Raw genomic sequence first — 71,927 nt, forward strand, 5'->3', positions numbered from 1 at the left:
TTGTTCAGAAGTCGACGGAATGCACAGACCTCTGAGATAGATATAATTTATATAATAATTTATACTTAACGTATGCATTTGGTTCGGCACATGAAAAGTTCGAGGTCTGAATCGAAGTCAAACTTTTGCCGTTCTATTCGACTGGCGCAGTCGAATAGAACGGCGGGTCGACCCAAATACAAATCTGTCGATCCTAACTGATTCATACGTCGATCTTTACATGCGCCGAACCAAATGATTAGGTTCGACTCCTGTAAAGTTCGACGTATGAACCGGGCGTTAGTTTACAATCAAAGCCATTTCGTAATAATATCGCAACACCTCTTGCATTACTGCTCCCATGGGCGAGTTCTAAAGGTGCGCCCCATTCAGCTTTTATTGTTTCTCTTTGTCACGCGTAGAATGGGTTTCTTGAAGAAAGATTATCTTTGCATTTTGTTTTCTACACCATGCAAATTTTGAACTCAAACCTCTCACATTCAGAGATAGCATTTTGAAATCACAAGAACCCATCATGAATCGTCCTCAGTAATGATCTGAGGGGAGAAAAATATGTGGCGCAGGCTATTGACAATTAATATAACATAAGTAATGGATAAGAAGAGTCTGCAACGCACAAAAAACAAAAACAGACAATTATAAAAACACAAATATAGCAATATTTGGATGAAAAAAAGTTTCCGAACAACATATTGGCGGAATCTTTACTGATGGAGTCTCGCATCCTTTGCTCCAAAAGCCGTGTCCGGTCCTAAACGTTACATGGCTTATCTTTATTCCAAATAAATAAATATAAGTATTTCCTGGCTTATTTTAGTTTTGATTTTTAATAACTAATAAACTCATTAGTATTTGTAAAAATAAAGTCCCTAAATATATAACTAAGTATACTACGGCATAAAATAAATACATGGTCACTCATCTGGAAAGAAGAAAGATTTCAACTTCGATGAATCTTTAACTTTGTAGAGAATACGTGCAGGGACAGACCAAGGAATATAAGCAAAGTCCATCTCTTCTTGAGCGCGAATTTCGTCAGTATGATTTTCTTTCAACCTCTTTCGTTCGTTTCCCACTTTCTTCGACACGTCGTCAGAGATTTCCCCTCGAGAATTGATTATCTTTTAGGGCCGACGTAGCCTCCCACGCAGACGTCCTTTAGGGTTCGTCACTCGTTTCCTTCCCCACGAACGTGGGGAAGGAAACGAGTGACGAACCCCTAAGGACGTCTGCGTGAGAGGCTAGGGCCGACGCGGCGTTGCGGAGAATATACTGTTTATCTCGGCGGTGCAGCGTAGTAAATACACGTCATACACGGGTCTTACTAGAGGTGGAGCAGTATTTTCCTTGATATTTTGCCTTCTTATGTTTGTTCGAGAAGCACGCATTATTTCCAGGTCGCCTTCCAACTTCATATGCTGACTTAAAATGTTACTGACGATATCCTGACACGAGGAATCTTTCTCGGCACCTTCAGGAATGTCCCATATAACAATATTGTTTCTTTTTGACCGGTTCTCAAGGTCTTCGACCTTTCTTTCTAAAGTAGCAACGCAAGTGGAGTCCGGTTTATCAGTCAAAGTAACCTTTACCACTCGGGCTCGACTTCTTTATTAATAAATTCAAGACCTTGCTTTAAGTCATTAATCTCACCCCGACAAGTTAGCTGTTATGGACTCGAGTTGCTAAAGTTTAACGAATAGCACATCATGGCGGCTTTGCCTATCTGAATCAAGCTTGTCGATTTTCTCTGCCAGACTCTTGACCAATTAAGTTAATTCTTCTAAATTGCTATCAGTCGGCATTTCTTCTTGTAAATCAGGCTGCCCCTTTCCGTGGCCGTAAATTTCTGCTCATGCTCGCCAGGATAAAGAAAAAAAAAAATAGCTTAGGAGCGGAGCACGAAGTGACTCGTCCTCACGCTTTGGAAGTCATGCGCGGCCCTTGCTGTTGACTTGGCTGAAATTTCTGTGGTTATTAGCTCTGATTTAAGGTTTACCACGTCAGTAACAGTTCTGCTTGACGTGGCCTACTTTGCTGTAAATCTCATGGGGCGCCCCTTACGGTTTCTGCCTCCTGGCTGATCTTGGCTGTTGTACTCGGTGTAAGTGCAACTCTGCATACAGCATCTGTGCCTGACTGCATTCTACGCATCTCATCTAGCACTCGCGATTTGAACTCGTGCTGTTTTTTTTTTTTTTAATTGTTAGAGTAGTTTTACTGCTGTTGTTGTTTGTGGCCATCTCTGAACAGTTTTGAGAATCCTTCTCTCTTCTCTTAGGATGCGAAGTTCTCAAGATTTGCTATTGAAGTGGGAATTTTCTCTGGGGGCTGCATTATAATTTCCATTCGTTGACAGTCTTTCACCAAGGTTGTGGGCCTCATCTCGTCATCTATTCATGGTTTCTGTGCTCTTTAGTAAGCTGCGATTTTCTTGTCTGTCTATCAGTGTGACAGGCGATCCCTGTTGGTAATTATTTCGGGCTGCAATTCTCTGCAATTCTTTCTATGTAAGTTCTAATCTCTTGTGGTCTTCGCCTCGCGGTATTTTCGAGGAAGACCTGGATTCTGACGTCTTGGACACGCCTTTAAATTAGCCTATTGATTAGAGTGCTGAATCAGAATAAACCTTGTAAAACCTTGCAGCGTCTTCACCATCCGCGTTTGTATTTGTCTCTTTTCTCAAAACTTCCGCTTGACTATCAAGACGCAACTCTTGAATTAGTTAGCAAAGTTTATTCTCATCTCGGTCTCATCAGTTAAGTTCTTATTAGTGTCAACAAGGAAACTATCTATCTATTATTTAGGTCCTTGGCGGCCTTTAGCAAATTTTTAAGCTTGGCGATTTTTTAAGTATCGATGAGTCGGGAAGAAACACTAAAATACGTTCCTACACTGAAAGTGCTTCAGATTTGAGTTCCTTTTTTGAAACACTACAGAGAAATAGTCCTTATGCCGGAGTAAACGGAGGCCTTATTCGCGCCGATTTGGGACCAGTCACCTGTAAAAATAATTTAATTTCTTTAGACCTTTAAACAATAATGTTTTCCTACCTTTCACGAACAACAAAATGGATTACAAAGTCCTTTTTATAGGGAAGCAGAGCGTTTTGCACTTGATTTGTCCTTTGACGCTCAGCTCTTAGTGAACATTTACTTATAGTGAAGGCTCTCAAACTGTGTAGCATTTTTGCCGGCCAAGCGACAAAGATGATATCAATTTGACTTCACCTTTGATAATTATCTAACGGGAAGAACATCGAATTTTTCGTAACAGCACAGGAAACAGACTGGAGACATGCTTCTAGCCGATTGAGCAGGAAAATACAAAAAGATTTTCCTCTCCAATCAGGAGGAAGCCTTGGCTAAACCTTTTAGGGCGTATGGAACTCGAGTCAGTCCTCAGGGATCCTTACTTCTCTTCGCCGAATTTTTTTCCCGTCTATTTGTCCGTCGCCAATTTTTCCACGCCCGAATTATCTGATCCCTGGTCTCCGAGGCTGTTAGTTTGAAGGAATGATAATATTATAGTCCAAAAGCTAAAATGATTCCTCTACCCTTTGAGGGAGCGAAGGAAGCTGTAAAGTTTAATTTAAAAGGCAAAAATCCTTGAAAATTCAAAATAACGAAAATATACGCACTAACGGATTATAACGATAACTTCGAAACAGCATTTCGAATTTTCTCACTCTTCTCACTCAATGACTTACAAAGGATGAGCTTCTATTGTTTTGAGAGGATTGAGAAAAAAATACGTTTAGGTGTAACCGTTTTCATCACAAGTAGAGCACAAGACACAAATAGCCAAGCAAAGAAATTCACATGGTGAATTTCTATCGATAAAAGCAATCAAAATGTAGCCTTCAAATGGGAAACATTTTTCTTTGATACAAAACCTTATAATTTGGCAAATAGGCAACAGTCACCGTGACGCTCAAATTTCCGTACATGATTGCAGCATTTCAAAGGTCAATAGAGCTTGGGTTGCCTGTGGTCTTATCCTACAAAAGCCAATGTCTTAGGCACTAAAACAAAGGGTTTCAGATCGTGAGATATATTCCAGTTATGTTGCTGGAAATGTTGTCTGAGTTACTTTCCGTCATTCTTTTCCTTTCATCGGATTAATGAGACAAGTTACCTCACCGCGAAACAACCTCGCACGATATGTTGTAAGGCTTAAAACATATCGTTTTGTGTTGTTGTTGTTGTTGTTGTTGCTTTTTAAAAATAATTATTTTGCTGATATCTGTTTGTTCTTTTGGTTTGTTTTGGTTGTTTTGTTAGTTTGTTTGTTTGTTTGTTTCGTTGTTTCTTTGCGGGCTCTTCTTTCTTCTTGTTTTGTTCTTTCTAACTTGTGCCAATAACTGTAGAGGTAGGGAGGGGTGGGTTGGGATGGAGGCGTTTGTCTCAAAAGAGCTCACAAAGATAAGAACTGCTATTGGTACATTTACCAGAAAAGTAACTAAGCTTGGTTCTATACTTAACCACTTCATACACTGAGAGACCAAAGGCGTATACTCAGAAAAGCTGCCCAAACATTGGTAGAAGAATCGACCAATGTAAGTGGTCAGTCCAAGGATCAGAAACCGTCGATGTTACACCTCATCACGGTTAGCATAGTTAATATTTGAGTTCAGGGAACCCACATGGAACACTCATATCGTTAAAATAAACCCACCCGATTAACTGTGCCAGCCCGGCTCATATAATCAGCCTCTAAACGGATTACATATAACACACTTCCATTCATTTTTAAATTGTATTGAATTATATTGTTTTACGTTGGAATTGCTGTAAATATGTTGATTTGCAATTTCATGCCCTATGGAGCCAATGTCGCTCACCAACAAGACAGCCTTATATATAACAGGAAAAATCGAATTAAATTGAGACGGAATCCATTAATGTGGGCTACCAGTCTCGGACTTCGCGTCATGTAAGGGCTGAGTTTGTTGTCGTACTTTGCCTGAGCGGTTTTCCTCCGGGTGTACTTCGGTATTCCTTTCTGATCTCCTCAAAAACAATCATTTCCAAATTCCAACTCGATTCGGAATCTAAGAGCCTTGTTAAACAAAGTCGATTTATTTATTTCAAGGTCATTAGCTACGGAAAGACAAAATTTATCGCATGGAGTTGTTACACACTATTGTTATATTTTTTTTAATTCCCCATCCTTGATCATTTCCTCCATCTACTCTCCACAATGTGCTCATATTATGATGAGTGATTTGTTACTAAAGAAGAGTTGTACTTACAGTCTATACAGCCATTTATTGTGATCAAAGATACCTTGGGGCAGGCTCTTGAGTTGGTTGTCACTCAAGTACCTACAACACAACAGAACTGTCAACTAACCTCCCAACTATTTCTCAAAATGTTGAGGTAGGTCGCAATTCCGAACTCTCGTTGGCTGAAAAGATCTCCTACAAGCTATTTGTATTGTGAACACTGTAAGTATTATTAGTATTGTAAGTATAGCATGATTTTATACGGTTAGTATAGTAAGTATTCTAACTTTGTAAGTATTGTAAGCAATTCTTAGTACTGTATATATTGTATTGTGTGTCTAAGGCTAATAAAAATCTATAAACTAAAATCTCCTACAAGGCAGGTCATATTTAACAGATCGCAGTGCAGTGCACCGCTAGAACCTTCTGACCCTGTTTTATACAAATGATATAACCTACAATCATGGCTAATATTTTCTGAGGTAGATACGAAAATAGTGTTAGACTGATGTCTAGAACCAGTCGCCATAAGCTAGTGCTGTCATTGCGAATTTTTGGAAGCGCCCCTCCCCCCCCCCCCCCCCCCACCCCCCCCGCCTCCAAATCCACTGGAATCATTCGGATCGGTCTACAAACACAGCACCATGACAACATTGCATGGAGTCGAGGAGGCGGGGACATATTTGGTGTTCAGTTTTAGAAATCGTCTCAACATTTCTGGCCAGGATTGTAGCTCAGAAAACACGTGTATGACTTAGCTTAAAGAGCATCTGACCGGTGTGCGTCAAAAAGGATTCGACATTCGTCGCGGACAAAAAAAATTTTTTTTCCTTTGTTCCATGCTTGTGCCGGCAGAATAAAGGTTGCTTTTTTTAACTACGCCCCACACGTTCAATTTTTTTCACAAAAACAACTTAAGAGACCTCATTTAACTTGAATACATAAGTTTAAGACGAACATTTTCAAGAAAATCTTTGATGTGATCGACATCAACCTAAAAGAAGCTAAGAAATCCACGAGTTCAAGACTTCTACCAGAGTTGTGAATGAAAAAAGTAATTTTATGACGTTACAGGACGAAAACAAGCTGCTTCGTACCAAAACGAGGCTGCGCCTCGTGCACATCTAAGAAAGTGTGTCCCACAGACGCTGTCGCGTCTTAAATATATGTTTTTAGCATCATCAGGTTTTTAAGAGCTCCCTCGTGTGGGTGGACCGGTGAGGGTGGGACTCTGCAGAGGCTCTGCGCCCAGTAACTCTACCCCAATGATGGGGGTAGGGGGGAGCAGAGACGGAGGAGCATTTTGCTTAAATTATTTTTCATTTTTTTTGTTGTTGTTGTTATATTAACATGTTAAAAGGCGCGTTTTTATTCGTGTCTACTTCAAATGGACGTATCTGGCACTGTAAATTCCACTTAAATGTTAAGAAATCTGTGTTCTTGCCCCCCTTTAAGGGGGCAATACACCTAAATTTGAATGAAATTTGAAGAGGTTTTAAGAAGGGATAGAGGAAAGAAAATGATTTTTGGAACACTAACAGACAGTTGATACCCACGCAAGAGCACCCCAGGTTGCTAGTGGACTAACTTGGTATCCGTCAATTAATTATTAACTACACATTCCAATTTTAAAACTTCGCTAAATCCTCAAAATTTCTTATATCTCTTTATTTTACCAATCTTTCTAGAAAAAAACTACTCCTTCCTGAATAAACCCAAAAATCACCCAAAAATTCACAAAATACCCCACAACACAGATTCACGATATGATGATCCACGATAGTTTATGGATTGCTTGAAACGCGAACGAGATATTTCCATTAAAGCCATGTCAAGTGGCGAAAAAATGGCGCTCAGGTGAAACTCCCACTTAATAGAAATGTTTTATAAGAATTGAATTGAAATAACATCAATCGAACAGTGCCGGAATGACACCGTGGTATGGGTGTGGATGAGTTAATGCTGTTCTTGTAATGCTCACTGCTGGTATTTTTCAACTTTACTTCATCAATTAACTTGTAATTCATGTTGAGGTCATATGAAATCCACTTTCCTCAACACTTTACATTTTTAGCTTTTATTTGTTGACAAAATGAAAAGCCATTTTATGTGGAACTTGTTTTTGAATGGTTTTCTTTTGACGCCTGCTGTATTCGAGTCATGTGAAACCATTAGCAGAAAGGATGAAATTGACATGATGTTATCTTTCTTTGCAAACCCAACGAGAATATTTAACCAAATTACTTAAAATGCTGTTTGCTGTGTTCACAGATCATATTTTAAACTGATACAGATTGATCTGTGTTGGATGCCTAAGCTGTAAATTAAAGTTGTTGAAAATTTTAGGCCGCGCCTCATTCCCCGAATTTACGAGCTAGTCTTAGCCCTTACAAAAATGCTAGCTGATATTTTTTCGCATGATTAATGACATGTTCGCCCCTTCGAAAACGAAAGGAATTAGTTTTCTAATGTTCTGAAATTGTGAGTTGATATTTTACCAAACGGAAACTTTAGAAGTTCTTTACAACTAAATCTGTATTTCTGAGTGACGATTAAGGCTTTCAGCAGATCTAGATATCCACCGAAGTGAACTGTTGGGTCAGGCCCCTAACAAGATCCTAAATAGGATGTAATGACAGGCAGAGCTCGAGGAGATTAGTTTGTAGTTACTAGTAAATTTCTCGAAATAAGCTTTACAGTTGTTATAGCCAGAAGAATCATTTGTCTTGTTGTTGTTGTTGTTGTTGTTGACGGAAGCGAATCGCCAAACGCTCGCGGGTGTTTTTATTCGAGGGTCGTGTATCAATAAAAATCGGTGGTAATAAGGACTTCTAGAAAGATCTAAACCAACTGAGGTTTGTCGGTCAACAAATTTTCGCAAACTGGCAGGTCTTTAATGACGTTTTGTCTTTAATCTGAAGTATTCTTCATCAAACGTCTTCTTTTTCTTTAACCAATGGAAGATCTATACATGTTCAATTGTTTTCTTCAAAACAACTCAAGAAATTCAATTTACATTCAATTAAATTCCCTTAATTTAAAATTGACGTAACAGTAATCTCAGATCATGGTCAACGTGTTGCAGTACTTCCTTAATGGTGTCTTTTTGCTGTTTCTGTAATAGTCGTAGTTAGAAAATGGTATGTGGGTCTGTCAAATTACTTTCTGAAATTAAACTCTTTTTTACGGGAAAGACACTTTATGTTGTTTTGCTTTTATTTCTTGAAAACATAAAAAGTATTTTACGTCAACGTGTTTTTGAATGTTTTTTTTTTCTTTTTTTTTTTTTGACACCTGCTGCATTCGTGTCCTGGTGAAACCAACAGCAGAAAGGATGCGGTATAGCGGAATAGGCTAAAGCTACTAAAAGTGACTTAATTTTACACCGCTTACTTCATTTAATTACGTTTAATATCATAGCTTTTCATAGTGATCATCACCAGCGTTAATGTAAGACTATATAATAATGCGACTTTCGGTTGTATTTGCATTAAATTGAAGAGAGTGTGACATGGCCTGACATGGCCCATTTAGCTTCTGTCTGGAAAAGTGTCGTTTTTTTATGTATTGCAAGCCTTTTAGAATTATTATTTCTAAATTTTCTCTGAAAAAAAAAAAGCTCTTGCTAGATTAGCCTGATTCTCAGACGGTCCAAGTCGCTCGCGGCCGCACACTCTCACCCTTCCCTATTACTAGAGCTGCTTTCCCGCATACTTATAAATCGGGCAAAAGAAACTGTGTTTAATCGGTGGAGGTACTGTCCATAACTGATACCTGCAACTCAGAAACTTTGAAAAATTGTCCAAGCTGCGTAGGTCTGAGGTATTGACGCAGGAACCGGTCATTGTGGTTGAGCAGCCTGTCATTGAGCTCTTGAATAAGATGATCAACAAGGGGCAAGTAGAGGGCTCTGTACCAATACTGCTGTGGTGAAACGGCAGGTACGTTGGCTCGGTTACACCTTGTTACTGTCTATTTTTAATAAAGTGTTGTTGTTGTTATGCTGGATTGCAGATATCTTTGGCAGGCTAGGCTCGATTTTGCAACCTGCTGCAAACCCCTTGGCACGCTCAAACAGTTCACTCCAAACCGTTTGGTCACTTCTCTCCTCTCTTAATACACTGATGACCACCTTTGACTCCTTGGCTGCCCAAATGAGGTAGATTGACCTTGTAGCATGGTGGATAGTGCGACTGTATTTGAAAGGACATGCTCTGTTGCACATACTGCAATTGAAAAGTCGAACTGCAGGATGGAGCTCACGTGCCCTCTCGCTTTATTGTCTCCATCCTCTACAAGGCTCTCTAATGCCTGTACTACTACTGGAAAGGCTGTTCTGAAGGTATAAAACGAGTCAGCCCTGCTTGCCCATCGTGTCTCACACAGGCTTTGCAGCTTGGAGGACCGTTCCATCTCAAATCTTACAGCCGCGTCTCGAGACAAACACTCTTAAACGCTAACAGTCTCTTTGCAGACTAATGAAACGCAAAAGCTATCTGGTGTAGGGTTCCGAGCATGTTTCTCACTAAGGGCTCCTAATACAAGCATGTCCAATTGCCAAGTTCAAGGAGTGAGCCTTACAATGGACATAAACTGCGTCTGGTACGCAATGCCTGATAATTGCTTGGATACCTCTGTGAATCCCTGCCGTGTTTGCCGCCCCACCATGGCCCTGTGCGCGCATGCGGTCGATATCCAGGCCATATCCCTGCTGGATCTCTAGAAACCTCTCGGCTTCCGCCTGTCCTGTGGTACTGTTAGCTTGTACAATCCCAAGGAACTCCTTCCGTACCTGCACCTTTCTGTTGTCCTCTCGTGGGCGCACAAAACGAACGCAAATAGAGATTTCCGCCATGTGTATGCGAAATAACACGCTTTATTTAGTTTGCTTGCTGATTGACCAATTGAAGTCATTGATAAGCGTTTTTTAATTGATCAGCTTATGTCCGTTTTACTTTCTTTCTAACATTTACAGGCGCACAGCTGTCCAAGCCGCCGTAAGTCAACTAAATTTTCGGGCACAAAACTATTTCAAATTTCTATAGTAACATTTGTTTCCTTTGTTATCCTTTCAGCGTTTGTAAATATATAATATTAAAAGCCATTATTTTATTTTTCAAAATAAAACGCTGATATAGCGGGTATTCGCTATTGAATAATAAGCAAAAGAAAATACGGTCTTCCGAAAATTCTTATTAAGCCCGTGCTTATATTAATTAATGGCTTAAAGGCTGGCTACGCCCCTGCCTTGTGTCATTCCTTGTAAACATACATACTTCCCCAGGTATTTTTCATTGCTAATACGTTGCTTTTGGCATTGCAAAGGTTCAGGTCCAACTTCACCTTCACCAAATTGAGGGCCACTAGTTATTCAGTTGAAGTACTGTCACGTGTTACCCTCTTTAAATAAAGTTGATGGATTGATTGATTGATTGATTGATTGATTGATTGATTGATTGATTGATTGATTGATTGATTGATTGATTGATTGATTGATTGATTGATTGATTGATTGATTGATTGATTGATAAGTTCGACGTCGGTATTCAATTCAATTTATCTGGTTGTATTTCGATCGTCTAACACGTTCTATCGGCCTCAGATACGTGTGCAGGTCGTCTTTTGGACAAACGTCGATCTTTTCGTGACTCGAACTGTCAATGAATAACATTTTTCCCTTAAATTCTGCTGACCCAAAGATTTGTATTTGTTCTGAATTCGGTTCGACGTTTGATTCAACGACTAAACAGAAGGTAATTCAGATCCGGGCCTAATTTTTTTTCTTTTTCTCAAAATTCATGCTCTTTTGTAAATTGGTCTTGTTCATACTTTTATTCAGACATCAGTTTTGAAATGGAACTATTGTGCTCCGTTTTCGGTTTTGGTTCACACTATAAAGAGAGGGTAACCCTCCTAGAACGGTCATAAGATAACCCTCCTTTACATGTGTAGGGTTATCCTTAGGGCTATGTCTGCCAAAAAAGCCGCGGAAACCTGAAACCATCGCTTCGAAATCGACGCCGCTGAATTCACACTTCGTATTTTACTCTTTGATATATTTGAGAAACAGTTCAACGGTTTCGGGTTGGTCGATTGGCCGCTTTTCTTTTTTCTTTCGATTTATTGCATGGCTGATCAAGTACGGCTCCAGAACAATCACATCATCAGGGAATGATATTTTCCAGTCGCCAAGCTGTTGCCCTCGTTCCGGTTTGGATTCGCCGCTCTGACAACATAGCTGACCGAAATATTTCTCCAGATTTATACCCGCGCGAAGCCATGTAACAGTAATCTGATCGCTCTAAATTTGACCCTTCAAGGAGGGTAACCCTACCTTGAGCGTTGACATGGCTTAAACAAACAAAAATGTAGACCCTTCTAGACCCTCTCTGTTTGCTCGGGTTACCCTCCTCCTAGGGTAACCCTACCTTGCATGTAAACGAAACCGGAAAAAACATTGGGGAACCCTCCTGGAAGGGTAACCATTCCATTAGGGCTACCCTCCCTCCATGTAAACAGACACTAACATGGCATATTTCGGTTTAAAAAGGATGTTGTTCCACAAATAACGTGACAAAAATGACTCTTTTGATAAACCTTTTCCCCTCTATAGTAGAACGAACAAAAAATGGCGTTTCTTAATAGCTTACATCACCCAAAGGTCTACTGTGAAACCTTTTATCTTAGTTTCAGGACAAATTTAAATCAAAACGGAACAAAAGTAACGTTTTCAAAATCCCCGGACGGCAAAAGCAACTTGGTTAAATTCTTAGGTGTACGAAGGTGAAAACTGCCTTTCAAAATTATATTCGTATAACGTTTTATCAGTTTCCCGCAGAACTTTAATTTTCTTCAGCATTGGCACAGGCGTTACTGGTTTCTTCTTAGGATTTGAGTGTACTTTCCCTTCCTTTCTCCACCATATTTTGGTCTACCTTGCATTTTTTGTTTTGATAACTTAACCACACAGGGTTTTTACCATAAACTTCAATGATAGCAAACATTTTGCGAAACATATTTCTTGTAGATGGCTACACGTGATCCGTTTCAGGCTTTAGTGCTTGCATGCGTAGCAATTTGAAAACGACACACCATAGCATCGTATTTTATTGTAAGCATTTGCCTTACACATGAAGCTTATTTCCAACTTAACTGACGTACATTTTTAATTAGCTACATCTGAATCGATCAGCAAAAAGTAGTCCATGATCTGTGCATTTCGACAAGCGGATACGACCGTAAAATAAAGTAATCCATTCGAAAAGTGGGCTGGCGCACTGTTGATAGAGACTTTGGATTTGCGGAATGGACAATATTACAGTCCATTATAATTATCTGAGATAACCACGTCAAGCTGAAAGATTTATTCTACAAAAGCCAATGTCCTAGGCATTAAAACAAATAGCTTCGTATTGAGTAAGTTTTATTCTATTTTATCAGCTGCTATTCCTTGCTCTTCATTGTTCCTTTTATGTTCTGAAACACGTGGACGGGTTCCATCGGCTTCCATAAAGAATTAATGAAAACAAAGTTCGCTTTAATCTGTCCAACATATCGTTTCCGTTGATTTTGGTTCTGTTGTGCGTGTGAGAGTTTGAGGAAGGGTGGGTTGGAATGTAGGCGTTTAATTAGCCGGCATTGTATAGTAACTCGAGTATTGTTAATCACTCGTACAATTGCAGAACGAATGAAGCTCATCAGTCCGGAAACTTAGTGTAGATTGTTGCCATCTCAAATTTCATGAGTTTTTTATGTTCTGAATAATCTTGTATTTATCGAAATGCTGTATCTACGCAGTCGCGCGCCATGTTTTAGTCGTAAATCCCTAGAATGTGATGGAATTGAATTGAAAAACGGGCGTGGTTCCTTCCTTTCCTTTTTTAGTTAGAAGAAGGAAAGAAACCCATTTAAGTGCAGCTGTCTTCTCGGCTGCGGTTAAGCCTGGTTTACACGTACGCCGCAAGCATAAGCATAAGCACAAGCGTAAGCACAAAAAACCTACGTGTAAACCGGTGCGACGCAAGCATAAGCGCCTCGTGCTTGTGCTTGTGCTTATGCTTGCGTCGTCCCGGTTTACACGTACGACGCAACGACGCAAGCATAAGCATGAGCGCAAGGAAAGGAAAATGAAAAACGGTGACAAGTTGTCAGCGTACAATCTAGTTACTCATGCGCGGAGTTGCCATTTTCCGCCATGTTGGAATCAAATCTCGCACCAAAAGGCAGCCCGGCTGCACGATTGCGCCAAATTTGTTTGCTTCTGCGCTTGCGTACGTCACGTTATGCTTATGCTTATCACACGTGTAAACATCCTTGTGCTTGAGCTTATTCTTATGCTTGCGTCGTACGTGTAAACCAGGCTTTAAAGATGAGTATTTTCCTTGATCAGGTTATTAGAGCGGTTACCAAAAAGACTCCGATAAAGTTGCCTTTTGGTGGACGACAATCACAGAAAAGCCGTTGAAATTATTTTTTTTTAATTCTGAGAGCATTTCAAGGCAACAGAATCAAGAAATAGGTAGTTTTATCCGCTGAAAGATAGTAAACTTTACGAAAGTTGATTTCCAAGCCAGTTTATCTAGAAGAATGGGCATTGTTTGGATGAAGCCGTATTTTTGTAACATTTTAAATCGCTACCCGCGTCGTTAATAATTTTGCAAAATCAGCGATGCGTGCAAGTGAGCAAATTATCAGCGAGGTTTCCGGTGAAGCTTGCGAGAATTTCTCCAAATACCTTAGGTTTTCTCTGAAACTAGGACCGGCGAAGTAAGCCTACTGCGCCGACTAAGATCTACTTTGAAAAAACTCGCCATGAATGTAAAGTTAGGGAAAAACAGGAGTTTACCGGTAGGATTTGTCCTGGTGTGTCTTTGTATGACACACCAGGACAAATCCTACCGGTAAACTCCTGTTTTTCCCTAACTTTACATTCATGGCGAGTTTTTTCAAAGTAGATCTTAGTCGGCGCAGTAGGCTTACTTCGCCGGTCCTAGTTTCAGAGAAAACCTAAGGTATTTGGAGAAATTCTCGCAAGCTTCACCGGAAACTTCGCTTTCCACCATTTTTGTAATGTTTATACGACGCACGCGAAGAGTAATGACGAAAGCACCAAATTCAATATCCACCAATCAGCATTTTGCATCGAGTTTCTCGATGCAGATATTCAAATTCCTAAGACATCACTGCAAGCTTTCCTTCTTCCCTCCCCTCCTCCCTTCTAAAACTCGCTCGCGCAGGCTATATAATGGATATGGGGTCTTATAAGTGTCTGGTCAGTTGATGTTTGTTTACGAAGATGATGAACATCACAGAACTTCATGCTGTAGAAATCTTCCTCTGGCGGGTGCAATTGGTGGTTGAAACAGTTCTCAGTAATGAAGTAAAGTAGTCATCCGGTGATTTATAATGGTAATTGAACTGAGTGGAGTGCAATTTGGTCTGAAATCATATGCGTGATTTCAAAATCGAACGAGCGCGCAGCGCGAGTTTTATTTGAACTCACAAGTATGATTTCAGACCAAAATTGCACGACACAAAGCTCGATTACCACTTTATTACACCTATTTTGAAATCACATAGTTTGTTTGTCAATATTAATATTCTATTTTTGCTACATGTACTTCATTTCCATTTTGATGGGTTAAAGAGAGGATAAGATTTAGAGCAAAAAATGGTACAATTTAAGAATAAATCGCAATGTTGAGAGCCAATCAGATTGCAAGGATCATCAGTGATTTCAAAATGGGTGTAATAAATAAGTTTACAACGTCGGCTGCAGGTACTCTGGTGAGTATCACATATAGAGTCCGTATGCCAGAAAGCAGCAACTCGACCATGCTTTCTAAGTAAGCAACTGAAAACGTGCTCAACTACCATGCAATTATTTGCTGCTTTTCTATACAACCTGTATCCGGCCAGTCGTAGAATATGTATGCCCAGTCTTCCATCATGCTTTTGCCGCAATATTTGTCTGATGACATAGAAAGATTACAAAAGCGCTCGCTCCGTATAATGTGCCCGAATGCCTTGTGTAATCCCAACCTTATTTTGCAGAACGCAAGCGATGAGTAATCCTCTGTTTAGAGAAATCGTACAGGATAAAAGTCACAAAATTCATAGCCTTCTGCCCCTACGAAACACCAGTACAGGCTACACGTGCAGCAAGAGGTTCCGCCTTTCAAGAAGACTTTGATCTTAGATGAGAGCAGAAGTATTTCTTAGTAATTTTCTTAAATTATTTTTTAGGCCTAGATGTGTATAATTTCATATTTTTCCATTAGTTCTTTGTGACATGTTTAATAACCAAGCCACTTTGTTCAAATCGAAATTTCTAGACCTTAAACTTCGAAGATAAATAAAGATAAGATGACCAACATGACAAATTAGTTCCCTTAGCTGTCCGAAAGTGCGTAAAATACGTGCGCCAATACTCAAACAGCAACTAGCCGAATAATTTCGTGCATCGACATTTCCTCTCGTGACGTCATCTTTCATCTCAATTTCATCCTCTATTACTTACGTGTGTGTAAACAGCTGTATCTTAAAGCAAACTGTAGAAACTCTCCTGGCATCGTGATGAAACTTTTTTTCATGTAAACTCCACGAAGGGATAACATGACGTTGCGTTCTACTCGGCTCAATATTCCATGTGGTTAGCCGAAATTAATTTTTGAATTGTAATGTCAGCAAACAAAAGCAGGAACTGATTGCGCTTGAAATAAACCAAATTCTGTTTTTTTTTTTTTAGGATTACAACTTAAATTGGCATGGCTAGTACTTTCTGCCTATACCTTCGATTCGAATGCTAAAAAGAAAAGAAGAGCTTTTAAAATGCAGTTTGACTTTTCAGAAGTTCAGGATTTTGGGGATCGGAGCTTTCAAACGTGCGTCTATCCACAATGAGTCATTTTCAGCCTCACGCTTTTCGGTCATACAAGTTTGTTTAAAAGTAAAGTTGGCTTACGATGTTGAGCCTTAGCTTCTCAGAAGGAGTGGGAGGTCCAACCACTTTCGAGCAACCAAAAGATCATGGGGAAGACATTATCATAAGATCATATTACAGCCCTACTTCTCCTTGCCAACACGTCTCTTATATGGACACCTCTGTTAAGGAAAGTTTTCCAGCTTTGTCACGGCGAAATCTTCACAAATTCCCAATTAAATGACCTCTATAATAGGGATTTCCTCCATTATGGATAACAGACGCTAAATGAGGACCCAAGTGAGCAAATCTCATAGCCTCCTTAAAACGGACCCTAAATTCATAACAATCGAGTGCGGCCAAAAGTGAAGTTATAAAGGGAGATTTTAGGGGAAGTCCTTGTTAGCAACCTTCTAGCTGCAAATGGTGAATCCAAATCGACTAAGAAGCCATGTTATCGCACCCTCAGTTATTTTTTAAAGAGATTAACCATTGATGCTCAGTAGAAGATCACAAACCACTTTCATTTGTTATAATGAAATTCATTTACTGCATGTCCACAACAGTTGAAAATATTGAAAGTTTTTTTGTTCATGAAATTGTACTGTACATTCTCTCCATTCTTGAATATAAATATTGTGCTCTGTCAGAAATACATAAGACTTTTTATGTACTTTGTGATAAACCTGTTACCACTTGTTGAGGTAAGGTGTAAGGTTTGCTAGGTGGCCCATTCCGGCAACTTTTTAAAAATTTAAACATGAATTAGTAACAGTGTGGATGAGATAACGTGCAATAAGAACTACAACCATGGTACCATTTTAATGATAACAATATTCATATACACATTAAAATGTTTATTGAATAATAATGGTGAAGTCTAAACCAGTTTAGCCTTGAAGTACACTTAATGGGAGGGTCCAGGGCGAAAATATTTAAGGAAAACACCTCAAAATGTTATTTTCTGATTCTCAATACCTTTCCTCGTGCTTTTAAAAGGGATATTTTGTGTAGGAGAACACAATTTGATCTCTTTGATTTCTTTGCACAAAATAGTGTATGGCACCTGGCACAAAATAGTGCTATGCTCAGGCACTGGGTACCAAAATATGTAATAATCGGTACACATTTAATAAACCGGACACAGATTTCATCATGTACAGGCATGTGTTCTTCGTGATTACTGCTTCATCTAGCTTTTTACCTTTGTGCTAAATGCTATGCATGATACTGAAAAGGCGGCACGAATGAAGACGATAGGGGAAGATTAGGGTGGATTGTGCAAAAACCTGTACTGTGTTAGGTAAAATGTACTGGAATAAACGAAAAACACGTGAGAACAGGTAAACGGTGGCTCCTTCGGTGCCAGAAAACAAGGTCCCGACCTTGTTCTCGGCCAAAGACATCGTGCCCGAATTCTTTCGCGGACTCAGGACTTGTTACTGAAGGGTGCGTTCACATTAGTTGCCAGCAAGAATCATACTCGGGCAGGGAACAATAAAGAAATGGATAGCTATAGCACATAACCTAACTTGCATCAGGAATTAAAGATAAACAAGGCAATTATTGGTGATAACATATAGACACCTGGGGCCATATTAACGAGTCTCTCTGAAGTTGAGGTGTATACTTGTTAGTAATGGTCTATTATTAGAAAACAACAGTTATGATGGATCGTAACTTAGGAGAGCCTCGTGTATTGGGCCACAGAATTTAACTGTTTAGCTGTTTTATTTTAATCCAGACACCAGCCCGAACAGAAGCTGTCAATTTGCTTTGGTGATTGAAAACAGTGCGAATAGTTACTCTTAATTGTAGCCGAGATTTCATTTGTTTAACTACAAAAAATGTTACGACAAAAATCGTTCGTTTTCTGTTCTTGACCCTGCGCCAGATGCCTCACCATAGTTTTTTTTCTTTATTTCTTTCTTTCTTAAATGCATATCCATAATCAGGGTAATTTTGATTTTCAGGTTTAAATTGTGGATTTTTCTTCGACGGCGAGAAAAAAAAAGGCCTAATCTTGTATCGGACGGAACAATTAAAGCCTCCCTTGGTGTCTTGGTACGTCTGTACGCTGTGCGTTATGCAGATATGTCAGTTTTGTTGCTGTTAAACAGCAAAGCGATTAATGTTAAATTTATGAAATGCAAAGGCCAGATCTATACATCATTAAAAATAACATAATATGTTGAAACAAAACGTTATGGAGAGTTGTTATAACTAAAAACTCTTGATATGTTGATATTATTTTAAATTCCACAGGTTCAGTTCTTGCCTCCATCTTCTCTCCTTTCGGAAGTCCTTATGGGATTACTATTGATATTTTACTACAGAAGGGTTCCACTTACAGGTACTGCAGATTGGTATTGTTATCAAACACACCCTGGGGCAGGTCCATCAACTGGTTGCTTGTCAAGTTCCTAACAAAAAATAACCATAACTTGTTGTTATATTAAACGTTAATTTTGAAAGGTTTTTAATTATTAGATAAAGCAGGCGAACCTTATTGTTCAAATATCTTTGTTTTCTTGAAGTTTTGGCGATCCTGTTGGATGACCAGCTTTGATTGTAAGTGCCAATGTACGGAATAAAATTTCTACATTACCACGACTAGCATGCAGCATAGTAATTATATAATTGACTTGTAATTTTAAAATCATGTCTTTGTTCCGACTTGATGAACGTGAGTAATAAAGCCTCTCTAGTCCGTAAAGGAGGGGGGGGGGGGGGGGATCTAACCGAGGTGACTTTCAACCTGCATGAATAACTTTGTTAATATTAATTTGAACAATCGCCATGAAAACTAATCCTGCCGACTTTTTTCAGAAATTCATCTAGGAACAATTTAGTGTGGTCAGTTAGTGTTCATTGCCTTCACATTGACGTTACCAGGGTACTAAATTTTTAACAAACAGTTGTTTTTTTGCCTTTTATTTTTTGTCTCTTGCAGACAAAATAAATTATTATATCAGTTGTCATCATTATATCAGCAATACCCTGAATACTTCTAGAAGTTTTGCGGTAAAAATGTCTAATTTTGTTAATTTGAAAATCAGATGATTTAGGAACAAGCTTTAAGTAAGCGTAAAGGCTGGTTTCCATATGATCGCGGATCGCAGATCGCAATAAGGTCTGCGATCGTCTGCGATCATATGGAAACATACTTCTGCAATCGTCTGCGATCCTGCGATCGTGATCGCAGACGATCATCATCTGCGATCAATTGCGATTGTGCGATCATATGGAAACCAAAGTTTTGCGATCCGCGATCGAAACGCACCCCATAATATTTCGAGTTCTCTCCCACGATTCAACGCTCGTGTTTTCGATTGTAGGAACGGTCAACGTAGCAACACTCATTTAGTTGTATTTAAATCATGGCTGAGATTGTTTATGTTAGTAACGAGGAATTTATGGAGGAAGTTGCACGTTATGAATATGTTTACCATCGCAACAGCAAAGATTTTAAAGACAAGAACAAAAGGGCAACTTTTAGGACAAACCGGGCAGAAGTTTATTTTATCGGCCGGGGAGGCGGAGGCCAAATTTCACAGCATAAGAACTGCGTACGGTCCTTATCGAATCCAAAGCCGATGTTTTTGACGGTTTTGGAGCTGACGACGACGTCGCTTCATGACAAAAAGAAGAAGTAAATTTGCTTGCGCAAAATCTCTGCTCTTCCACGTTCGCGATGTTGTTTGCTTTACAGCCCACACGCGCGTGTATATTTGACGTTTTCGCTGACCAAAACGTATGCCTGCGGTCGGCTCTGCGATCGTTGCGATTATATGGAAACAGCCTTTTTTGCGATCGTCTGCGATTGTTTGCGATCTGCGATCTGCGATCTGCGATCTACGATCGTCTGCGATCGTCTGCGATTATATGGAAACCAGTCTTAAAAGTATTTTTGGCCCGCGGGTTTAGTCTGCAAAATTGGTTTAAAACCTTGCATGGCTTACGGCGTTTTGTAACAACTTTAAGATCAATGGCTTAAAACAAAGTATTGAGACGGTAACGCGTGTTCGGGCCGACGAAATACAATTTAACATGCTACTATATTCTGCTTGCAAAATAAATATGACCACGCTAGTTTGTCTCCAGGATTTGCTGTTAGCAGCTTGTGGGAAAATTGGACCTCAAAACGAATACTCTGGCAGAGGAAAGCCTAGCAAGGACATATTGCTCCAAAAAGGAAAGAAACGTTCAATAATCAATAGAAGTCATCGTTACAAAGTTTCAGGATTAAACCCGCAGCCTCGGTGGTTCCGAGTCGCTATAAGAGTGATATTGAAAGATGCTACTGTCAGTGTAGTCAAAGAAAACTGATACACAGCTTAATTAACAGAACAATGCCCCGGAAACCTTCACTTCTCTTCAAATATTTCAGTTTCCTACTGAGACTAAAGAGCGTAGGGTGTACGGCAGACACAAAACGCCCTTTTGAAAGGTTTGCAAAGAAGAGCGACCTTTTTGCGTAAAGTCTCACAAAAGATGGTCAATTGGACTCTTTTAATCGTGTACAGACGGTTCAACGTTTTTTGATCAACAAATATTTCGACTGCTATTTGGTAAATGTTTAACAGTGTATCATGCCAAGTTAAATGCTAATGTTGAAAAAAGCTATTCAACAAGTTGAACTGAAATTATGTAGGGTTCTACTCCGTTCAACGACGGCAACATTCAACGTGTTGAACGACAAAGGTCTAAAGTTTCTGGGAAGGAGAAGCAAAAAAAAAAAACAGGGATGAGCGGAAGAGATGACAGTCACTGCTGTGAAACTGTATTGCACGGCGCCTTTCAACCATGATAAAAGTATATGGAAGGCCGTTTGCTTCTTTGACTTCTCCTTTGAAGCGTTTGAAAGGTTTAAGGCCCGTTTACACGTTAAAAGAGAAGGAACGGCTCGGTTAGAAACTAGTACCGGTTCCATACGAAATCTCCCGTTTACACGTACAAATTCTGTAATCACCTAACAGAAAAAGGCACAGTACTTGAGAGCCCCTTGGAACGGGTACTAGACCGTTTACACGTTGTTTTCTTCGAGACCGGTAACGATAGAGCCCGCAATAATTAAACAAAACTGCTTCGATTAGTTGTTCATATGCGCTTACACATACAGTATACTGTGCGTATCTCCGACTATCATAAATTTACAAGCACTTTTCTGGTTTCTGAAGAAGAAGATAACACGAAATTCATGTTTGACAGCGCGAGTGATTCTTCAAAGAAATGCTTCTGAGAGAATGTACCGAATTAGGAGAAAAACAAGGCTTAAGGTTCTCCTATTTACAGCCCTTGTATCGCACTTCACAGTCGCACGGAGCTTGTGGCAAATTCCAAGAACAAGCGCTTGGTTTGATCTTGCATACAATCCTTACTCTAACGATCAATGGTATGCTAAACAACTGACATGGAGTACAACGGGCTCAGAAAAAACGTAACAGAACGGTGCCGAAAAAAGGGCGAGCGTTTACACATTGAAAAGAAAACAAAAATGTGGGTACAGAACCGTTTTTTATCGGTTCCGTTCCGAAAGGGGTCCATAGCCGCCTATGGACCTTTTTAGGAACGGAACGGATAAGACTGGAACGGGTCAAGTACTGTTTACACGTCAAATTTTGTCGGAGCCGTTCGTCTTTTTATCCGAGCCGTTCCAATTTTTTCGGTCGTGTAAACGGCCCTTTAGTCTAGACTGCAAGCAGTCCCTTTCTGGTCAGTCGAGATGGTGTGCTCATAGCGCAGCGAGACTGGAGCGAGGAGAAATAATCTCCCCCAAGCCCCCCTCCGCACGTTCGCTCCAGTTTTTTCGGCTATTTCGCGCGACCTCGACTATCCAGAAAGGGACTGTTTGCAGTCTATGTTTGAAGCGTTTGAAAGGTTTAGTTCAAATGTTTCCCACATTTGACCTCACCCTTAACAAGAATCAGTGGAATAGCAACCTATGCTATGTCTCTACTGAAAAGGCGTGAAAAGGCCCAGAAGATTAGGAAGATTATGCTATTATATCATAACCACATTTTTTATTATCACAAGATGATACTTCTGTAACCGTGGCAGGTGAAAGATGAGATTTGGCAGACGACCAATGAAAGAGCGTAGGGTGGGAGGTCAGGGGTGGGGGGAGAGGGAATTTTGTAGAGAACAACCCTGCGTGAAGAGTAGAAACTGAGGGAGTGAATGGGTTCGAGTGGGATTGGCACTAAGTTAGGGAGGGGTCAAACACGCTAAAGTCACATATAAGCATGCGTGAAAAATCACTAGGAACTTTGACATGTCACTTTGCAATACAAGCAGAATTACTTCACGCTAGACAAATTATTGAAACATAGACTATAAAGTTGCACAATGCTTCTAATGGTGACAGGCACAGCAAGGGCTACAGAGCTCACTCACCCCAGTTTAAATATTCTGTGGAGTAGCATTTCTGAAGTTAACATGACTCTAGTATATTAGATTCGCTAAATAAGCGTATATAACGGTTTAGCAGTGCTGATATTTGACTTTACCTTCGACGCGCATCAGAGGCAAAGACAAACTGGTGTTCGTACTTCACGATTGTCAAAAGTGTAAGAAAAGAGGTTTGAAGCAGATATCAAGACACGAGGATTCCAGCATACATGTTGCTCACCGATTACGCGGGAAGTACAAAACTATTTTCCTGCCCAATCAGAAGGCAGTGCTGGCTGGGCTGTTTAGAACTGGTCAGTAAGCAGTCTGTCCCCTTACTTTCCTTTGCCTAATTTTTCCCTCCTATTTTCACTTTTCCAAGCCCGCACTATCTGCCTCTTGGTTTCGAAGAATGTTGGATTCAGAGAATGGATAACATTATAGGCTATCAGCTGAGATAACTTATAGACTTTGTTCAGGGGAACAAAGAAGCTGTTTTTAATGTCAAAATCCTGGACAGAAACAAGAACGGTAATTTTTATTTCCAAAGCAAGATTAGTTTCACCCAATCGTCACAAAAGGATGATCTTCAATTGAGAATTAACATTCACGTTTGTCATCCAACGGTGGCGTCCAAATTGTCTCCGATCCATGTCAAAGGTGTGTCAAGGATATTAACGATCTTCCCTTTTCGTAATCTTTCTCCTTTGACAAATTTCACCACCAAATTGGAAGTTTTGCTAAATTTTAAGACGCCGCGTTAAGTTGCGTTAGGCTGTACACCGAGCCTTCCGGATCGTAGGATATACTTATTAATAACGGTTTGTCGTCGCGACGAACAATTAGATATGTAGACGAAGAGTGTTTTACACGTAGTGAAAAGCACATTAGCTAATACAAGTAAAAGAAACATTATTTTGTCGAGAATGTACTAATTTACAGTTGTGCCGTGAAATTACTTTGCAATCATCCAAAAAAAATTGTACAATAAGCTGCTGGGCGGTTAAACGAAAACGTCAGGTTTTCGCAAACAGTTTGGTTGCGTAGATAACTGAGAATCTTTCCCTCTAAGTTAATCTTTCATCCGCAGTACATATACATGTTACACATATATTCATATTCATTCATTCTTCACCGGTATATTATGATATTATGAACTCAAAACAAGAGCATGCAGCTCCCAGTAGGCTTGATAGCGCAGTTGGTAGAGCACTGCATACGTATCGCAGAGGTCATGGGTTCAAACCCCGTAAAAATGTGTGAATTTTTTTTCAGGTTCCTCGCAAACAGTTTTGTTACATAGATAACTGCGAGAACCTTTTCTTCTATTTAAACATTTTAGTTGATACAATTAAAAATTTACATTAGTGTTGACTGTTTTTGATGCATTTATAGCCATTTCAGAAGTCTTAAGTTTAAATATTTTTGGGGGGAGCATGCCCAGAACCCCTAGTTGTCTCTGCGCCCCACCCACACACACACACACACACTCCAAAACCACTCCGCGGGCTCTATCATCAGCAACAACTAGTCAATAGAAAAAAGGTCAAATATGAACTTCCTAGTCAACAACATCACTTTTGGTCCAATGGCATTTTTTTAGCGTGTGTGAAATCCCTATGCTTTAGAATTCCAAACTAAGCCTTAATTTCCTTGCAACGGGAAGGGAGAAAACGGGACGGGAAAAACCAACACCCAACAAGGAAATTTTTCATGTAAATCTTTCAATAACTACATGTATTTATTTTTGTTTGTCTACTCGGTATACATTTTTTTCTTTATTATCGTCACGCTGTAATTAGCTATATATTTACTTTTCTTATCAAGCTGTAATTAGTTAAATGCTCTACATGTATATTTATTGTCACGTTGTAATTAGCTATATTGTTCCTCTTGTATTTATATCACACCATCTAACGGGTTCTGTACTCAGAGAAGGATGAAGTTTCATCCGAAACATGCTTACTATAAAAAAGTCGTAACCTTCATAAAAGTTATTTTCTGCCTGCTGGCTCCACGGAAATTTATGTTTTACTTATTTAGAGGTTCCCTTTTTAATCGCATTATGTAAAAACGTATGTAATTATGTAAATAAGCCAAGTAAACTTTGCTAGGGCTTGAATTATGCCTTCTCCGCTGCTTTGCTAGTAGAGTCTTTTATCTGAAAAAAAAAAAAAAAAAGAGTTTATTCTGGTTAGGTTTGGCAATGCCATACAGCCCTCTCAAAATTTTGTGTAGTAGGGAAAAAGACCAAAAAAGTCCAGAGTCCAAAGGGGTCTTGAGTAAAGTTAATGTGAAATAAGTGGGAAATCGTCATCTGTGGGGCGTCGGAAAAATGTTGGCTGGCAAAACAATTTGAGAGTGCTGTTTATGAGTTGTTAATACCAAGATACTTAGACGAGAGAAAATGAAGCAAAACTGACTGACAATGTGATATTGTGCTGCAAAAGCTAAATGAGCATGACTGGTTAATATAACTGGGTTGTAATCATTTAATGGAAATGAAAGGTACATGTATTGCTGCTTATTCTGACCCTACTGCAACTGTCCTCGTGTATCTGTCTTGGCGGCATATTGTTAAAATACAGTGAATTCCCTATGAAGAACCCCCTCTAATAAGCCCCCAGTTTGTACATGTAGGTAAGATTATTTCATACACTCGACCCCCACCAACCCAACCAACTATGATGGAAAACTCAAAAGAGGCAGTTCAAAACAAGGTGTAACAATTTTCAAAGCATCAGTCTGTTTGTCCACAAAAAATATGGTCTTCAAAAGCATGCATATAATATTATTGTGCTACGGAAACTTCATTTATCACAATATTTTTGTGATGCAAAGCTCATTAGTCCTGTTTTATTAGTTGTGGTGTGGTGCATGGAAGATTTCACAAAAGGTAACTGTAACTGAAGTGCTGTTCAAAACTTACACACTGTGGGATTTGAAAAAATTAAAGCCACCCTCTCCCTCGTCCACCCCCTGTTCTTGGGACCTGAAAATAAATACCTCACCCCTAATGCCCCCCCCCCCCCCCCCACTCCCAATAAGTAACAATAGAAACAGAAGCGTTTGTCGAAATAACAAATGCCCACAAGTCTTTTTGGCTGAAGGTGGGTCTTAAAATTTGTCTTTAACATGTTTAATTGTTGCTATGTTAACCTATAAACCCTAACCCTAACCCAAACCTATAATTAAAAGTCTAAAAAAAAAACCCATAACTTGTTCACCAATAATTAGGCAACTGTTTGATACCATTATTGTTGCTAAAGAGCACTGATGCATTAAATTGTAAGTGCTGGAAAGTATTGGAAACTAATGCACCAGGCACCTTACATGTAAATCACAATGATTAACTACATGTACTGTAGAACATATTTACAGAAATTTGGATTTGAAGACCAAATCATTCACTGATGGCCTTTTTCCAGCAAGCCCTTCATTTGTGACGTAAGCTTAGCGTTCTTAACTCAAAACACCAGTTACAATGTAGCGGTTTTGCAACATCCTTTCATTCCTTTCTTACAATGTGGCTGAGGATTAGCATAACTAAAGAGGCTAGTGCAGCAACAAGCTACACAAGATATATGTTATTTTTAAAACCCTGCTTATTGATGTTTGCCTGAATTTTTGTATGTGAACTTCGATTCCTTCAGCAAACGCTGTCCTGATGATTTGTCCTGATGTGTCATCCGCTGGTTTACACTTTCAATTTTGGGACACAAGTGGAAAATTTGCCATAACCATGCTTCATAAAAAACACAGAAAAGCCGAAAAAAATGCCTTCGATTTTTAAGGATACAGTATTGTTGAGACGATGTGGATTGGAAGTGCACATATTACAGAGACAAACATTAGGGCACTGATCCCCTTGTCGTGTTCATGCCAATTGCTCAAATTGTAGCACTTTTACTTCAAAAACTGAAATTATTACTCAAAGGTTTCTTTCAAGTGCAGGTGGATTAACTTAAGCAGTTTTCATCTGCATCAACACTTTCACCTTTTCAAATCCACATGTATCTTATGAATTCACAGAATGACCTTCAACAGCGTCCTAACACAATAACTGTGATACACAGTGTATAAGTGTTTGAAGTCTGACACAGTTAAAACTGAAGTGTGTCAAAATAGAGTCCTATTAAAATTGTGACGTCACAAATATTTGAATTTTTGAAAAAATGGGATTTGTTAGTATATTCAGAACTTAGAGCATGATGAAAAATGCCTACTTGTCAAAAATCAGCATCTAATTGCAATTTGGGGGCGAGATATAATTATTACCTCTGTTTAATGCCACAATGACTCTATACAGATCCTCCCCCAAATTGCAATTAGATGCTGATTTTTGCCAAACAGGTATTTTTTCATCATGCTCTTTACGAATAAAATTATACTAGCAAATCCCGTAACTTCATAAATTTAGTTTTTGTGACGTCATCACTTTAGGACTCTATTAAATGGGTCTGTAAGCCTGTACAGTACATTGTTTATAAAAATTAATAAGACTTTGTATAGGATTTTGTGAATTTCTTGGTGCGATAGTCAAAAACAAATATAATTTTTTGGGAAAGTTGAAACTATTCTATATTTTCCTAAAAAGAATGAAAAAAAGTGTAGTTTTTGATGAGAATTATCCCAGTCGCCATATTGGGCAAGATTATATCAGGGGCAACCCATTAATGGTTTTGATCTTGAAATTTCAAGTTAAAATATTTTTTTGGTTACTTAAAATTATTATATGGGTTTGAATGAGAATTGGCGCATGGGGCAAGTCTCTGCAGTTACCATATACCAATGAAGAAAAATTTAGCCCCCTATGGTCTGACATGTATGCGACCACCTCCTGTAAGCGACCGCTTGGCATTTTGGATGAACACTTGCGGGAGGTTCAATGGTATAATCAAAATCATATAATCAGAATACAAATGACCTAAAAAGAAGCACTTGAGCAGACTGCCTTGTAGCACAGGGTTACTGTTGTCTTAAACCAAACTATAAAATTCTTACTGTACTTGAATCTACATGTTGTATTGTTACTTGTGTGTTGTCTGACTTATCTATGTTCGCATTGTGTTGAGAATATGTTACAGCAACACGTTATTATCTGTAAAGTGGTCGCTTGCAAAAGGTTGAAAACAAAAGAATATAAATGCCAAACTTTCCGCTCTAAAAGTGGTCACGGTCGCTTACATGTATAGGAGGTTCCAGGGCTCTACAGTAAAGTGATTTCACTTGAAAACTTTTGGTATTTTAGAAAACTGATCGCTTGCAAGAGGTGGTCGCAAAGGGAGGTTCGACTGTAGTTTTTTTTTTTTTTTTGCTTTTCTCCTTTCTTTCTGTGACTAATACTTTCAGTGACTAATACTGAACATAATAGGGTAGGATTTATTATAAAACACTTGGATCTCAACTCATCAAATTTGACGTATTACTCATTGGCCCTTTGAAGGAAAAGGAAAAAATAAATCTCCATGTGAATCTTTTTTGCTCTCAATTGACCCAGTGTACAACATTAGTTTCATAATAAGCTCTTTGAACTGTTCTACATGTACATTTGTACAACACCAAGTGACTCAAAGTTCCTCTGCTCACATTCAATTCTTATCAATTCTTAATGACAGGTACAGTGTAAACTGTTTTTAAAATGGATTTTAGGACTATTTGGAATTATTTAAATGTAACTGTTGTATAGATCTAGATATAGTTCATAGTCGAGTGTTTTTTACATGAGCCGCAGGCTTGGGAGCCTGGGCGACCCCTCCCTATGTTTTTCGACTTTAAATAAAGTTACTATTACTTCCCAGTTGATAACTCTGTTGGCTTATTTTACTGCACTGGCCTCCAAAAGGTCATGGGTTCATATCAGATTTCAGCATTTTTTTCGGGCTATCTTTATGCAGCTGCTTAACTAGTGTACACATAATCGCCATGGTCTCCCATTTATTAACTGATTACAGCCTATGATACAATGCTGTTTGAGAACATTTGAGGGATTATAAAAAAATATCCGGTTTAAAAATTTTTCCAACAGTATAATGTAATACCTTGAAAATAGCCCATACAGCTTTTCTGAAACACATGTAAATGTATGCCCAAGCTGAACCTGTAAGGTTGGTTTCCAAGTTTGTTGTGTGACTTGTACCGTAAATGATCTAATAAACGCCGGGGGGGGGGGGGGGGGGGAGGGGTCCGAGGGGGACGTTTAAAAGATAAGAGGCATTTAAAAGAGAATTATTCTAATAACTGCATAACGTGGTAACCTAAATACGGTTCATTGTAATAACCTAAATGACAGAGCTTTCATATACTATCAAGTCCGTCCGCTAATAGGTCTAAGCCGTCTACAAATCCATAACGGTATATGGTACATGTACTTACAAAGCGGCAGAAAAGGGTACCGGTAGTTCTTATAGCTCAATGTCAAGACGCAACTCGCACACCAGTGTTAATTAAGCAAGAACGCAAATTGATTGATTGTATTGTACATCTGTTTCTAGTTTATGTGTGGTTTTCAGGGAAGGAAGGCGTTTGTTAGAGAGGGGCGTTTAATACAAACTTGTCAGCTTAGGGGGACGTTAATTAGATAGGAGGCATTCATAAGAGAGGGGGCGTTTATTAGATTATTTACGGTATTAGGTAAACATAAGAAAGGTAACAGCTTGCTGACCCTCCATTTATTACATTACAGCAAAACACACCAGGTAAGCTCTTTTAGAGTTTTGTGTAATTTTTGTAAGTTTTCGATGGAATTTTGTTTAATTTTCGATCCAATTTTAAGGCCATACAAACTCTTATATTAAGCTTTGGTGGCCTGTGGTAAGTCAAGCATCAGCATGTCAATTGTGGATAGTTTTTATTAATACAGTACCTGTACTTGAAATTTTTTCTTGCTAAAATATCCAAAGTTTGGGTTGGTTTTACCCTCTTAAGTTAATAAAAGACACACTGAGGCGACTGTCACTGATTTACCTATAGGGACTTATACATGTGGCTTCTCAGAGCTTCCAAATGCCATTTTGAACGGTTTATCTCTCAGTGGCTGGTGCATGTGCAGCACTGTATATTTTGTATGTGGTAATAAAAAGGTTGGAAAATTTGAAGTCCAATTTGAATGAAACCTGAGGAGAGCACCTTGAAAACCTGGCTAACATTGACTTGAAACTCAAGCACATGGTTTCATTCCTCACCATACCCCAAGAAGGATGATGCCCAGTCCTTCCAGAGCAACTCATTCTCAGAGAAGTTCATTTATTGAGACACAGGCCTTTGTTGAAAACAAATTTGAATTGACAAACCTTGTGCTTGCATGAGTTTCAAACGGTGTTTGGAAGCTCTGAGATGAAAACACAGTACTGTAATTTTTGTGGGTTTTCGAAGGAATATTGTTGTTTAATTTTCGATCCAATTTTAACACCATTCAAACTCTTATATTACGCTTTGGTGACCTGTGGACTAAATACTGAAATGTATGTTAGTCAATTTTTATAGCAATGGTGGCACATGCCCAAGGTGCACAGCTACGTTTTTGATGAAAACGTTTTGTCGCAATGAAAGAAAACACAAGCAATGAAAGTATAAGAATATGGAAATGAAAAAGACAAACTACTGCTAGCACGTTACTCCAAAAAGGGAGTACAGATCGATGTAAATAAATAAAGGACTTTATTTAAGTGTCAATGTATTAATAAATTTTAGCTCAGAGTAGTGGGGATTAACTTACCATCTCACAGATTCAGCATGCATGGGCATACATGTAAATGTACATGATTGTGTTTCAGAACTTTTATTCAAGAGATGTGAAACCATGAGCTATTTTCAAGTGAACAATAATAACTTTGTACATGTACATACACAAATCTTGAGCACATACAGTACATGAAGTGAGTGCTAATTAAGGTGAACTGACCTCAAAATACAAACAGCTACAGCAAAATTTAGCAATTCATCCACTATTTTGAGATTGTAATCACTGAGCATGCACTGCGGTGTTTCCATCTTGTTTCACAATGGCATTAAATCTGTAAATGTACAAATGTAACAACTGTAAAACAAAATTCAAAATGTATAATACTAAGGGACTTGAAAGAGAACATGTACAAAAAGGTGTACTCAAACTTCTCAGTGGTTACCTAATTCTTATTAAATTTTACACTGTATTGCACTATTCTCAACATGTACTCTCCATACCACTATCAACGCCCAGCAAACATTTAAGGGGCATCAGGCCACTAAATTTTAGTGTCACTTTCAACAGCCTTTATCTGCAATCTGATGTCCACTCTGGAAGCAAAGCCTGAATGTGACAGAGCCCTTGCATACGATTCAAGTGTTTCAAATCACAGAATGAGAAAAGATAAAGGAACTCTTTATTCCTCTGGCATTACTGGTATCAATACTAATAATATCAAAGCCAAGCATGTCATGAACATGTACATGTACATGTAGTTTTAGAATGAAAAAATAATAATAGCCTCTGTTTTTCAGGAAAAGTGGCTACCAGTTGTACATAAGGCACAACCAGCATGTAGTATTTCCAGGAACACAAGAACATCCTGGAACACCCCCAAAACCCTGGAACACCCCCAAGAAAACCCAGAACACCTGGGTGGAAAATATTTTCTTACCGAATTGTTTTAATGAGCCAGATTGTTTCTCAAGGGTGCTATAACCCCAAATTCAGCATAATTTTAAATAGGTATTAATAATTATTATTTAACTATTTATCTATTGCTTTCTTGTTTTTCATGGCCCTTAGATCTTCTAAGCTTGCACTGATATATTTTTATTTCTTACCACGTGATTGTAATAATTCTGTAAATAGTTTTTATTATTATTAATATTGTTTTTCTTTCTTTCTTTTTTTGTATATTTAGAGATATCCTAAATGTGATATGATAAAGTTATCTTATGGTTTCTAATCTTATTAATTATCAAAATATTACATGTATGGCTACTAAAAATTTCCTTTCGCAACTAAAACAAAAGACTTGGTTGCCAAATGGCCACCTACTGAAAAATTTAACTTGGAGGGTTGCCTTATCAGCCAGCTCATAAACAAAAAAACTATTCAAAATTAATGCTTGAATGTTTTGTTGATGTTTGTTGCTTTGCCAATTACAGTACTTTATAAATTAGGAATTTAACCTAGGGTTCAACTTTTCCACAAAATAAATAAATTCGATCCACATTCGCGGGGCAACTCATGGAAAAACATTCAAAGAACCCCAGACATATATGTTATTGAACTAGCCTGAGATCCGTATTAAGAAAATAATTATTGGTCAAGTTCTTTTGTTTGTTGCAGGCTTTACCCCCTGGGCCCGGTTGTTTAAAAGCCGATTAACACAAATCCCCGATTAAAAATTAACCGAGGTTTTCATCTCGCTTATTTTAAATGTTTTCAAGAGCTAATTTTAAGCTGATGGTAAAGAAAAATCCAAGTCAAAACTAAAGGATAAACTTCTTTTGGAAGAATCTTTAATGATTAGGCATTAAACTTGAATTAAAGTTTATGTTAACCCAGGATTAGCTTAACCGGGCTTCGAACAACTGGGCACTGGATGAACAGGACAATCCCACAATGCATTGCCAAGAGATTGGAGTGTGATTTCCATCAAAATTCAATCTACAAATAAATGTTGTGTTGGAATTGTGGATTTTATGTGTTAGAATAATTTTTTTTTTGTCAAATTACATGTTTGTTTCACTTAACAGCCTCTATTCAAATTCAAATTTTGTGACAAAATTAATTTAATGTTCCAATGAATTTTTGAAGCTACAGTATTACGTCAAATATTATAAATCTAGTGACAAAAAGCGTTTTTGAATTAATAACAAATTTTTATATTATCAAAATTAATTCTTTATTGTATGTCCCATTTTATAATGTGTCAAATTTTGCGCTCCGTCAAATTTTATGCTGTCTCAATAAGACAAATTTTCTGTTGCTGTCCACTGCCCGGGCAGGAATGGTGACCAGACAACAAGGCCAGGCAGCATGGTGCCTGGAATTTAACCATGGTGAATTTATCTTCTTTACAGGCTGAAGAGGTGGAAGCTTTTAGAAATGTTCAAGATATCTTATTTGATGTCATTTGACAACTTGAGACAGCTGACCTTGATTTAGATAACTTAATGATCAATGTTTTGCATTTTTCAACTTGATTGGCTACATAGTTTAAAAATCCGCTCTTTCGATGTATATGTATGTATTATCTAATTGCCAGGGAAGTTGTGTGCCTAATACACTGTACACTGTGCTAGGTACAAAAGATCGCAGCTGAATTGTAATCATCCAGAACCTTCAGAAAGTCCTTCACCTCCCAGAAATTATTTACCTCAAGAGACTGAAGTCACCCAAGATAGTTCATGCAAAGAGTCGGAAGAACTTGAATTCCTACACGTACTAAAACTGCCACACTTACTTCTTCTGTGTGCACTGTAGTTGACATTGCAAGTCTACTGAGGGTGAGCATTTGCACAATGGAACGACTCTCAGAGTTTGGTTTGAGGGTAAAAATTGTTGTATTCAGATCTGAGTGACCAGGCACTTAGATAATCTTGTGTGAAACATTTTGACAGACTTTCCAAGAACTGGCTACCGGCGTTTGACCAGCTTTCTTCAGGGTAGAGGCTGGTTCGTATTGAGCAGAGCAAGATAAGCGAGGCAAAGAGTACAGTTAATCCAGCTAGAGACAGCATTTCTTACTACATTCCCCTAATTGGTACATGTACATTTAGTTTTTCCAACTCATTCTTGCACCCAGAGGATGGTATCTTGTAATGCCATAGTGCACAGGTCACCCAAGGCAGTACAAGTATTGCAAAAAGAAACAATTTTGAGTCATTTTTCAATGTCCGTACATTCTTGAGATAACATACAAAAGTAAGTGCAACCAAAGAGCAACCTTTTGCTATTCTTCATTTCTTTTCACTGCACTTGTGGTGGCAGGACTATCACATAATGTGTAACTGTAAATAATAAATAAAATAAAATTTACCTCCTTAATTTATTGTTGACCATCAATGAGCCATAGACGAGTGGTCCATAGGCTAGACTTGAAGAAAGCCAGTCATACACCGGTAGGAGGCATTTGGAAACTCTGTCAAAAAGTTTCATACAATGTTATCTCTGTGCCTGGTTGCTCATTTCTAAATACCACGATCTTACACGTGCACATTCAACCCAAACTAGTCATGTAGGAGCGTCATTATTCTATTGAGAGAAATTGCCCACACCCTGTAGGTCTAGTTGCAACGTCAACTACATTTTACACTGAAACACTGTTGTAGTAAGAATTCAAGTTTTCCTCTCACATCTTGGATGACCTCAGTCTTCGAAGAAATTTCTAGGAAGTGGAGCACTTCTGGAATGGCTACTCACAGCTACGTGTAAGATGCCCAAAAAACAAATATTGAATGTAAATACAAGTGCCTTTTGTGCCACATTTTAACACCGTTATCTGCTGGGAGAGTAAAAATCTTTGGGAAAGTGAAGTCGATCCTCCTCGCCTGATCGAGTTGACAGTCGGTAAAGATATCACCTCTTACGGGTACAGAAGCTCTGGAGCAGATTTGTTTGTTTGTACGAAGTGCTACAAGAGACATTTTACTAGATTCAAGAAAGCAAAGAGGAATGTACCGTAGAAGGGATCTAGGGGAGATCTGCAGTATTTAATATTAGTCCATTAAACCAAAGGTTGCTTGCCAATCAAGTTGTGGAAAATGTCACACATACATGTATCCCAAAACAAATAGCTACAACAAAGCGAGTTTCAGCTGCAAAATCTTTCAAGTTTACCAACATACATGTATCAGACCAAATAATAATTTTAGTAAAGTCCTTCACAATGACAACATTGAAGGCAAAGCTTGATAAATAAGCGACTTTCTGAAACAAGTTGGGAAATTGACGGAAATATTGCTATTTCTCCTAAAAAAATGTGTTTGCAGTCAGTTGATACACGTACATTGTACATAAAGGCATTAAATGATAGACTTTGAACGTAGAGCACACGGCGCTCAAAGCTAACTCAACTTCTGTATCTGCCATGATGTTTTTCACAATTCCTGCGAAAGGCGTACTGAGGTCAACGTCAACCTTCCAGATTTAAGAAGATACAATGTGATTGGCTTAGCGGAGGAAAGAAATTGTGCTCTTATTTAAACACTCAGCCGTTTGTGGGGAGTCAGGGTAGTACAAGTCCCCTAAAAACAACTGTACAAGAGGCTACAAAATTTGGCGTTAAACTATTATTATTATTTATTTATTTATTATTTTTTTTTTTTGTGATAAAAGTTAGTTTCGACCTCTCCAAGGTCATTTCCAAGAACAAGTAAAACCTATAAAAAAATCAGGAATGAATGCCAGTAGGACACAAAGCCTACAGGAAGTCAACACCTTCACCAGCAAACGGAAGGACACAATTAGGGATCAGCCATTGGAAACCACCTGAGGGAGCAGCACAATATGGCCCAAATGACTTTGCATGTGCAAAGTTTTAAAATTTTAAGAAAGTGTCAGAACAAACTTGCCTGTCTTATTTTCGAAATGCTTTTCATCAAAGATATGAAACCAACACTAAAGAAACAGCGTGATTCCACCCACGCGAAATTATTTGTTTAGATCAGATCTTAACAATTAGCCTCATTGCTCTGTTTCATTGTTTTACGTCCTTTTTAACTTTATAAATATTGACATGTTTATCACATTTTAGCATTTATGACATTCTTACCGATTTTAACTGTTTGTGAATGATATTTATCTATGCTAGTTTTGTATTTTACTTGCACTTGAAAATGGCCTTGGTCCTTGGAGAGGTCGAAACGTCTTGAATTTTTAGCGTTAACTATAGCTATAAAGACATAAAAGATACTCATAGTAAATTAATTTTGTCACAAATTTGAATTGGAAACAGTGCATTGGCGAACATAACGTGACAAAACAAAATTTATAGCTAAAGATGGTCGCCCAATCTATAAACAGATAAGAATAGCATAAGTTTAATGTGGTGACTGGTGTCAGTAAACAGTCCAAATAAAGAAATTCCGATGAAACAACTTAGCAAACTATTTTTAGACACATCCAGGAAGCCAATGTTACTTCGATCTTACCTTTGTACTCAACAGCAGTCGACCACATCAATGTGCGCCGCAACCCTTGCCTCGATAAAGCTTGCTTGCTGAGGAAAACGTGAGCCGAGCGGTGACACGTTGTCAAGAAATAACACACAGCTTTGGCTTCTCTGACGCTGTGAAGCGAAAAGCTTTGAAGTCAATCTCGTTCCCAGAGGCTGCGTTCCTTTTGGTCAGCACCAAGGAAGCAAGACCTCTGGGTCCAATCTCGTACCCAGAGTCCTCAGGCTTTTTGGTCAGCGGGGCGGCGCCAGGAGAGACTCTGGGATAATGGAAAAATCAACCTCGTTCCCAGGGCCGTCCGCGGGGTTAGCCACGACGAACGGCCCTGGTACAGGCTGGTAAAATCTGCCATATCCTCTAGCCGAGAATGATCAATACCATCATTTGTCAAAACTGTCTGAAATGACTGTATTGATCATTGTAAACGAATTATGCTACCCAAGGATCTGCGCGCGCTGCTTGATGCGTATGCGTATCAACTATATTCAAAATGGCGGATATTTGCTCGCATAGCGAACCAACATCTTGTACATCTGCTGAATGTACTGTTGATGCTTTGGAATCAGCGAAAGGTTGTTGAAATGAATTTATGCTTCATTTTTTTTTTATTGACAAATTCTGCCCGTACGTCTTAAGTTTTGTCTTTGTTTTGTATGGGGCCATACATAAATTTACATAAACTTGTCTTGGTTGAATGCACAGAACTCATTAACTCGCCATTATTAACTTGCAGGCAAGTCTACTTCTTCTAAAACTCTCAAGGTAATGTGTTGCTGTGCCCTATTGCTGCTATACTTTGTGTTCTTGGAGGAAGAAATGTTCGGAACGGTTCGCTATCATTCCCATCTGCAACCCTTTTTTTATTCAAAGTGCTAGCGCTTATTGGAAATAAGTTACATGCGTGTTATAAGTTAACATTTTATTAGTGTGCCAAAAAAATAAAACACTATGCGTTTCCGATGTCATTATAATACCCGCATTTAATACGTTCACAAAATTAGCTTCTTTGTTCTTGGTTGTTTTTTCTGTTGCATTATTTTAATACTCTGATTTACTCGTCACGAGTACTATTTGTTAAATGATTTTTATTGTCTAAAATTACAGCAAAGTACAATCTCTTAGTAGAAACTATGGAAAGTGTGGAGGATTGTCTTTGTGCTGCAGAGGCTTTTGCTTGTGTTGGTCTTTATTTCTAAAGATATAAATGCAAAGAAAATCATGAAATTATGGTATTTCTGCCAATCTACATGTACAGCCTGAATTCTTCTGGAAGCTTAGCTGGAATTTTCCTATTAAATTTTGCCAACCCATCACAGAAACATTTTACCAATTCAAAAGTATTAGGGTGGTCAGCTTGTAACAATCCAGGCGTAGTCAATTGATAGAAATCAATGTTGGAAATCAATCGATACAATCAATATAAATCGGTGATTAATATTGATTGTAGTCGGTTATCGATAACAAACGAACTCAGAAAATTTATTGATTGATTGTTATCGATTGAGATATAATGGATAATAATATTATTGTGTTCAATCGACAGTTATCGATGACAATCCCAAAGGAGTCCCTGGAGGAGTATTTATTACAATTAACTGAAATTATAAAATCACTGATTTTGTTGTTTATTTTGCTTTATATTTATGGTGTTGCTAAGAGGGTTGCACACTGCCACTTTGGCTGCAACTTCCTCTTCTTCTTTGAACCACGCGGAAGCTTAACATCGATAGAAATACCAAATTATTTCTGTTAATTTGTTCTTGTTCTTTTGGTATTAGCTTGTTGATATCTGCATTGCTTACCCATGATTGAATGACCTTATAAATCCATAGAAAATAAATTGTGTTAATCTTTAACTTATTGAAATTGGCAAAAATAGTTTCCAATAAAAATAAATTATAATCAATAACAATATTATTGATAAACCAATCCTTACTGATTTTCAACTCACAACTTTATTTCTTTATGGATTCCTATCCTTATCAAGTGGTATTGGGAATCAACATTTTTATCTTTACTGATATTGATTTCTATTGATTCTTCTCGAGTATCTGTTAACCGATTTACTACGCCTGGAACAATCTATGCATATCACATTAGTGCGTGAACAAGAGCACCAAATACAGCTACTTTAAATTTTGTGTCAGTGTGGAGGGTATATTACTGTACAGCTGGAAAACACATACAGTTATCAATAAGTTGTTGCAAGGACTATATTCTGGACATATTGATTTAAGGACGTTCAATTTGCTGTATGTAACACGTGTAATGGTCAATAAAGCTGCTTAAAAGAAGCTATAAAGTAAATCTGTTTGGAGAATTTTTGTTAGCAACACATATATTTCCTTATTTCTTTTTCATTTTTATACAGCGATGCCCTGCTTGTTCTGTTGACTGCCCTATAGCTGTAAAAAGATGTCGTAATAAGGACTGTGGGTATGAATTCCAGAAAAAACAGAAAGACTGGGACAAAATTAAGAAAAGGGGCCGCATGTCTCCGACCCATGAAAGGAGGAAACTGGAATACAGAGTAAGCTCATGAAAGTTTATTGATAAAAGCAGTTATTATTTGTAGTTCTTGCCGATATCCTACTTATACAGCACATTGTTACATTGTAAAATTATTTAGCAATAAGCAGGTATATTTGTTGGTTATGTCCAAATGACAATTTACTGTTTGTAAACTGATCAATTTTGAACACATTATAAGTTATGTTAACAATAACATTACTAATACATGAAATTCATTAGTATTTAATTTAGTCATTGTAAAAATATGAAATAATTATCAAAGATGAAAGTAACTACACTTGAACCACAGGTCATACTATGCCTCAACAAGCCTGGCCTCCAGTTTAACTGCTTTAAGAGATCTCAGAAGAATGAGGTCAATATGCATAGATCTTCAGTTGATATTAAAATTTTTGCTGAAGGGTTTAAGTAATTTAATTGTCATAAATAAATATTATTATTGATATCTTGCTACTGCTACTAAAGATCTTTTCATGGCAAACAAAAACCATGCAGAACACATGTTGCCTCTGAGCAATAAATATTGTATCTGCCACTTATAAGTATATTCTTAAAAAAACAGGAAGCATGCGTGTTACCTCTTATAGCATTTATTGATTTTTGCTACTGAAGAGATAAAAAGTCATTACATAGTCTAAACATATTGCTAATGGTTTTTGAATGGTACTTACTGCCCTCTAACTTTTTAAAAGTATAATGACAACCCTATCATCAAATTATTATATATTTGCTTTAGTATATAGAAATTCCAATCCTTTTTTTTTGTAGTGTAGATGTCATGCATATTTGAATATATGCTTATAGTTCATCTGAATGTTTTTTATGATTGTTGTTCTTGTATATTTCAGGCTGATTGTTTACATGAAGGCTGTGGCTACAACATAGTGGTGTTGTACCACTGCAAACATGCCAACGGCCATTATATTTTCCCCTATACCACCCCAGGAAAAGCATTTGAATTTCTTGGGGATGGTAGTAAAGAGCATCCTGCCTCACAGGAAGGACGCTTGTTTCTTCAAATGTTCTCTCAGTTTTTTCTAGGTGAGGGTTTATTTTCGATACGTACATGTACTAACTGGACATCTATACAAAATTAACTGACACTTTTTTCTTTTATTTTGATATGCAATCTAGATGCATATTTACCTTTGTTCTGTAGGTTTGAAATAATTATACATTACAGATTAAGTACTCATCTAGAACTAAATGGCTTAGTTAGCCTGAATGCATGTGAGTTGCTAGATGAGGAGTAGTTAAATTTTTCACTTTGATGGGTTGGGCATAAGTGCACATGTTAACTACAGGTATTGCCTTGATAAAAGCGTAATCATTACCATTCTTCTTATTATTTATTTTACACAGGACATCCTAGTGGTATGATGAAGTGGATAAATCCATCGCAAGGTGAAAAAATGAGTGAAATTCTTTAATTATGCTTAATATCTTGTGAATGTTAATATAACAACTCTGGTCTTTTTCTTTGTGACTCATTTACAGCTCATTGTCATCAATTTGAGTAGCACTGCCATTGTTATTTTTGTTGGTGCTATATATTAAAATTATGAAGTATATCATTTGGCATGAGTTTCTTGTTACTTTAAGTAAAAGGAATGTCAGACTCCAAGTTACCTTTCATTACTTACTAGGCTTATCATGCTAATAAGCCTAATAAGTCTAGCTTAATAATATTGATGTTTAGCATTTGCCGCTGTTAAATAAACGTACTTGTTTCTTAATTATGTTCAGGACAAAAAAAAGCCACACAGTCATCACCAAAAGGTACTTTTAATGGTTTGTCATGTATGTAATTAAAAGCAGTTTTTTACAGTGCCCTTGCTGCTTGAAATAAATGATAGTTTTTTTCTTTTGTCATGCCGGCCAGTCCACATATGTGTGTTAATTTTGTGATTCCTTTTTTGGTCAAAAGTGAAATTTCCTGTTTCTCTTTGGTTATAATATAATAACTGTCCCCCTTTTTCTCTCTTAGTCACAGCAATGAGCTCCAGTACCTCCACCCAGCCATTGCAGACTGTTGGTAAGATATATACAGTATTTCCTTTGTGATTCCTTTTTTGGTCAAATGTGAAATTTCCTGACTTTCTCTTTTGTTATAATATAATTATTGTCCCCCTTTTTCTCTCTTAGTCACAGCAATGAGCTCCAGTACCTCTACCCAGCCATTGCAGACTGTTGGTAAGACATATACAGTATTTCCTTTGTGATTCCTTTTTTGGTCAAATGTGAAATTTCCTGACTTTTTCTTTTGTTATAATATAATAACTGTCCCTCATTTTCTCTCTTACTCACAGCAATGAGCTCCAGTACCTCTACCCAGCCATTGCAGATTGCTGGTACGATATATATTTCCTTTGTGATTTCTTTTTTGGTCAAAAGTGAAATTTCCTGTTTCTCTTTGGTTATAATATAATAACTGTCCCCCTTTTTCTCTCTTAGTCACAGCAATGAGCTCCAGTACCTCTACCCAGCCATTGCAGACTGTTGGTAAGATATATACAGTATTTCCTTTGAGATTCCTTTTTTGGTCAAATGTGAAATTTCCTGACTTTCTCTTTTGTTATAATATAATTATTGTCCCTCATTTTCTCTCTTACTCACAGCAATGAGCTCCAGTACCTCTACCCAGCCATTACAGACTGCTGGTAGGATATATATTTCCTTTGTGATTCCTTTTTTGGTCAAAAGTGAAATTTTTTGTTTCTTATTTGTTATAATATAATAACTGTCCCCCTTTTTCTCTCTTAGTCACAGCAATGTGCTCCAGTACCTCTACCCAGCCATTACACACTGCTGGTAGGATATATATTACCTTTGTGATTCCATTCCTTTTTTTGTCAAAAGTGAAATTTCATGTTTCTCTTTTGTTATAATATAATAATTGTCCCTCTTTTTCTCTGTTACTCACAGCAATGAGCACCTGTACCTCTACCCAGCCATTACAGACTGCTGGTAGGATATATATTTCCTTTGTGATTCTTTTTTGTCAGAAGTGAAAAAATAATTTCCTGTTTCTCTTTTGTTGTAATATTATTTCCTTTTTTCCCTCTTACTCACAGCAATGAGCTCCAGTACCTCTACCCAGCAATTAGAGACTGTTGGTAAGATATATACATTATTTCCATTGTGATTCTTTTTTTGTCACAAGAGAAATAATATTTTCCTGTTTCTCTTTTGTTGTAAATATTTTTTCCATTTTTTTCTCTCTTACTCACAGCAATGAGCTCCAGTACCTCTACCCAGCCATTACAGACTGCTGGTAGGATATATATTTCCTTTGTGATTCCTTTTTTGGTCAAAAGTGAAATAATAATTTGCTGTTTCTCTTTTGTTGTAATATTATTTCCACATTTTTCCCTCTTACTCACAGCAATGAGCTCCAGTACCTCTACCCAGCCATTACAGACTGCTGGTACGATATATATTACCTTTGTGATTCCTTTTTTGGTCAAAAGTGAAATTTTTTGTTTCTTATTTGTTATAATATAATAACTGCCCCCCTTTTTCTCTCTTAGTCACAGCAATGAGCTCCAGTACCTCTACCCAGCCATTGCAGACTGTTGGTAAGATATATACAGTATTTCCTTTGTGATTCCTTTTTTGGTCAAAAGTGAAATTTTTTGTTTCTTATTTGTTATAATATAATAACTGTCCCTCATTTTCTCTCTTACTCACAGCAATGAGCTCCAGTACCTCTACCCAGCCATTGCAGACTGCTGGTAGGATATATATTTCCTTTGTGATTCCTTTTTTGGTCAAAAGTGAAATTTCATGTTTTTCTTTTGTTGTAATATAATTATACACCTTTTTCTCTCTTACTCACAGCAATGTGCTCCAGTACCTCTACCCAGCCATTACACACTGCTGGTAGGATATATATTACCTTTGTGATTCCATTCCTTTTTTTGTCAAAAGTGAAATTTCATGTTTCTCTTTTGTTATGATATAATTGTCCCTCTTTTTCTCTGTTACTCACAGCAATGAGCTCCAGTACCTCTACCCAGCCATTGCAGACTGCTGGTGGGATATATATTACCTTTGTGATTCCTTTTTTTTGTCACAAGTGAAATAACATTTTCCTGTTTCTATTTTGTTGTAATATTATTTCCACATTTTTCCCTCTTACTCACAGCAATGAGCTCCAGTACCTCTACCCAGCCATTACAGACTGCTGGTAGGATATATTTCCTTTGTAATTCCCTTTATTCGCCATGGGTGGAATTAATAAAATCCGATGCGTTTTTACAACGCAAAATTTTTTTCCTCTAGCGGTGAAATGCTTGTATAAGGTCGTCTCAGTTGTCGTCTCACGCATCTTTTTTTTTGTATTCTTAGGTCGTCGTGTTGTGCTTTATCAGCGTTATGGTACGAAGGTGGCAGTTGGCTACCTTGACACTGAGCGGCGTTTAATACATGGAAAGCCAATCCCTGCAGGCTACAGGGCAGTTCAGTTGACTTGGGTGCATTCTCCAGAGATTCCATCGCCGTTAATCCTGGGACATCCAGAGGAAAATGCGATTCTTCGTGTGGGGCAGTTTTTTGCGCTGCCTGTAGCTGATTTAAGTTTAGCTAAATTAGTGTAGAGAATCGTATGACCTCGAGTATAACTTGTACCTCTACTGAGTTAAAAGTTATACTCGAGGTCATAAGAAGTTAGAGCAGTTCAAATTCATTCTTCAAATTGCTCGCGTGATTACAAGCACGAGTCAGGTGGCACATATTAACTTTGAATTTTTCATGTATAACGTCCATTAAGTACGGTGCCTATTTAAATACCGAGGTATTTTTGCGCGTTTTATGACTATGCGGGAAAAGCTGTTCTTAGCAAGGCGCTATTGGAATCCAAAAAGAAAATTGGGGGTAACCACGCATTTTTTAGAGATAATTAAGCAACATTTATTCAAAAAAGCCGTAAAATACAAAGAAATAAATGGCTTTTTTTTTTCTTTATTTCAAAGTGAAGTTTTATTATATTTGAAAAATGCATGGTTTCCCCCAATTTTTGAGCACTTATTAAGTTCTGCTTTCTCCCCATAGTTTTAAACCGCGCAATAATACACCTATATTGATAGGCACCACCCATAGGGCCCGTGCATCTCGAGATGCGTAGAACTTATCAGTAGTAGCAAAAGTAGGTACCGTCCTTAAGTCCCACACCTCACTCCCCATCAATTTGATCATCTCTTTAGATCCGATATGGAAAAAGATTAAATTTGTAATGAGACCTTCCTCATTTGTACCACTCACAGATGTTGTACCCTTTTGCACTGCGAATCAAAGAATTAGATTCTTAAAGGTATGGTTACTCGAAGGGTCTACCAAGCCAATCATAAAGCTGAAATGAAAACTACTCATGCCCGTTCCAGACAGTTTTTCGGTAACGTACCCATTCTTGATTTCCTTGACCTTTCCTTCATTAAAGGCAGGAATTGTGAAACAATCGACCACTAAAGGTGATGCATTAAGTTGACATTTTCATGGTTTTCATATTACCTGACAGGACACTATTTTCAAAATTTCCATTTTATGTCGAATCAGTCAAGTTTATATCATGCTGCCTTCTTGTTTTAACATGTAGGGTTTTCTAACTGCTGGCTTCCAACACTCGCCTCTGAGCATGTACACTAAACGCATTCCCTTTTTATTAACATGATTTCACGTTTGATCATTACTTAATATTTAGAACGAGACAGCATTTTTTTTCCATCCATGAAATATGTTGAAACCGCTGGATGAGACGTGATCCGCGTGAGAAGGCCATTTTGCTTATTTGAATTATTTATTTACTTTTTTGGTTTTGGTCAAAACGACGACAAAAATACGAAGATCATATAGGCAACAGAGGGTTGACTTTAAAGGGCAACTTTTAAAATACTTTACGGGGCTCAGTAGTGCTTCGTGTCCGGGCTTGGGTTAGCTTGTCTCAACAGCTGAGATAAAATCTACAGAATAAACAAAAGCGCGCTACAAATAAAGCGCGCTTGACACAAATTCTAGCTATCCCTTTCAACTGACCTTGGACTGTGACACCCGATGTGTTAGAAGGGTGAAACAAGCAAAAGGGGGGGATTTTTTTTTTAATTTTTTTTTTACAGTTATTAACAAACTCGCCTTAGTTTTTCGCTGTAAATTCTATCTTTACGTGAAGAGTTATGTCCTGTTATCTTCACGAAGCGACCCAGAAATTGTTATAAAACGTAAATTTGCGTTAGAGGGGTGGAGGGGGGGGGGGGGGGTGGGTTGCGTTCAAGGTAAAATACTCAAGATTTTTGAGCTTAAGAACGAGGTCAGAAGGGCAAACTTGAAAACCAACAAAAGAATATTGCAACTAGGAAAGATTTAGTCATTTCACTTGGAACTGTACAACTACACTCATTTGAAATTCAGAATAGTACACAGCTGTCACAATAGAGCATTTGAATAATCAATAGATCGTCCAGTTACTAATAGAACACTATTTACAGTAAATCACACGTAGTTTCACTAGATCGTCCAGTTACCAATAGAACATTACTTTCAACAAATCACACGTACTTTCAATAGATCGTCCGATTACTAATAGAACAGCTGCTGAACTCAAACAATGTATGCTTCCTTCCTACATTTACGCTTTCAATAGCTAAAAGAGAGAACAAAGCTATCTCGTAGAACGCAACAGATGTGCACTTTTTCTATTAGATAGGCCTAGAATTTAACCAATGAGATCTTTTGTAAGTTATCTAGTTCACACGAGTTTTATTGTTTCCGTTGAATACTGTGCCACCTGTGTTTGTTTAAGACAATATATAAGGAGTCCCGAAAGTATTGTTAAACGATTACTTTTGACGATGACCTGTGAGTACCTAAGATTTCCACCATGGATTAACAAGCTTGTATTAGCTGTGGAGTATCGGCGAGGTTTACTCTACAATAAAGAAAGTTTCTGTGACCAAGAAGATCTCTCTCTTTTTGCGGTCTGTTTTCGCCTTGGAACGAAGAAACTAGACCTTGTACCTCTGGCAGTTTGTTACGAGTGCCGGCTGCCAAGCTAGTTTGCTCTGCCGAGTTTCTTCCCCGTTTCCCGCGCTAGCACAACCCGTTGCTAGTTTTCAGTTCACGCACCGATCTCAAGCAATTCACAAGCACTATTTTCTCGCCCTCGAGTACCAGAAAAGCCGCCGAGATAAGCCACATTCTCCGTAGCAAGATAGCCAAAAACCACTCGTTACATTGGTGGACAATCGGGGTTCTAGGTGTAACGATTTTCTAAGTTCTCCTTTTTCTATCTAATTTCTGTTACCCCCAAACATGGCAAGAACGTATCAAATCCACTCATTTGAAATCGAACATTGCAAGCTATTGCTGGGCAACCTGAGCGGCTCGTATCTGTTTTGCGGACACGGTGACCCGGGCTGCTTTTTATTTATTTGTTGCTTTTTTTTAAATACGATATAGTAAGAAACGATCACATAATGTTTGAGAAAAAATTCGCATCAACTTTCACCCATAGGGAATCATCTTAAATAGCAAACGCTTATGCCAAGGTAATCCCTCTAAACAATCCCATTTCAGACACAACAGTACAGTTGTGTTTGTACAATAAAATTTTACTTACAGTAAAATTTATACCAGTTTATATATAGTTCTTCATATAGTTCTTCTTCCGTAACTCAGTATACACACAGTTGCTTTGATTTCTTGCGTATTTGAAGGCAATTCACAAGCATAAGACACAGGAAGAATAGAAGTGTATTTCGTGTTTCGAATTTGGCGGGGCTTATTTCCAGACTTTTAACTTTGAGATGCGCGAGGTTTGATGATTTTCACCGATTTGAGCAATGGGCTAGATTTGACGATTTTTAACGATTTGAGCAATGGGTGAGATTTGACAATTTTGACCGATTTGAGCAATAGGCTAAATTTGACGATTTTGACCGATTTGAGCAATAGGCTAGATTTGACGATTTTGACCGATTTCAGCAATGGGTGAGATTTGATGATTTTCACCGATTTGAGCAATGGGCTAGATTTGACGATTTTTAACGATTTGAGCAATGAGCTAGATTTGACGATTTTGACCGATTTGAGCAATGGGCTAGATTTGACGATTTTTAACGATTTGAGCAATGGGCTAGATTTTTACGATTTTAACGATTTGAGCAATGGGCTAGATTTGACGATTTTGACCGATTTGAGCAATGGGTGAGATTTGACGATTTTGACCGATTTGAGCAATGGGTGAGATTTGACGATTTTGACCGATTTGAGCAATGGGTGAGATTTGACGATTTTGACCGATTTGAGCAATGGGTGAGACTTGACGATTTTGACCGATTTAAGCAATAGGCTAGATTTCACGATTTTGACCGATTTGAGCAATGGGCTGGATTTGACGATTTTGACCGATTTGAGCAATGGGTGAGATTTGACGATTTTGACCGATTTGAGCAATGGGTGAGACTTGACGATTTTGACCGATTTGAGCAATGGGTGAGATTTGACGATTTTGACCGATTTGAGCAATGGGCTAGATTTGACGATTTTGACCGCATTTGAGCAATGGGTGAGATTTGCCGATTTTGACCGATTTGAGCAATGGGTGAGATTTGACGATTTTGACCGATTTGAGCAATGGGCTAGATTTGACGATTTTGACCGATTTGAGCAATGGGTGAGATTTGCCGATTTTGACCGATTTGAGCAATGGGTGAGATTTGACGATTTTGACCGATTTGAGCAATGGGTGAGACTTGACGATTTTGACCGATTTGAGCAATGGGTGAGATTTGACGATTTTGACCGATTTGAGCAATGGGTGAGACTTGACGATTTTGACCGATTTGAGCAATGGGTGAGATTTGACGATTTTGACCGAGTTGAGCAATGTGCGAGGTTTGATGTTGCTGACCGATTTAAGTAATGGGCGAAATTTAATGATTTTGACCAATTTGAGCAATGGGCGAGATCTGATGATTTGACTGATGCGAGATTTGATGGTTGTGGCCGTTTTGAGTAATGTGTGGCTTATTTTATGACTTTGGGTTGATTTGAAGAATTTACCCAGGTTTGATTAAATTGCCTAAGATGATCAATGTAGGAGGTTGCGCAGGTCTGAGGATTTGGGCCGGTTTGAATAGTCTTTACCATTTAGGCCAGTTTGTCCAATGAGGAGGGTGATTTTGTCCGATTTGACTAATTAGGCAGCCGTGATGATTTTTGCTGCAACGTGGCAGGTGACGCATGTATGAGTTGGGGTCGGTTTGAATAGTGATAACGATTTAATGGTTTGGGTCAGTTTGACATCTGAGGTCGAATAATTTTTGCCGATCGTAACAACGTCACGCATTTCATGATTTGTTAAGAATTGAATCTTAAAAGCTTTAACATTGTAGTATTATAAGCATTGTAATGTAAAGCTCATTAGATCATATACCCATGTATTTTGCACTATATAAATAATAAAGTTATGTTATGTTATGTTATAATAGATCGATTTGGGGATTTTGGCTGACTTAAACTTTTAAATTTGGTCATTAGGATACGTTTTTACGAAGGCTATTTTAAAGACCGTTACGTGTATACGATAATTGGGCCTGCGTAAACAACCATTTTATGGATTAAGCTATTTAGTAGACCACCTTCCGAAGTATCTGACGCTTAGCGTCCGTTATAAATAGTCTTGAAGTGGGCCAGTTTAAAAAGTGCGACTGTTATGGTATGTATCAGTGCTGGAACATCTAGGTCGAATAATAATCATTGTTTGCTTTGAACAAAAAGGACGACTTCAATAACTTGGCCTTGTTTGAAGGACTTTTTAAAAGTCTGGCTCGTCCGAATATAAGCCGGCGGTTGACTTGATAATTCGAGATTGGAATTGGACAGGGCGGTTTGAAAATTAGGTTTAAATAGATGGTTTGGGGTAGTTTTTCAAGTAGTGTTGAGTACACATTTTAGCCATGTTGGAACCCCCAGTTTTCCTCAGCAAGATCTATACCCTTAACAAAACGCGTGTTCGTTTTGATTTCCCGTCCTAAGAATGGCAGTTTAGTGACTCCGTTGTACTGACGGGCTTTTGTTTTCACAATATTCTGGCCCTATGACAGCCGGTAGTCATGTAATTAACCTGAAGAAATATACAACTAAAATATCACGGCTACAAGATATCTAAGCTGCAAATTCATATATTTAATTACATGACCATGTCTGTACGAGAGCCGAAATATAGTAGAATTTTTCTCGCTGTCATAAATCAAGGCCTAAGAAAATGATTACCATGTTCGGTCTTGTTTTCTCAATTTTCAAATGTAAATTGTCAGATTGTTCTTCATTGGTTTAAGTAGCATACGCCGGATTACACGTTTATCGTAATCGCGCTAAAGGATTCCGTCAACCGTAAACAAATGTTGGAAACACTGACAGAGTAGTTAAAAGGGTGACCTTACAGTGATGCAGACAATTTACTAACAGGGAGCCATTGCGAGGGAACGAAAGTTTTCACGCATATGAAACAATAAAATTGATTCAAATCTCAAGGACAAGTACTTTATTGATAACGGTAGTACAATGCATTTAAATGGCATCGCATTTCTGCATCCAAAGGCGCCACCGGCAGCAGCTATGTTTTTTTTATCTCACCCATCAACCAAAGCATGTATAATAATGTGAACGAAAAATGGAATGAGAGACAGAGATAGACCACCGCACCGGGGACTACATCCCCTACTCTTTTCGAACAGTGTGTGGGTTCTTTAACGTCCCACAGAGGAATACCTGTTGTGAGACGGGACCTACGGTTTATCGTCTTTATCCGAGAAGACAAGAAAGTCTAACCGTTTGCAGCTGTAATTACAAAGGCAGCACTTTCTACTCAGTTATTTAAAGACCCTGAGTGTTGGTCCGGCCGGGATTTGAACCACTCAAATGAATTAATAAATATTGTTACAGGTAATGAAACAGAAAATTTTTTACGTACCATTCAAAGTCAATTTACTAAAGATACTCTTATCAACACACATTATGTCCTCTACAAGTGAGACAATAAAGGTTACTATTCATGATACCAGCTCCTTTATATGGGCTTGGAAATGGGAATGCGTACAACATGGAGCTTAGTATGTCTGGAAACACAAATGACTAAACAGATTTCAATTAACGGTTGGTAAAGGAAAATTAGATTTTTTTGCGAGTTACCTTAACCAAACAAGCAATCCAATCGTAGCAGTATGCAGGATGTTTGTCACATGAACCTAGTTTAATGGCCATAGCTACCACGAGTTTCCTGTACCTCAGTGGTAGAGCATCCGAACTAGTAATCGGAAGGTCTTAGGTTCGACTCCAGATAGGAGCACTCGAATTTTTTCCGAGTAAGCGTTTGTCATTTACTGATTAATACATCATTTTCAATCGAACGATGTACACGGCTAAACCTCTATACGAGTAAAATTACCAAAGGTGCTAGAATTTAGCAGTGCTGCTTTAGCGAGACAAGAAAAAAAATAAGGGCTTAATTTGTTAGCACGTATTACTGCTGCGCCGTACGGTGGATGACTATGGGAATCAACAAACAGGATAGTGCCATCTCCACTAATAAGGAATGACACAGTCTTATTGTCATAAATGTATAGGGCAGCGCAACGCTTTCCCTCTTGTATAAGCAAGGCGAGTTGATTTTCTAAGGTGGAAGGAAGATGCTTGTCTTGAAGCCGAACAGGGTATGGGTGGTGCACTTTCACAGGAGCATAGTTGCAGAACAGTTGAGCTGCTTCTGCAGCAGTCAAGTAACGATGGGGCAACGAGTGACGGGCATTGTCGTACAAAGCGTTTCCAAGGCGCATACACAGGTAAAGATGCTTTATCCACTGTGAGGAAAGGCTGCCAGCTTGTGGTAAAGCATCATTCCTGGTAAGAAAGGCGTGAGTTACGGCCAGGGAAATAACACTACAGGCGTTGCTTCCATTGCGCCCATCGATACTTGACTGACAGAATTCGGCAGGGAACATCCAACTGCAGACGTCCCCTTCCAAAACGGACACGGGTTGGTCGCTCAAGGGAAGGTCGTCCTGATAAGCCACATCAACAGTCGCATCCTCCCATTCATCCTCATCAATATCTGACACCTCTTCCACTTCTTCTGAAATGCAGTCAGTGTACTCCGTATAATCGCCTCTTGTGGCAGCCTTAAAAAGCTGTACACCTCTAGCAATTTGCGCCCTGGCAAAGCTAAGACCTTTTCGAGCCAGCGCGATTTTTCCAAATACAGTTGAGGCACTATCATCAGCACAACAGTAACGTTCTAGCTGCTAACAAACAAGAGGTACAGCAATCAATATATTGATAAATAAACAGTTATCAATAGATTAAAAAAGTAATAACAAACATGAAAACAAAAGTAGTCTACATTCAATCCGCACACTAAAGTGCGCCGTCTCAATCCGAGTTCAAATTACGCTAACAACACTTCGCTTTGTTACAGGCAGGTAAATCGAAATATGAACTATGAGATATGAACTCCCAAGCGATAGAATCGAAATCTCAGCACTTCATAGTGATATCAAACTCTAATAAAATTAACTACTAAATGTTATTTACCCTTCTTGCCTTGTCTTAACGTTCGTTGTTCTCGACCTTGGTTCGGTTTCGTTCCGACAGGCATTACGCGTAATTACCTACAAGGGTTACTTTTAAATACGACAAGCCTGTTTAGAACTTTCTCTAAGGAACCTACCGACTGCGTATCAGGAGATGCGGTGACTTGATTCACTTCATCAGAAGAGTTGCTTTCCCTCAGTTCTGGAAAGAAAGAAGAAACAACAACGACAACAACGGGAAACATTTTTGCTAAATACCAACTCCTCGCAACTATTTTGGAATGCTAAAAAAGGTAAAAACGTTACGTGACGCAATGTGCCACAGCAAAAAATGAGTATTCATCTCTTTCAAAAAACAAAACAACAACAATAACAACAACAAAAAACGATAACAAACAAACCAACAAACAAACAAAACACAAAAACATCTAACAACAGTTTAACATCTAAGCTCACTCCTTCAATAAAACTGTCACATTCATGTGAATAACGAGTAAAAAAATAACGTATAATTAAAATGAAAGCTATAAAATTGTGGTAGCAATGAAGGCCATTCGACCATACAAAAACCATTATTACCACGCAAAACTTCATTCAGGGCGGTAATCCTTGATTCAAGCTGAGGAATGATCGTATCGCGGTAATATTTTAAAAAGGAAGTCATCTCCCTCTCCAGCAATACTTTCTCCTCCTTAAGCCTCTTCCCGTCTTCAGATTTTTCCACCAACTGTTTCTTAACACGGACAGGTGTTGCTGTGAATACGAAGAGAACTTAGATATAAACCGCTTGATTGAGTGACAGCACGTTATATACGGTACAGTGTATCTGATGGTGCGCTTCTGAAATATAAATACAACTGGGCGAGGCAATGAAACATACTGTAGTTGCAATGCAAATAAATTAGCGAGGGTGTTGTTCCCCTGTCAGGGGACTAATAAGAAAAAACAAGTCTGCAATTTGCATAGCGGTTAAGTGGAATGCTAAGCATGATCTTCCATCCACCAACAATTGAAAGCAGTTTTTCCCAAAACGTGCCATGAAAAGTACTTCTTAAATTTTTAAACTTACAAAAATATATGCGACGAAGGTGTAACAAAACCAAGAACTTACTTTCGTTTTCATCAGTTAGTGCCCAAGGAAATTTGTTTGCAAGCGCATCAGCAATTTCAACAGGACACGCAGTTGTAGGCAGTTGGTTGTACTCATCAAGAACTTTCGCAAGGTCGGCTTTCTCCTTACTTATTTTTTGTCGCAAACGATGCCGTTGCTTGGATGTATCTATGTAACGGAACACAGAGAACCTATAAATAACAGAGAAAACTGACAAACTTCCGAAAAATCGTAGCGTTAAGATTTTCAAAAAAACGTGTACACCTCTGTACTGTAAATGGAAATTACAGATTCACAGATTAATTTACAGAAAAAAAAACAGCTATTTCCATCATGACAATTTTTAGACTTAAAGTTCCCAGCTTCTACAATAACAATGGAAGAAAAATTCAGCGTGAGTACAAACAAATTCAGTAAGTACTTAATCCGTGATAAGATGCACCCTTACGAGGCCCAAGAAACATTGATAGTGAACACCAGCGCATAGTGACCTGCAAGTTTGCTGATGTTCCGTAGTCTCTGTATGATTGAAAAGGCCGCATACTCAATCTTCTGCTGCAGGTCAAACGACTTTTGTTGGCTTGAACTTGCTTCTGACACAGATCTCTTATCAAGTCCTTCAAATAGTTTAGGAAAGCAAAATATTAGGAGGACAAAAAACAAGTGGTTATCATACAAGGATAACTGGACAAGTAAAACAATATCATTCTTTTTCCATAGAACAATGTATTGAACTTTTCAAGGTTAAATAAAAGTTAACACAGGGTAATGAAAATTTCTAAGCTCTGCTCAGTGCACACAGTGCACATGATAATACTAGCACATATATGAGCACCATAATTTTTTTCACAGCATTACAACGACAGATTATACCATCCATGTACTATAAGGAAATGAATAATGTCCATTGAAACAGATGGAGAAAATGAACTGCATATACACATCAAGCAAGGGTGAGCTATTCCAGAATAACCTACATTCAACTCATCATTACAATGTTCACTGACAAGTCATATGAACTTGAAAAAAAAAATTACGCCTGGCATGTTCAATGACATCTGATGTCCAACTTTCCAGATCACAAGAAGAGACATCAACAGCAAGGTCACCAGCCAAGTCGTTGAACTCTTGGAAATGCTTGACAATATCTTGATTGACCTACAGAAAGACAGAATAAAGAAACAAACAAGTGAACAAAAATATGCAGCCAATAAATGACTGCCAGAAACTGCAACTGTTTTTTAAAACACGAACAAAGAGCATTATCAAACATCTTTTGTACAAGGATTAATAGTTAAAAAAGGCTTCTAACAAATGGAAACAGCTTGTGATTATCCAGAAATAAACAGTGTAAGATTGAGACAAGAACGTATATGGAAAGCAGAAAGCACAAATGCAAGAATGAAAAATCACCTTCACCATATCTGCCATATTAAAGTTTCAGCACTTTGGCAGAAGAATGGCGAAGCCAAACGAAAACAAGAAAGAAATAAAGTTCCTTTTTGGTTACTACGTTGATGCTTATGCTTGGAGTGCTGGCCTGCAGACAGCAGTAATTAGCTTGTTTATGACCATTACCTTAGAGTATCTTTTCGATAACGCTTCAGGCATATTTGTTATCTTCCGATGATTCCATGCCATGACATGTTCTGTAAGTAGTTCTTCTCGACCTAAGGCAACAGAGCTATTTCTTCAGGAAAAGTACATGTACACAATGAGAAAGAGTGCATGTAAAAACCCTCAACAAATATCTATATGTTAAAAACTGTCCCTCCTTCATGAATCCATATAACTTACCAAGAGACTAGAACAGCCGTTTGAAAAATAAGACACAGCTGTTTGACGCATTATCCCGTCAGAAGTCACCAAAAGGATTTCATAATGTAAAAAACTAATCTGTAGGCATTTAAAGCTTTAAATTCACATACGTTGTACATATATGGTAACGTTGAATATTCTACTGTAAAATTCACTGCGTTTCCAAACCTTCAGGACACATGTGCTTAGTTGTAGAGCCACAACGAGAAACATAACTGTTGATTTGCTCTACTTCTTCGCCAGTGGAACGAGCAGCTCCCTCTTGCCACCATCCACCCCAAAGTACCTAAGAAGGGAAATAAACCTAATTTTGGTAAAGGTTAGAACAACAATAAACTAAATGTATAAATATATAGGTATGCATGGAAACAACTAAAAACAAAACCAGAAAAAAATTAAAGGTTAAATATTTCAAAACGTGATAGAATTGCAAAAGAAAAAAAAAATGAATAACGATCGTCTTTTGTTTGCTGATGGTGAAGAGGCACGTAGTTTGTTATGTCCCACATATTTTAAAACCACTAAACTCAAACTATCTTTCAAGAATTATGGTACTTATTGTTACAATCTACAGTCTGAAGCTAAAACAAATGTGTGAATCTGTAGACATAAATTTCACACTAGAAAAAGACTACCCTTTGTTTCATTTTGTATGGATTGTTACCTGACAAGGCCAACTGTGAGCCTTTCCGTGCATTACTGACAGTGCTGGCTTCATAGTGGAAGCAGTGGTAGCATCTTTTTTCTTCAACCAAGGCCAGTATTTACAGACAATATCTTCCCAGAAAAAGGATACTTTCCTGGGAATCATATCATGAACTTGAAGATAATGGGCATAACCATATATCTCGCCATAGAACATGTTGACTGCTCTCTGTGCTATGCCATGTCTGCATCCAGTGATGGTAAGGCCTGTTTCATCCAGATGTTTTTTTTTTTTAAGAGAATTTCGAGCTGCTTGCCAGTGAGATTCTCCACATTGGCTGTTTGAGCTTTCCTTCTAGCAAAATAACAATACCAACAATAATGAGAACATCAGTATTAGTAATAATGCTAATAATAATAATAATAATAATAATAATAATAATAACAATAACAATAACAATAACAATAACAATTATAACAATAATAATAATGATAACAATAATAATAATAATAATAATAATAATAATAATAACAATAACAATAACAATTATAACAATAATAATAATAATAATAATAATAATAATAACAATAATAATAATAATAACACTAATAATAATAATAATAATAATAATAATAATAATAATAACAATTCAAATGAACTTATCCTCCAACATTAAAAGAGAATAGCTTACAGATTGGTTGGCATTCTTGTAAACATTGGCCAGATGATCATCTACTTTGTCATTTGCCAAAATAAACTTCTCTTTATAGTACGGGTCTCGCTTTTTTCTAAAATAGGAGAAAGCAGGAAATGAACAGCAAAACAGAAAAAAAAATTGAATATGCATTTTCATGCCCAAATTGTCAGCTCCAACAGGGTACATGTACATTTGTCATAATTGACACAAAATGTTTTATCCCTGAAAAAAGCAATTATAATTTGACTCCCTCATTCCCATGACAAACACGATATACTGTAGCTTCACAAATATTTAAATAAAACTGTATATTGCAAAATTCAAGGCCTCATTTGGAAGCTGCTTTTATGTAATATATCATTGTCAGAGATAAAGTAGGACAGCAAGACATTTTGGGATATTACCCGAGAGAACATTCCACCTTCAAAGGAGCTATAGATTTTTTAATGTAAATAACATATTAACAAAAAACCTGTACTTACGTTCCTGCTGATTTATACCTATACAACTTTGCATTTCCATCCACATGGACAGAATGCTGGTAGATTGAACAAGTTGGGCAGGCCATCAAGTCCTTTGACTGTAGCAGGTCCACTTCATGGCTACAGAATTTCCATTCTTTATATGCGGTACTAAATACACTGTCATTTATGACACCCACCTACAGACATTAGATTAAAGACACATATTACACACATTGCTTTTTGCTCACCTAAATGATTTGCATTTCTTATTGGTCACCCAATAAATAACGAATTAAAACTATTATTTCAACAGGGGACAACATAATTAACAAATAGGTAATACTGTAAGAAAAAGGAAAGAACTGAGGATATTAAATATTTTCAAATTGTACATTTCTCTGTATAAGGTTCCTGGTAAACAGCTTCATAGTATAATTATTCTTAAATTTTACTAGATCAATGAGGTTGGTTGTTAGTTAACCTACCCTTCCTTTTGAAATTGACAAATCCTCAAGAGATCTTAAGAAACCGCTCTCAGACGATCCTGGAAGCCTCTTTTGCAGAAGGTCCCACTTCTTAAGTAAATCTTGTGCAAAAAGGTATTTGGTATTGGCAATAGTGCCAGGCCAATAACCTAGCTGAATAACATTATCGAGCTCCAGAGGGTTAAAGCTCCTATTACATTTAGAACAGTGAAAGCCAGAAACATTGAAATCAAATCTTCCTGTGAAAAAATCAGGAAACACAATCAATATAAAAGAAATTATGTTGTGTATATTAACCTGGTAATACAACAAAGAATTATGAATCCAAACCATATCATATTAGTTTTTCTTACAATTAGAAATTTTGTTAGAGATTCTTTACAATATTATTAGCACAGTAGTAACAACATCAAAATGCTTTAACACTATTACAGTGCAGACACTAAAACCGTGAACAGTTAAGTCTTTTCTTCATCTTTTTTTTAAATGCTGTACAATAAAAAACTCCCTTGAAAACAATGAATCCGACCTTTTTTTTAACACCATTGAATCAGAAAAAAGATATCAAGTTCTTAGTGAGTGATAATTTTCTTTACTATGTTTATATTGCAGAGAGAGAAAAGGTCGAAAAAAGCCTTGCCGTTCATGGTTCGAGTGTCCGCACTGTAATTTATTTTCTAAAGACAATATAAATTCTGTAGGAAGATAGGAAAAAATCTTACTTTATTTAATAGACTGAAGAGATTAAGGAACAAATTTTATACTTGATGATTCAAACATTATTGAATATCATAAACACTCGAAGGAAAGCAAATTAAACATTACCGTCAGCAGTAACCACTATACATTTATCATCAGAGGACACGAACTCACAAGACAGGGCTGGGCACTCACAACTTACAAATGATGATGATATTGGTGGAAAATATCGCACTGTAAAAAAGCAAAGATAATTATTTATATATATTGAGTTAAACTATAGTACATTAGTAAGCCTTGAGGCTGTGGCAAGGCTATGTATAATAAAGTGGTTAGAAAATAACAATTCTGTTGAAACTTGCAGTAACCAGAATGGAGAACTACTAAGTACCAGTCAAGGCTAGTTAGATCTACAGAGTCACTCTACCTAAACAGCATAGTAACCCTCTGAATTGAAAGTAACCATTATAATTGTTATATCATTATCTGATGTTAAGTAAATTAAGTTTCACAGAGTACTGGGATTTGCTTGAGAAATATTATGATTACAGGGATCAGTCCACTGTATATAAACATATTATTATTACTTAGTGCAGGAAATCGATAAAGTACGAAGTTAGAGTTAATAAGATACCTTACAATCAACATACTTGTTGTAATTAAGTCTCCATTACTGTCAAGGGAAACAGTGGGTGCCACTGGTTGAAAAAACCCTTCATGGAAGATGTCTCTGTCATGAAGGGGATTCAATTTGTGGTACTCTTCATCGCAGCCGAAGCACAGGAGATTTTTTGGTCCGCATTGGTGACACCGAATGCATCCTTTTCCCTCTTTACAAATGAAACAGTGGCTAGCTTCAGGTATGTGTTGGCTTTCAAGAACAGCCTTCAGTATTTTGCTTCTGACACTTGCCCAACTTTGCCCCAAGTTGGTTATTCTATCAGACCACGTCTGCCCTGACGGCTGAATAAAGGAGGCACACTCTGAAAGAAGGTGATCTAAATCTAATGCAGGATAAAGTAAAAAAAAATGTTAAGATAATTTAAAACCATCCATCTTTATGTTCAGAAGAAATGAATCAAAGCGTTGTAAGCAGACCAGCATATAGTCATTAATTGCTATGATAATTATGAAGTCTACAAAATTTTCATCTAATCCACCCACAAGGCAGTGTTACAGTAATCATCACTACTCAAATACTTTGATCATCATTTTTACAAACTAGAACTGATTAATTTTTCCCACTTTTTGTACACTTCAGTTTAAAGCCTAGATTATTATTGTTATTATTATTATTATTATTATTATTATTAATTATTATTATTGAGCATGGAACATTTACACCTTTGGTCTTCACTACAACCGGCGGAATGGGCAATGAATGTTTGAGATACCATAGTCGATTAGCGGAGCTGATTGCTATCAAGAAAGGGGAGCAATATGCCAAAACCATGTCATGGATCAGATGCCGAATTTCATTCGCACTGTTAAGATCTGCACTCGTCTGTCTTAGAGGTTCTAGGACATTAAGAAGAATTCAACATGACATCAAGAACGCGGACTTTGACATTGAAACTGCAGAAGAGGCCATTTGAGAGATGCTTATTTTGATTATTTTTTTTTTCTTTTCTTTTTATCAAGTGGAACTGATTTTAAAATGCTGAATTTAATTTTTTTAAAAACTTCATGACATTTGTTTTTTTTTTCTTTTTCTTTACAAAAACATTATTGCTTGGAAATATCATCTTTCTTTTTAATCGAAATGAATTGTGAATAGGTTTTTTAATAGCTTTTGTATAAACTTTTAACTTGTAAATAGCAATTTGTGTGGAATATTTAATAAAGAATTATTATTATTGTTTTAAATTATTATTATTATTATTATTATTATTATTATTATTATTATTATTATTATTATTATTAGTATTGTTATTGTTATTATGCTTTAAACATATAATTTAAATTAATTTCTGGTCTATTTCTACCCTGCCATTGATTTGGTCATTATTTTTCCAAAAAATGTGAATAATATATGATAGTGTCCATTATTTAAAAGCATTGTTGGTTCTCACCAGTTTATTTTAATTTTTATTACATTTTCATAGTGGCAAAAATAAACTTGAAACTTGACTTGAGACATGGAGCAAAACTGACTTAAGCTTACCCTTCAAAGTATCGTCTGCTTCATCACAATAATCCTCAGGGCAAATATCCTCAGTTATGGGTTGATTTAGCTCTTCTGTGAAAAAATAATTTTAAAGGAAAAATCATCGATAATATTGCAGTATTAAACTTAAGGTAAGTGTAGAACGTTAAAGTTGGAAGACAGTGATCCAATCTGCTACGCATAAAAGAACACAAAAGAAACGCTCACCTGATTCAGGCGGAACTTTTGACGTTTTACTACTTTTTCTCGGACGATATTTAGAACGGGTTGTTCGGAGCCCCGTTACAGGGTTCTTCCAAAAACAGAAGACCGGCGTCTTTGCCTTTGGTTTTCTTTTCTGATTTTTGGAAGAAAGAAGTTCTTCTGCTTCCGCTAGAACATTTGCCCAGCTGCGCTTTTTCTTATCTCTCTTTTCACTGCGTTGGGAGCTGGATTGCGCCATTAGTTTACAACAAAAAAGCTGTGTGGATCAATTACTGATCGAAAGATCCGCCATATTTATTTGAGACGTATGCGCGAAGCCGTACCAAATATGGCATGGTCTGAGTCGATCTACAATGATCAATACAGTCATTTCAGACAGTTTTGACAAATGATGGTATTGATCATTCTTGGCTAGAGGATATGTTGAATCTGCTGAAATCTTGCAGATTACCTCGCTTTCAACCTGGCGCAGAAGGCTGGGGCCAACGTCCAAGTTTAAAAAAAATGGCGGTCACTTTCCTTCAAGCCTTGAATTTTGCTGTTGTTGAATGCGATGTTTCTGTTGTTTTCAAGGTAGCCCAAGTTCGCGCCCTAGAGGCAGTTTATTTAGGTCGGGATTTAATTGGAGTATTGCCTACTGGTTACGGTAAATCTCTAATATTCCAGTTAATTCCCGACCTTATTAGTTTTAAAAGGCATACGATGAGCTCCGAGACTGGCGCTGGCGGAAGAAGTGATGTACAAAGGGACTCACTTATTATCGTTGTTTGTCCATTGGACAGTTTAATGGCGAACCATTCGCAATCTCTTGTGCAGCGAGGTCTTTCAAGCGTCGTCCTTCGCAGTGGGAAAATAGAGTCTGTTGGTGAGGCAGACAAGAGTGATTCTGACGACGAAGAATCTACTGAACAGTACGAGTTGTTGGTGGGTCGTGAGACATTAAAAAAGGTCCAAAACGGTGAATTTAGGGTCGTGTTTGCACACCCGGAAGCCATAGTTGCTTCGAGAGAAGGAAGGGCCCTACTGCAAAACAAGTTTTTTCAGTCGAAAGTGGTTGCATGTATTGTTGATGAGGCCCATTGCATTGAAAATTGGTGAGTACATAAACAATCGAACTTTAAACCAGTGCCTACTAATACAGATGTATTTTTGCGTGATTTATAACTATGCGGGTAAAGCAAAAATAATTGAAAAAAATTAACAGTAAAATTCAAAGCAATGTATGGCTTTTTTTTTTCCATGTTGAAGCATTATTATCTCTGAAAAATGCGTGGTTACCCCCCATTTTGTTTTGGATTGATACCAAGAGCACTTTCTAAGTTCTGCTTTCTTCGCATAGTTTTAAACCGCGCAAAAATATCGCTGCATTAGTAGGCGCCAAACGTATACGCAGTAGCAAAAGTAGACACCTTTCTTAAACAAAATTTGTTTAAATGTGTAGTATTTTTTTTTATTTATTGTATAAAATAGTGGCAAAGCAATAAATATGTATTTACTAAAAGTACGGGCTAGATCTCTGCATAAGATTTCCGCACAGTCCCATGCCATACACTAATGTAGACTTGTCGTACATGGTACCAACCATGCATTCATCATCGGCATGCTCACCCACTTATACAGTGAACAGGCATGAGTAGAGTTTGAGTCACAAATTGTAGACATAATTAATGTATCAGTGGGTTGTGCAGAAACCTTGTCTCAGTTTGGTTTACAAGTTGACGTGGGTGATCTGTTAAAATAAACTCGTGTAATTGGCAACTTAATCCTAAATTTAGCTGTTTTGTTATTAAAAGTTTCATTTCGTCATGCTCAAAATGTACATGAAACCTGTTACAATGTATCTTTTCTGCTTAAACCTTTGTTATTGCTCCAAATAAACAATCCTTGTGAAAGGCTTTGTCTAAGCATACCGACTTTCATGCGGGCAACACTGTTTTTGGGACCTCAGACTAGTTAGCCAGGAAAGCAAATTATTTTTGAGAGTTATCTGCTAACAGTCCAATCTTTTGATGGACCTTTAGGTGCCTTTTGTAAATGAGAATTGAACCATTGCACTTCTAATAATTTTTTCTGCAAATTTATGTGACCAAGCCTTTCTGGGAAGCTCTCTGCTCTTGGCTTACCAATGAAAAGTTAATTTTAAGCTACAAATCTTTACAATAATGATGTCAATGTGAGAGATGATTTATCTAAAGTTTTGAAATAAATAAAGATTTTAATATTTTAAATGACTTGATGATGACAGCTAAATTGTATATCGTTCTGTAAGAGTAAATTGAATACCGAAAAAATTCAGAAAAATTAGCCCTGGACCTTTTTGAGGGGTTTACATTCGGAGGGGCTTGTCATAGGAGGGAAATTTACTTTTCAAAATTTGCTGAGCTTATAATAAATATTTATTGCTGAGGAATCTGTGTCAAAATTTTTGAATGTGCAACTGGCTGAAAAATCATAACAAATTAACTGCACTGAAAATGCCAAGTTCAAACACAAAGGCAATGAACTTCAAGATCTCCCTCATCATGGAGGATATTTTCCAAATACAAGTCCCCGGGTGCTTGTATTCGGAGGGGCTTATTATAGGAGGTATTTTTTGCGTTTCAGATTTGGGGGGCTTCTATATGGAGGGGGTTATACATGGAGGGGCTTATTTTCAGAATTTTACGGTATTGTGTGAATAGGAAAAGCTTTATTGTCATATGTAAGCTCATAGTATGGGGGTCATGCATATGTGTCCTCCCTTTTTAACTCGTGAATGCGCGCATGCGCAATGAACGAGTTATAGCGATAGCTGACTCTCGACTTGGTCGATCAGTCGATCAGTCGATCAGTCGATCAGTCGGTTTTGTCGTTAACTTTCGGGCGTGCGCAGTGAATGAGTTTTAAATTCAATTAGTGGAAAAAAACACGCGAACATTTGTTGTTCATGGCGCATCAGGAAATTCTTATTCAATATGTAGAGAATAATTTGACGATCATTTAGTGCAAGAATGGCGATTTTTCGTTCAATCTGAGCAAAGTTTCAAGTTTTTTCAGTTTTTCAGAAAGTCCGGGGTCGTAAACTCAATTAGTGAAAAAAAAAAAAACGTGAAAATTTGTTTCACGACGCGTCAGAATTCTCTCATTCATTCTGTAGAGAATAATTTGACAATCATTTTAGTGTAAGAATGGGGATTTTTCGTTGAATCTGAGCAAAGTTAGGTTTTTTTCGTTTTATTCTACAGAGTGCGGTTTCTTTTAAGAATTAAAAAAAATTTAATTAAAAAATAATTTAATTTGTCAGTTTTCACGCGAAAGCGGAACGTGCCATGTCACGCATCATTGACGTCGTAAACAAAATTATGCAAATTTCTGGTGAAATGAACACTTTTAAGATCTTGTCAGCTTTCATAGAGGTTTCAAAGGGAAAAAATGTTTCATTTTCGAAATTTACAACTGGTAATTTATGGGAAAGCAAAAGGACGCGGTCAATAAATAATTCTTATTTAGCAAGAGCTTGTCATAGTTCATTATTTTTACTTGAGGATTGCGTGGACTGAACTCCAAAGGAAAAATTTCACGCATTTATGTCGGGCATGAATCGTAATGCGATACTTTGTTGAACATTTTTCCCTTTGTGAGATCGGCTTGCCCTACAGTAATTTTGTAATTTTAATTCCCAAAAAAACTTCACTTGCCCATCGGGCAAGTGATGGTTAGAATCCACTAGCCCGATCGCGAAATCCAGTAGCCGGGGACTATCACACGAATTTGCATGACGTAGCTGCACATGGCGTGCTCCTATAAACTTTGAATAAAAAAAACACGTGATATTTTTTAATCGGCGCATCAGAATAATCGGCTTATTCAATCTGTACAGAATAATTTGACAATCATTTTAATAGTACAAGAATGGTCATTTTTCGTTACATAATCGGGCAAAGATATAATTTCTTTTAGCTTTTGAGGAAGTTTCCGTAGCCGTCTAAATTGCAATTACTATGTGTCATCTGCATTCACGAGTTGGCTCACAGGAGCCTTTGATTAGTTTGACTTCATGCCACATTTTGCCTTATGTTTAATATGTTAAACCTCAATGTAAACGAATATGATTTGATTTAATTTTTTGCACTGATACTTGTAATTTATTGTTAGTATTGAATTCAATGCTGTTGCCTAAGGAAAATTTCAAATTAACCTGCAAGGCCAAATGCAGAGAACTAAGAAATCCAACATTTAAAATATAAGGTGCTGCTGCAAAGCATTTAGGTATGTGGAGGATTTTTTCTATGCACCCCTGGATACCTGGCTCCTGTTAGGCAGTAGCCTTGAAGTTGTAATTAGTAGAGTGTAACTTTTGTAACTTAGTTTCTTAGTTTGTAACTCCTAAGCAATTTGTAATTGCTATATTTAATATTTAGGTGTGAGCAATTAATAAAAACTATTAAATTTAAAAAAAGACTGATCATTTGTTGAAATCCTATCTAAAACAAAATGAATTTTGTAAGTTACATACATCTTTTTATTCCATCATTTGAAGTAGTGGAAGTCTTGATTTGGGGGGGCCTTAGTACTCACCACTGTATGTTAGTGGCCCTTGATTATTCTTTGAGGGGTTTTGCCCTCTCATACAAACTTTCAGGAATGTACAAGAACATTTTGGCATATCATTCTCACTAATGCAATTTATGTGAAAAAACCTCAAAATCTATCACATGATAAAGATTCTGCAAGGGAACAAAAACTTGTATGTTATAAGATCCATTTTGAATATTGATAGGCTAACTGTTTTTCAGTTTAATCAATGTGAATCGGATCAAGAAGCAACATCTTTTTATAATAACACGTAATAACTCACTAATAAAAAGAAAACCAAGAGGCATGAAGCATATTCTAATACACTAATTTACTCACAATAATATTGTACTTTTAATAAACACATAAAATTTACAATAAATTAATCCTACTAATAAGCTTAGCTAAGCGTATTATTAATACCTATTGAAGTAACTCTGCTACGTAAGTAATGTAACATTTAATATTAGAAGATAAAGATTGATGGCAGGAACAATGTATTTCTCCATCATTATTAATGCTATTATACAGTTTTCACAGTAAATTTTCTCTACTTAATGCATGTGATTACATTCATTTGGCTCTTTTTATATTTACAAGGGGACAAGACTTCCGACCTGCATTTTCTCAGCTAACTGTCCTGGGGTCCTTGTTCCCCGATGTTCCGTTAATTGCATTAACAGCCACAGCTCCGAAGAGAACCCAAAATCTTATTACCAGTGTATTGAACATGGAAACGCCACTTATAATAATTGGAAATGTTGACCGTCCAAATATTTTCATCGCAAAGTATCAACGTGCACCGTCAAGACTTGGCTTTGGGTCTTTTGAAAGTGTTTTGAGACCAATTGCAGAGCAACTGAAGGTGGAACAAACAGAATATCCATTAACTATAATTTATCTTCCACTTAAATGGTGTGGCACAGCATATAACTTATTTTGTGAGGTATTGGGTGATTCCCAATATTTTCCAAAATATTCTGCAAGGATCCCTCAAAACAGATTATTTGCCCAATATCATGCTCCACAAACCACAAGGATGAAGCATGAAATATTGCAACAACTAATGCAGGAAAATCCCACAGTCAGGGTTGTGTTTGCAACAGTTGCACTGGGAATGGGTGTGAACATCCCCCATATCCATCAAGTTGTTCATTTAATGGTGCCACGAACAATTGAAGAGTTTTTCCAAGAAATTGGCAGGGCAGGCCGTGACGGAAAACCAGCCCTTGCAAAAATGTATTACAATGCCTCAGACATTGCAACAAACCGCGTTGGAATGACTGAGGAAATGAGAAATTTTTGTTTAAATGACTCAAAATGTTTAAGACATTGTTTGCTGGAGTATTTTAATGGAAAACAGTCATCAAATTACCCTGCAAAGCATCACTGCTGTTCAATTTGCTCAACACAGTGTTCCTGTGAGGAATGTCTTCTGATAGCAGCCTCTGACAAAGGTGTGACCCTTATGGATTGTAGTATGGACGAGCCAGTGAGAGTGGTTAGTGAGCAGCAAAGGAAGTCTTTGCATGTTGTGTTATCAAAGTACAGGCTGAATCTTTTACAGCAAAGATCTTATCTTGTCACTGGGTTTACAAAACAAACAATTGACGCCATTGTTCAGAATTGTGAGCATTTTCTAACACTCTGTGATTTAAAGCAAAGAATTAATTTCTGGACCGATGAACTTGCTGTTGCAGTGTTTGAGTTAATGAGGACACATTTTGAGGAATAGGGTAGATCTGATTTACCCAACTTCCAACACTGCTGTATCTTGTTACAGTAAATTGCTCTCAAAATGTCAGTTTTGATTGATCCAACCATACTGTTAATTCCAAGTGGCACAATTTTTATAAATTGTCACTCCCACAGACAACTCTTGTGCATGTTGAAGCCTTTTTACAGTTGAAGTGCATATGAAGTGAGAAATCAGATTTATTTTGCCAGGTTGTAAGGCCTTTCGAGGAGGAGAAGAATGGCATTTTCTTTTTTGAATATCTTCTCTTGTTCTAGAGATATTCAAGTTTTTGTTCAAAAGCTGATGACGTCACAAATCATCTTAGCACAAAAATAAATCACACCATCAAGTATTTCTTGGAAATGTTGGTGTGATGCTGCTCACTTGGAACCAATAATGAACACGAGGTAAGAAACAAAATGCTATGATTTACTTTTGGCCCCAGTCTGTTTCTACCATGAACAAAACTATCTCCCATTTTTGACCAGATAAGGAGAGGCTAAAGGCAGACAGTCCTACTTGACACACACCAGTTGCCCTCCATCTCTTCACCAGCTCATTGGGAGTAAACGATGACTTAATAACAAGACAAAATGCGAGAATGTGAGTGGACAAAGAAATAGAATCAGAAGTAAACTTGTTGTCATGGCAACAAGACAGTAGTGTCATTATGTGTCTTCAACTGGGGTACATTACTGATGCTAAGTTTGAACAACACTCTCATATTTCACTAGATATTCTTGATTTTGTGATAATCTTTGTACTGAGATTTGTGTTGTCATCAGTTTTTAAACAAAAACTTGGGTATTGTATGTCTGGAACAAGAGAAGATATGAGACCAAAAAGCCATTACTCAGCACTTTGAAAGGCCTTTCAAATAAGCATATTTCTCACAGTTACTTTTTACTTCAAAGGCACTTTAAAACCTCACTGAAAACTTTTGGTGAGCAAATTGAAAGATTGTAAAAATAAATGAATGATTCACCAGTCGTTGCTTGCAGTTGAATTTCTTGTAGGCACTCTTGTGGTTGTCAGAGCTGTTTTTTAACAATATTATTGTTACTGGATTTGGTTTTCATATGATAGCAAAAATTATCAAGGCCTGGGAAATGTGTCATCTGCTGCAGCCTTGATCAATCTTGCTATTAATAGATGCTTTGGTGTAAAGTATCCCTGTATATTTTTATGGGTTGTGTTGTGTTTTGACAAGCATGCATGGGGAGTCAAAATAAAATTAAGAATATTATTAAAGCTTTTGGCCAATATTTTCTGATTACCAGTAGTAGGAAAGAAAACTATGAGGGAAACTGAAGCAAAATGAGGGGTCTCTCGAAAACGAAGACCTCTAAAAGTAAGACCCTAAGACCCCGAAAACTCGAAGACGAAGACCCCCAAAATTTCCAAGTATAAGTACAAAAAAAATAAAATAGCAAAACATACATTATTTCATACCTCAAGTGAAATTTAATTCCTTCCGGTCCAGTGGACTTCCGGTCAGTATTCCAAGAAACACGGTTGCTCAGCTCAAGATGGCGGATAACCATGGTAGGACCACAGGAAGGAATTAATTTCACTTGAGGTATATATTAATGTATTTTTATGTTATTTTTTTATTATTTTTTTTGTACTTACACTTGGAAATTTTGGGGGTCTTCGTTTTCGAGTTTTCGGGGTCTTAGGGTCTTAGGGTCTTCGTTTTAGAGGCCGTCTTCGTTTTCGAGACACCCCAAGATGGGCATGCATGTATTACAAAAACAAGCTCTTTACTCTATGAATAACTGGCAAACTGGTTGTAGGTGCACTTTTCCTTCAGTTATTAGCAGTCATGCAGTCAGGTTAGCACCAATCTGATATCTATGCTTATCTAACCAGCTGTACAATTCATCCATGTCAAGGTTTGTCAGTGGTGATAAAGTCATGTTTGAGAACGAACTGTGCGTGCGTCCAGGAATGACCTTGAATGGCTTCAGTTTTCGCAGATCCTGTATCATAGCAAGTTCATCTTCCTTGGAGCTCATTTTTGTGTGATGTGAAGACTGAGGTTTGATTTCAGAATTGCCATCAAAATTAGTTACAATCTCATGGATTCCAGCTTCTGCTCTTGAGGCACGTTGGATTGCTTCCTTGGTTTTGTTAGGACCCATTCCCTGTACAATGTTTTTTGTGGTTCTGTTGCAAATCTCTCTGACCAAATCTCCCTCAATGTTTTTGCCTGCACCACCCTGCCAGTTGACAAACTTGCCCCAGGTTACACGGTGTGCCAATTGAGGACTCATCAAGTACTCTGTCTGGGCAATGTTTGTAAAGACCTCAATGGCATACTTAGAGTAGGTAGATTGCATTTTGAAGTACTGCAGAAGGGGTTTCCTCATCCGATTACAACGCTTCCCATCTCCTTCCCTCACAGCATCAATCCAGTTCATCAGGAAAACAGTCAGCTCCAAAACTGTGTGACCATAATAGTTCACACGGTCTGGTTGAAAGGTTTCCTGATGCCCTGAATTGTCTTCACTTTGTGAGGGAGGAGTACCATACCAGTGGTCATGGTTAATCGCATTTGTTTGCCTTGCCAGATTCAATGCTTCTCTTTGTTGCCACAACTCTTCTTGTGCAGGATCAGCCATTATGAATTTATCGACAAATCGCCCAATAACATCATCGAAGAATGCCTTCTTCACTTGCATACTTCTGAATTGTGCATTCTGTGGTGGTTGGTTTTTGCTGGCCTTGGTGCTAATATCTGTCATTCCCCAAAACTCGAGGGCAGCTTCCACGATATATGCGCGTCCCACACTCAACAGAAGCTGCTCACAACCCTCATACGAATTAGTGACCTTTTCTGGTGTGACATTATACCTTCCATATCGTTCCCTAAAAAAGCGCAAGGTGCCATTCTGTCTTGTTGAGTCAGATTTGTACAGGACTGAGAATATAAACTGCAAATCAAAAATATTTAGAAAGCGGGTTGATATGATATACCTTTGTAACATTAATTTCCCTCTAAAAATTCAGTGGTCTGGACGCCGAGTATAATACAATGAAATTTATATTCTTATAGTCTGCATGTACAATTGACTTTATCCTATCATGGATGTTTTGCAAATAATATACACTGCTGTTCCTTTACCAGTTGTACTGTATTTTGTAATTTACTGTTAGTGGAAATACCACACCAGGTCAACCTCATTTTTCAGATTTAATTAATCAACACTAAATGAAATTGGATATCAGATAGAAGCCATTATACCTTCCATATCGTTCCCTACAAAAGCACATGAGAATATAAACTGCAAAGCAAAAATATTTAGATATACCTTAAGTTTGTAACAGTAATTTCCCTCTAAAAATTCACAGCCACCAAAATCACTCAGGCTCTTATAAATAGGTACTTGCAAAATTTAGGATTTACATTCTATACCTGTGCAAATGAGGCCTTTGTGTGCCACCACTCTATCACAAATGGACTGCAGTGCTCAAATCTGTCTTTTGGCTCATGGCAACCAGCACGTAGGTCTTTAGCACCAGCAAAGCGTACTCTGGTTAACTGATCTCCTCCCCATGGTACCTTAATGTTTTTCATTGGGTCTTCTTCAATTCCATCACCTGAGTCAACGTGAGCTCCTGTAATGTGCATGATTAGTAAGAAATATGTTAACCATGGTGTTACAATATTAATTTTCTTTCTTTTATAGTTTGATGATTGATTATTAGGTTTTCATCAGAGCAAATGATTCCTTTAAGTATGGCAACCAGACCACCACTGGTTGGTCACCAGACCAACAATGGTTGGTCTGTTTTTTAAGAAGTCCTTCAATACTAGTATTTCTAGTAAATTAATACTAATATTGCTTGAACTTTATGGACACACCTGGTTGGTCAGGCAAGGACTGCAAGCCTGAAAGATTACAAGGTGCACCTGCTGGTCCAGGGGGTGCTGCTGCTGGTCTAAGGGGTGCCACTGCTGGTATAGGAGGTGCCACTGCTGGTCCAGGGGGTGCCACTGCTGGTCTAAGGGGTGCCACTGCTGGTCCATGTGGTGCCGCTGCTGGTATAGGAGGTGCCACTGCTGGTCCAGGGGGTGCCGCTGCTGGTCTAAGGGGTGCCACTGCTGGTCCATGGGGTGCCGCTGCTGGTATAGCAGGTGCCACTGCTGGTACAGGGGGTGCCGCTGCTGGTCTAGGGTGTGCCACTGCTGGTCTAGGGGGTGCCACTGCTGGTCTAGGGGGCACCACTACGGGTCTATGGAGTGCCACTGCTGGTCTAGGGGGTACCACTGCTGGTCTAGGTAGTGCCGCTGCTGGTCTAGGGACTGCAGCTGCTTGTCCAAAGGGTACCATTGCTGGTCTAGGAGGTGCCACGGCAGGTCCAGGGACTACGACTGCTGGTCTAGGGGCTACCACTGCTGGTACAAGGGGTGCCACTACTGGTCTAGGGGCTGACACTGCTGGTCTAGGGACTACCACTGCTGGTCTAGGGACTGCAACTGCTTGTCCAAGGGGTAGCATTGCTGGTCTAGAAGGTGCCACGGCAGGTCTAGGGACTACCACTGCTGGTCTAGGGACTGCCACTGCTGGTACAAGGGGTGCCACTACTGGTCTAGGGGCTGGCACTGCTGGTCTAGGGACTACCACTGCTGGTCTAGGGACTGCAGCTGCTTGTCCAAGGGGTACCATTGCTGGTCTAGGAGGTGCCACTGCAGGTCTAGGGACTACCACTGCTGGTCTAGGGGGTGCCACTACTGGTCTAGGGGCTGCCACTGCTGGTCTAGGGGGTGCCATTACTGGTCCAGGGGATGCCACTACTGGTCCAGGGGGTGCCACTACTGGTCTAGGGGCTGCCACTGCTGGTCCAGGGACTACCACTGCTGGTCCAGGGGGTGCCACTACTGGTCTAGGGGCTGCCACTGCTGGTCCAGGGACTACCATTGCTGGTCCAGGGGGTGCCACTACTGGTCTAGGGGCTGCCACTGCTGGTGCATGGGATGCATTAGGCTGAGGAATCTGTACTACTCCTTCTTTTGTGTAAATTTCTTCAAGCCAGGCTTCATAAGAATCTAAAATGTCTACAACATCATCATACTTCTTTTCATCTTTGAAGAGCATTGGAAGGGGAATGATTGTTGACTTTTTCGCCATTTCATTGCTGTACTGATGACTGATGTGATTAGGGATGACAGTTTTTAAAAATCTTAGTTCAGGAATGAATTCCACCAGTACACGTCCAACAATGATCTTGTATTCTTCCCTTAGATGATGCAATTCTTCTTGGTTTAACAAGAAGTCAATGTTTGCAGCCTGGCGAATATTACCTTTAGGTGAGGTGTTGTTCAGATTGTCACAAGGGACTCTTTCAACAACTAGATTTGAAGCAAAATAATGACAGTCTATATTCTGATGATCTTTGCGCATTTCATGAACCCTGATTCGTTGATCCCAGTTGTCACCTGTCCCTTGAAACTTGGCTCCACTCTTCACATGCTCAATTGCTTTATCAGCAAAATGGTCACCAATACTTTGCAACAGGTGTTTCTTTGAACTGTAAGACAGACAAATTCCTATTTTTTGAAATCTCTGAAAAAGCTGAAATTAAAAGAAAAAGGGATTTCAGTATTGAGAAAAATATAAAAATACAGCAACGCTTCTTATTTGTATTATAATTCCAACGAGGTACATAAATATCGAAAAGTATATTAATTTTACACCTGAAAACAAGAACTGTAGGACTCTGGTAATTGCAAAGACACTGATGCCAATGGCAAAATAGCCTTGGAATGTTGTATTCACCCAGAAAAAGTCCATAGGTAACTGTGCTATTCTTTTAAGATTTTCTCCTACCTGCCTGGATTTTACAATAATTTTATTGAAGGGCTATGTGGAATAAGGCCCTAAGTGACTTTTAATGTAAGGTCAAATTCTCCTTTTGTTTGACAGGCAAATACAATGAAATTTGGAAGGAGAATCTAGCTATTTATCAGAAGTCATTTAGGGCTTTTTTCAAGGCACCCCTTCAATTGCTCTTCTTGTGGTGGTTGTTTTACAACTCCTGGAACTATACTGTTAACCCAACTTTTATGAGCAAAGTTCTGCTACTAGTTTTGAAATAATCCCTGAATAAAAAATAATTATTAACAATCACTTGTCATTTTGTACAGACCAAATAATATGCTTAAAAACCCAGTTTGTGTTTTCTATTAAAGTTTGTTAAATTTAGGAATGATTTCTTTAAAGGAAGGGCTTTTTATGCCAAAAAAAATGGACCATTTAATTCATGTATTGCAGTGTTGCTGCTTGTAGAAATTATTTGAAAAAATTACATTGAAATGTCTGAATATTCAATCAACTTTACTTATCATAGTTGTTTCTTCAAGATTTTTCACCTGTTTCTTTGCACCTCCATCCATCAGTAAGACTGAATTGATTCTCTGGCAGAGACTCATTTCATGATTCCTTGCTTGCATTAACATTGCATATGCCATGCCAATAACTGCTCCCCTGTTGCCTCTAGTGACTGTTGCTAATATGTCCAGTAAGTCTCCATTGCTGGCTGAAATTTCGTTCAA

General features: G+C 37.9%; 3 protein-coding genes and 1 long non-coding RNA gene across 20 annotated transcripts in view; 1 reads left to right on the plus strand and 3 right to left on the minus strand.

Moving 5' to 3' along the window:
- Positions 1-4,865: 4,865 nt before the first annotated feature.
- LOC146449121 (uncharacterized) lies at positions 4,866-35,804 on the minus strand. Of its 7 annotated transcripts, XR_014860746.1 has the most exons (5): positions 35,649-35,804; positions 33,536-33,637; positions 30,442-30,553; positions 18,500-18,571; positions 4,866-5,326 (listed from the first exon to the last, which is right to left on the minus strand). It is a non-coding gene; the product is annotated as an uncharacterized LOC146449121 (long non-coding RNA). The 7 variants fall into 7 exon arrangements; XR_014860745.1 differs by lacking the exon at positions 33,536-33,637; XR_014860747.1 differs by lacking the exon at positions 33,536-33,637 and having other exon boundaries at positions 30,442-30,576.
- Positions 35,805-36,083: 279 nt separating this feature from the next.
- LOC146449122 (uncharacterized) lies at positions 36,084-43,448 on the plus strand. Of its 10 annotated transcripts, XM_085101999.1 has the most exons (18): positions 36,101-36,244; positions 36,406-36,434; positions 38,044-38,202; positions 39,053-39,245; positions 39,567-39,608; positions 39,951-39,983; positions 40,192-40,239; positions 40,356-40,397; positions 40,514-40,555; positions 40,659-40,706; positions 40,823-40,864; positions 41,437-41,478; positions 41,590-41,631; positions 41,741-41,782; positions 41,897-41,938; positions 42,198-42,239; positions 42,352-42,393; positions 42,555-43,448. In XM_085101999.1, the coding sequence occupies exons 1-18, from the start codon at positions 36,163-36,165 to the stop codon at positions 42,800-42,802; spliced, it is 1,260 nt and encodes a 419-aa protein (XP_084958125.1). In that variant the 5' UTR covers positions 36,101-36,162; the 3' UTR covers positions 42,803-43,448. The 10 variants fall into 10 exon arrangements, with proteins under 10 accessions (XP_084958127.1, XP_084958126.1, XP_084958128.1 ...); XM_085102001.1 differs by lacking the exons at positions 36,406-36,434; positions 40,514-40,555 and having other exon boundaries at positions 36,084-36,244; positions 40,198-40,239; positions 40,665-40,706; XM_085102000.1 differs by lacking the exons at positions 36,406-36,434; positions 40,192-40,239 and having other exon boundaries at positions 36,085-36,244; positions 40,665-40,706.
- A 5,278-nt stretch (positions 43,449-48,726) lies between these two features.
- LOC146449123 (uncharacterized) lies at positions 48,727-59,499 on the minus strand. Of its 2 annotated transcripts, none has more exons than XM_085101998.1 (16): positions 59,080-59,499; positions 58,870-58,944; positions 57,356-57,709; positions 56,832-56,939; positions 56,007-56,245; positions 55,540-55,718; positions 55,052-55,148; positions 54,379-54,714; positions 53,883-54,000; positions 53,475-53,566; positions 52,934-53,054; positions 52,388-52,513; positions 51,897-52,064; positions 51,365-51,538; positions 50,923-50,987; positions 48,727-50,494 (listed from the first exon to the last, which is right to left on the minus strand). In XM_085101998.1, exons 1-16 carry the CDS (start codon positions 59,312-59,314, stop codon positions 49,619-49,621), a joined length of 3,363 nt encoding a protein of 1,120 aa, XP_084958124.1. In that variant the 5' UTR covers positions 59,315-59,499; the 3' UTR covers positions 48,727-49,618. The 2 variants fall into 2 exon arrangements, with proteins under 2 accessions (XP_084958124.1, XP_084958123.1); XM_085101997.1 differs by having other exon boundaries at positions 48,727-50,497.
- Positions 59,500-66,860: 7,361 nt separating this feature from the next.
- LOC146449124 (uncharacterized) overlaps positions 66,861-71,927 on the minus strand; it is a 9,586-nt gene continuing 4,519 nt past the window's right edge. Inside the window, exons 2-5 of the mRNA XM_085101993.1 lie at positions 71,745-71,927; positions 69,237-70,947; positions 68,787-68,989; positions 66,861-68,304 (exon numbers count right to left, since the gene is read on the minus strand). The exon at positions 71,745-71,927 is cut by the window's right edge and continues 249 nt beyond it. Of these exons, the coding sequence (XP_084958119.1) occupies positions 67,192-68,304; positions 68,787-68,989; positions 69,237-70,947; positions 71,745-71,927 (3,210 nt within the window). The 3' untranslated portion in view covers positions 66,861-67,191. The remainder of the gene's footprint in view (positions 68,305-68,786; positions 68,990-69,236; positions 70,948-71,744) is intronic.

Source organism: Pavona decussata, unplaced genomic scaffold (genome assembly GCF_977016875.1).
Source record: "Pavona decussata unplaced genomic scaffold, jaPavDecu1.1 SCAFFOLD_640, whole genome shotgun sequence".
Classification (NCBI taxonomy): Eukaryota; Metazoa; Cnidaria; class Anthozoa; order Scleractinia; family Agariciidae; genus Pavona; species Pavona decussata.

What these genes read in the sequence shown, in the direction of transcription:
- LOC146449122 (XM_085101999.1), top strand. Translation starts at nt 36,163, where the DNA reads ATGGCGGATATTTGCTCGCATAGCGAACCAACATCTTGTACATCTGCT. An exon ending in CCAGCCATTGCAGATTGCTG is followed by an intron (nt 40,556 to 40,658) that starts GTACGATATATA and finishes TTTCTCTCTTAG; the next exon opens with TCACAGCAATGAGCTCCAGT. An exon ending in CCAGCCATTACAGACTGCTG is followed by an intron (nt 40,865 to 41,436) that starts GTAGGATATATA and finishes TCTTACTCACAG; the next exon opens with CAATGAGCTCCAGTACCTCT.
- LOC146449123 (XM_085101997.1), bottom strand. Translation starts at nt 59,314, where the DNA reads ATGGCGCAATCCAGCTCCCAACGCAGTGAAAAGAGAGATAAGAAAAAG. An exon ending in GAACATCAGCAAACTTGCAG is followed by an intron (nt 52,065 to 52,387) that starts GTCACTATGCGC and finishes TCCGTTACATAG; the next exon opens with ATACATCCAAGCAACGGCAT. An exon ending in CCTGAATGAAGTTTTGCGTG is followed by an intron (nt 50,988 to 51,364) that starts GTAATAATGGTT and finishes CTTTCTTTCCAG; the next exon opens with AACTGAGGGAAAGCAACTCT.